Source organism: Mesoplodon mirus, assembly GCF_964341445.2.
Source record: "Mesoplodon mirus genome assembly, contig: HAP1_SCAFFOLD_655, whole genome shotgun sequence".
NCBI classification, from domain to species: domain Eukaryota; kingdom Metazoa; phylum Chordata; class Mammalia; order Artiodactyla; family Ziphiidae; genus Mesoplodon; species Mesoplodon mirus.
This window is the reverse complement of record NW_028295373.1, coordinates 11,968-81,675: the sequence shown is the minus strand read 5'-3', so window position 1 is coordinate 81,675 and position 69,708 is coordinate 11,968. Positions and strand designations below refer to the sequence as shown.

At 51.8% G+C, this 69,708-nt stretch overlaps 2 protein-coding genes and 1 long non-coding RNA gene across 7 annotated transcripts; 1 reads left to right on the top strand and 2 right to left on the bottom strand.

The window, feature by feature from the left end:
* Positions 1-11,876: 11,876 nt before the first annotated feature.
* On the bottom strand, positions 11,877-19,123 carry LOC309797500 (tubulin alpha-8 chain). Of its 2 annotated transcripts, none has more exons than XM_082646015.1 (4): positions 18,904-19,123; positions 17,317-17,465; positions 15,062-15,742; positions 11,877-12,188 (listed from the first exon to the last, which is right to left on the bottom strand). In XM_082646015.1, exons 1-4 carry the CDS (start codon positions 18,929-18,931, stop codon positions 11,895-11,897), a joined length of 1,152 nt encoding a protein of 383 aa, XP_082502141.1. In that variant the 5' UTR covers positions 18,932-19,123; the 3' UTR covers positions 11,877-11,894. The 2 variants fall into 2 exon arrangements, with proteins under 2 accessions (XP_082502141.1, XP_082502140.1); XM_082646014.1 differs by having other exon boundaries at positions 15,062-15,698; positions 18,904-19,028.
* Positions 19,124-37,882: 18,759 nt separating this feature from the next.
* Positions 37,883-46,862, bottom strand: PEX26 (peroxisomal biogenesis factor 26). Of its 4 annotated transcripts, none has more exons than XM_082646016.1 (5): positions 46,346-46,862; positions 45,169-45,309; positions 44,428-44,723; positions 42,787-42,933; positions 37,883-40,389 (listed from the first exon to the last, which is right to left on the bottom strand). In XM_082646016.1, exons 1-5 carry the CDS (start codon positions 46,558-46,560, stop codon positions 40,286-40,288), a joined length of 903 nt encoding a protein of 300 aa, XP_082502142.1. In that variant the 5' UTR covers positions 46,561-46,862; the 3' UTR covers positions 37,883-40,285. The 4 variants fall into 4 exon arrangements, with proteins under 4 accessions (XP_082502142.1, XP_082502143.1, XP_082502145.1 ...); XM_082646017.1 differs by having other exon boundaries at positions 44,428-44,708; XM_082646018.1 differs by lacking the exon at positions 37,883-40,389 and adding an exon at positions 40,401-42,678.
* An 11,962-nt stretch (positions 46,863-58,824) lies between these two features.
* Positions 58,825-61,040, top strand: LOC309797499. The gene is made up of 3 exons (XR_014292666.1): positions 58,825-58,886; positions 59,806-59,887; positions 60,993-61,040. It is a non-coding gene; the product is annotated as an uncharacterized lncRNA (long non-coding RNA).
* Positions 61,041-69,708: the final 8,668 nt, after the last annotated feature.

Below are 69,708 nucleotides of genomic sequence, written 5' to 3'. Positions count from 1 at the left end.
CGCAGTGGAGCAAAGGAATTGGCATTGCTGTCCCGGTGTAGCATGGTCAGGGTCAGTCTTGGGGCTGGAGACTGGACTACACAATGTAAGAATCCATAACAATTACTATGAGGCCTGAGCAAGGGTGTTGGCCCCCAAGTAGGGTGAGAAGGATAATTGGAACCAGATTTGTCACCAGCAGAGAGGCCAATGGGAGAATGAACCCTACTGTGTTGAAATGGAATGGGAGTTAGTGTGGACTCATGATTTCAGAATGTTTAGAGAGGTAGGCAAAGAAACGAATAGAGTGGTAACTGTGTGTGTGCATACCTGTGTCCCCAACTCTGTCCACTGAGAAGGCCTGGACCAGTGACACCCCGATAGCACTGTGCCCATCGAGCACCCAGATTTTGGATTCTAATTGCCATTCTCTAGTTACAGGAGCCAGAGTGCTTAGAGAAATTGTTGTTTTCAGGGTTAAATACAAGATGAGCCTAGGACGCCTTGTTCTGTCAGAAAGTAAGAAAATGCTCAAAGACTGATGAGGACATGTCAAAAGGACATGGACGCCAGCTGGAAGGCACTCCCATTGGTGCAACCTAGAACAATTTGAGCATCAAAATAAGTGACAAAACGGACAGATTATAACTCACTAGATAAAATAGGAACTCACTGTCCACACCCATAAAAATAAATAATTGAATAAGCTCCGAGTTTCATGAGGAACAGAATATTTACACAATTTTAAAACACTTTCCCACCAAACACATAGTATTAATTACTAATATTATGCCTATGTAATATTACATTATACTTACAATAAATGTAAATGTTAATTACAAATGAGAAAAGAAGTACTTTCACTGGACACCACCAGTGATGGGAAATTGAATTATGTGCCATCTGTTAGGATGAAATTGGAGGAACGCAGCATCACTTCTGAGATGCTCCTGTAAAAGTACACAACCTGAATCCATCCATGAGGAAGTACCTGACTAACCCAAACTGAGGAACATTCTACAGAACAGCTGGCCTGTAATCTTCAAAAGTGTCAAGGTCATAAAAAAATTTTTTAAAGGCTTGAGAAACTATTCCAGACCAAAGAGATAATTGCAAGTAGATGCAGTAGGAGAGCCTGAACGGGATCCTTTTGCTCTAAAGTACAATATTGGGTCAGCTGGTATAACCTGAATGGGGTCAGAGGACTAGGTAGCAGCAGCCTCACACTAAGGCATTAGGAGAAATGAAGCACCATGTGGAAACTTACTCTCAAATAGTTCAAGGGAAAAAAAAGGTTTGTACTTTTCTGTAAGTTCAGCATTGTTTCAACATTTTTTAACGTAAAAAAGTAATATGGGTTGGTAGTGGTTTTTTCTGGAGTCTATTAAAAAGATTGTGCTCTCGGAGAGCATTAGTTGAAAGATTTCTGAAAACCTTGCCAGAAAGAGTTTAAATTGAAACTGCATAACACCTGTTTCAAAAGAAAGTTTGGGCCCCGAGTAGTTCACACAGTATTTCTGCCTATTCAGGAATTTTTTTGGGTGGCGGGGGACCGCGCCCGCACAGCATGTGGGATCTTCCCCCACCAGGGATGGAACCCGGGGCCCCTGCATTGGGAGTGCAGAGTCTTAACCACTGGACCACCAGGGAAGTCCTGGGATATTTTTAATGTCACTGAAATTCTCAGCAGCTGGATTTCTTTCTCTTTATCCTCTTTTTTTTTTAATTGGATGTATGAGGCAAGAAGCCACACCTTCTGCCTCTCTTGAAAATTCTGCCTTAAAACTTGCTCACAGGAGAAGGCGCTTGACGGCTTTCTGGGATAACCTAGTTCTGCTTCACGGTGGAAGCTGCTTTAGAGAAGTTCTGTGTGCAAGGTAAGGAGCAATTTATAGAACCTGACACTAATTTTTGCTCTACGAAAAGGGAAAGTGGTGTTTTAAGAAAAAGAAAAGGAAAACAATGACTAATAAAGTTCACTTCTCTGCAAACAGGTGGTTCTGTGTGACCTGTCCACCTCTTCCCTCTGCACAACTCCTGCCCATTTTCCTCTCTGCATTTTGTCAAGATATGCCTTTTTATTTTAAATTTTACTTTATTTTGTAGGGTTCCAAAAACAACTAATAAATTTGCCTTTAAGGTATGTAGATCGAACCTCCCCCACAGGATTCATCTGGGTGAACAGACTCCTGAGAAGGAGGGCTGGGAGCAAACGGAGCAAACAGGTCTCAGGGCAGCACCAAAACAGCCTGTGGCTTGGCGTCCCTTACCATCCCTGGTCATTCTCTGTCCTCTAGTGATTTGTGGCCTTAATGGAGAACTTTTTTTAATTAAATAGTTTATTTTGGGACTTCCCTGGTGACACAGTAGTTAAGAATCCACCTGCCAAAGCAGGGGACCGGGGTTCGAGCCCTGGTCTGGGAAGATCCCACATGCTGCGGAGCAACTAAGCCCACGAGCCACAACTACTGAGCCCTCGCACCACAACTACTGAAGCCCGCGCGCCTAGAGCCCGTGCTCTGCAACAAGAGAAGCCACCGCAATGAGAAGCCCGCGCACCGCAATGAAGAGTAGCCCCCGCTTGCCACAACTAGAGAGAGCCCACGCACAGCAACGAAGACCCAACGCAGCCAAAAAAATAAATAAATAAATTTATATAAATAAATAAATAGTTTATTTTGGAAAATAAATTTTAGGGACTTCCCTGGTGGCATAATGGCTAAGACTCCATGCTCCCAATGCTGGGGGCCTGGGTTCCATCCCTGATCAGGGAGCTAGATCCCACATGCCTGCTGCAACTAAGAGTTTGCATGCTGCAACTAAGGAGCTGAGAGCTGCAACTAAGACCTGGGGCAACCAAATAAATAAGTAAATAAATAAAGTATTAAAAAAAATTAAACGTACAGAAAGGTTACAAAAATATCCCAGTGACACCATATACTATTCACTCATTATTAACATTTTGGCACACTTTATTACTTTCCTCTCTTATACACACCCACACACCCTATATCGATATATATTAAATCAGCTTTTTTGTTTTTTGTTTTTGCTGGCCTATTTGAGAGGAAATAGCAATCAAGATTCGTCAGCTCCAAATAATCTAATATATCTGCTAGGGCCAAAAACATGTTCTTATATAACTCCAGTGTAATTATTATCAAGTTCAGGGAATTTAACACTAATACAATATTACTGATATTTTCTAATATATACAGTCAATATTCAAATTTTGCCAGTTATCCCAGTATTGGCCTTTATATCAACTCTTTTTTCCGATACAGAATCTAAGCCATAATCTCATTCATTTAGGTTTTTTATTATTAAACTTTTTATTCTGCGATAATTGTAAAAAAATAATGCAGAGAGATTCGAGTTTTCCCATCTTGTAGAACTGTGGCACACATCACAACCAGGATATTGACGCCAATGCAGCCAACGTCAACACAGAACATTCCCATAGACTCAAGAATCCCGGGACTTCCCTGATGGTCCAGTGGTTAAGAATCACCTTCCAATGCAGGGGACGCCAGTTCAATCCCTGATCAGGAAACTAAGATCCCACGTGCCATGGGGCAGCTAAGCCTGCGTGCCACAACTAGAGAGAAGCCCACGCACCACAGCAAAATATCCCACGTGCCGCAACTAAGACCTGACGCAGCAAGAAAAAAAGAAAGAAAGAAAGAGAGAACGAGAGAAAGAGAGAAAAGAAAGAATCTTGCAGGTTGCCCTTCATAGACACACCTACCTCCTTCCTGCCCATCCCCCTCCTTAACCTCCGGCAACCACTAATCTGTTCTCCATTTGTATAACTTTGTCATTTCAAAAATGTTATATAGGGGGACTTCCCTGGTCGCACAGTGGTTAAGAATCCGCCTGCCAATGCAGGGGACATGGGTTCAAGCCCTGGTCCAGGAATATCCCACGTGCCACGGAGCAACTAAGCCCGTGCGCCACAACTACTGAAGCCTGCACGCCTAGAACCTGTGCTCCACAACGAGAAGCCCCCTCGATGAGAAGCCCGCGCACCGCAACAAAGGATAGCCCCGTCATGGCACAACTAGAGAAAGCCTGCGCTCAGCAACGATGACCCAATGCAGCCAAAAATAAAAAATAAATAAACTAAAAAAAAACTTTGTATAGGGGAATTCCCTGGCGGTCCAGTGGTTAGGACTCTGTGCTTCCACTGCAGGGGTCACTGGTTTGGTCCCTGATGGAGCAACTAAGAGTCCACAAGCAGTGGGCTATGGCCAAAAAAAAAAATTTATACAAATGGAATGACACAGTATGTAGCCTTTGGGGACTGGCTTTTTTTCACTCAGTTTAGCTCTCTAGAAATCCATCCAGGTTGTTGAGTGTATCAAGAGTTTGCTCCTTTTTATTTTAATGGACCACAGTTTGTTTATCCATTCATCTGTTGAAGAATATCTGGGTTATTTCCAGTTTTTGTCTATTACAAATAAAGCTGCTATTAATAATCATATGTGACTTTTTTGCATGGACGTAAGTTTTTAGTTTTCTGGCATAGTTGCCCAGGAGAGCAATTTCTAGGTGGTAAGATGCTGCATGCTTAATTTTTAAAAAAATTGTCAAATTCTTTTCCAGAGTGGCTATACCATTTCACATCCCCACCAGCAGTCTGTAAGTGATCCAATTTCCCTGCATCTCTGCCAGGATTTAGTGTTATCAGTGTTTTTCATTTTAGCCATTCTGATGGGTTTATAGTAATATCTCATTGGGGTTTTTCATCTAGTTTTAATGTCTTTTTAGTTTCCTTTCCCCTGGGGTTGACCTTTTACTGTCCTACATGACACTGGCATTTTTAAAAAGTACGGGCCTCTTGTTTTCCGGAATGTTCCTTAATTTGGGTTTGTGGGCTTGTTTCCTACTAATATGATTCAGGCTCCACATGACTGACAGCAGTGCTGTGTACATGACGTATCCTCTGTGCCTTAAGTCAGGAGCCACCCAATGGCCATTTGTCTTGTAATTGGTGATGATAGCTCCCATCACTTGATTAAGATGGTGTCCACCAGATTTCTCCACTATAAAGGTAATCTCCCTCCCTTTAATTAATGAGTAATCTGAGGACAGATACTTCAAGAATGTGTAAATATTCTTTAACCCATGAGAACTCTAAAAACTTTGCATACGAACACTCCATCCAAACCTCTGAACAAAGAGAATTGGTCAAAAAAAAAAGGGTAGAAGTGGGGGGAAAAAAACCAGAGACTTGACCAAACTTTAACACAGCTTCCAGCAGCAAAGCCACATCCTTGGGACACCCAGCCTTCTCTTGAGTTCCTGGAAAAGCCTCAGGGCTGTCAAAATAATTTACTGTTTGTTCTGATACCGGATGGTAGGCCCCAACCTCCGTTTCTCAGAGCATTTACTCAAAAGGGCTCACAATTGTGAATCCTTTCTCTGTCCCTCCAAGATGTATTTGTATCTCCTTCAACTCAGGAGCATCTTTCTCAAGTACCTGAAAGCCATTCCTTTGCGATACGGGCCTCTGTCCCCAGTCTCTGTGGCGACAGAACCCTCCCTTGGAGCACTGCCAGCAGCAGACACAGCTGGCCTGGTCACATTTACACTGACCAACCCTCTGTGACTTTTCATTTGAGCCCCCTCCCTACACCCTCATTCTCCCCTTGAAACACCCAGTCACCTCTGTGCCAATCAGAATGGAGTTCAGCTCTTTCCCCTACTGTCAGTAGTTACTGAATAAAATCTGTTTTCACCTCTTAAACTAATAGCTGGCTTTGTTTATCTTTGATACCCAAGAACCTTTCACCTAATGGTTTTAGCTTCCCCTAGTGATTCTGTCATGGTTCCTCTTTATTAGTTGGCATTCTACTAAAAAGAAGAGCTTTCTCTTCTCCCCCTCCTCTTTGCTTCTTTGTTTCTTCATATTATAAATGCAAAAATTCACTTATACTCAATGTGTACTGCCTTTATTAATTTTGGTGCTCAACTGGCCAGTAGGAGCTCTGTCAAACTGGCTCCTGTGTCTTTATGACATGTTTTCCATCATTTTTTGAGCACTTCTTTACCTTCTGGCACAAGATGTTCCAGGTTCATCTTGTACTTTTCCTGACTCAGCCCTGAAATCAGCCAGTTCTCCAATGAGTCATAATTCCTTTTAGAGGGGAATGCTATTTAGAAACCAAGATACAAGCACTAGATGTTCTCATTGCTATGGTGTGTCATTGCTGCTAGGTCCTTTCAATGGCAGAGCTAAAAAAAAAAAACCAAAGAAGCAAACATGAGGGACTTCCCTGGTGGTCCAGTGCATAAGAATCCACCTTCCAATGCAGGGGACACAGGTTCAATCCCTGGTTGGGGAACTAACATCCCACATGCCACGGGGCAACTAGGCCCACTCACTGCAACTAGAGAGCCCAAGTGCCACAACTACTAAGCCCATGCACTCTGGAGCCGGCGCACCACAACTAGAGAAACCTGTGATCTGCAACTAGAGAAGCCTGCACGCCACAACTAGAGAGAAGCCCGCACACCGCAACGAAGAGCCCACGCAGTGCAACGAAGACCCAGTGCAGCCAAAATTAAAAAAAAAAAAAAAACAAGCAAACGTGAGTTCATACTGAAGACTCCAATTTTACAATATGATCCACTATTACAGGGTTGTTCTTTGCTCTATCTCATTCCATAATTGTATATTCCTTCTTCCACAGTGAGAACTCTGGTTCCCATTAGTATGAATCTATTTCTTTCTTTGCTCAATCTGAGAACACATACACGGTAGTTTGAGAATAGCTACACTACCTACCAACAGCAAACTTACTAAGTTCAAGATATTTTTTCCATTCTTTATATCTTTACACAGAAGATATATAGTCAAAATACTGTGTTCAATACTGTGGATCATATTTTTCTTCTATGCGGTTATGGTGTCCATTTGATACACAGTTCAATGTATTTGTTGCTGGTGACGTAGTTTCAGGATGCCAGTGGTATCCTAGGTGTCTCTGCTATGGATAAGAGTACAGGGAAATAGAACAAGATTATCATCAAAACATGACAAGGGCCATTTGAGCAAAGAACACATTGAGCTTATGGTCCAAACGCTAAGAAGCACAAAGCTGAATATGAGAAGCAGAGGAACAGGCGGCTTCCAGAAATCCACTGGAATTCTGGGCGTTCAACATGAAAGCAAAGGTGGAAGGTGAGAGACGCAAAGGCAAGATCAAAGATGAGGACAAACAGAAGATTCTTGACAAGTATAATGAAATCATCAACTGGCTTGATAAGAATCTGACTGCAGAAAAGGAAGAACTTGAACTTTGGCAGAAAGAGCTGCAGAAAATGTGCAACCTCATCATGATCAAGTTGTAGCAGAGTGTGAGAGGAAGGCGTGGGGCTTCCCGGGTGACGGAGCTCCTCTTCTGGGCCCACCGTTGAAGAGGTAAGTGAAGCCAACCTGAGCATAGATAATTTAGCACTGTTCCACAGTAAAAAAAAAAAAAAAAAAATTGAAGGAGCCAAATTCACAACAAATCCAGTGACAGTCTTAAGGTTGAGCTATTGAGTAATTCAATACTGTACTGAATTACTGGCTTTCTCATTACTTAGGGAATATGTGCACAGGGAAAGGAAATAACATTGCATTTTATTAACATGTTGTAAAATGCAATGTATTAAATAAAATCTGTATTTACAACCAGTGCCCAAAAAAGCTTATTAAAAAAGAAAAAATTGTTTGGTCATGCCAGAGTTTCAAAAGGAAAAAATCGCTGGGTGAGCTCAACAGAAGAGAGATGACAGGAGAAAGAATCAGTGAATTTGAGGACTGAACAATTGAAATTATCTAATGTTAACAACAGAGAGAAAATAGACTGAAAAATGTTAGCAGAGCCTCAGTGGCCTGTGGTACTATAATGAAAGATCTAACATTCACTGAGCTCCAAAGAAGAGAAGAAAGTGTGAGGCTGAAAACTATTCAAAGATATGACAAGCTGAAAATTTCCCAAATTTGGCAAAAGACATAAATCTGCAGATTTAAGAAACTGGGTGGACTCCCTAGATAAGGCCACAGAAATCCACATCAATATATATTGTAGGACTTACCAGGTGGTGCAGTGGTTAAGAATCTGCCTGCCAATGCAGGGGATACGGGTTCGATCCCTAGTCCAGGAAGATCCCACACGCCACAGAGCAACCAAGACCGTGCGCCACAACTACTGAGCCTGCGCTACAGAGCCTGCAAGCCACAACTACTGAGCCCATGAGCCACAATTACTGAGCCCGTGTGCTGCAACTACTGAAGCCTGTGCGCTGAGAGCCTGTGCTCTGCAACAAGAGAAGCCACCGCAATGAGAAGCCCGTGCAACGCAACGAAGGGAAGCCCCTGCTCGCCATAACTAAAGAGAAAGCCCACGTACAGCAACGAAGACCCAACGCAGCCAAAAAATAAACAAATAAATAGATAAAATAAAATTACTTAAAAAAAAATAGACTGATGGAATTCCTAAGAACTGAACCACGGTTGAATTCCTGGAATAAATCCTTCTTGATGGTGTTATATTTTTTAACGTGGTATGGACTCTGCTGACATTTTACTAATGGTTTTTGCATTGGCATTAATACAAATCTTGGAGTTTGGGGGATTTCTTTTTTTTGTTTTTCGGGATGTTTTTTGGCCACACCACGCGTCATGTGGGATCTTAGTTCCCCAACTAGCGATGGAACCCGTGCCCCCTGCATTGGGAGTGCGGAGTCTTAACTGCTGGACCGCCAGGGAAGTCCCTGGCATTAATACAAAAGATCACTTCATGTGTTTTTATTTCTCCCCACTGCAAGATAATAGAAGCTGCTTGGAGAGACAATGTCCTGTCTCATTAACCATGAGCCAAACAAAGAGCCTTACAGTTTAGACGTCAGTGTCTAAGCCCCAAATACAATATGTAGAAGGTCACGTAAGGAGTTTCATCCTGAATATTCATGAAAAAAATGTGGATAAGTGAGGACTCACCTTAGCTCTTGGGGGTTCTGTGTACATGGGAAGGAAGGATGAAATAAACTCTACAAAATTTAACAGTATCCGTATTGATACCCTCCCCCCTTGCCCCACTCACTCTCCCACCTTCATCCCTAAAGCGGTCGACGTCATAAATTTGTCACAAGACCTAAAAATAAAAAACTAATTATAGCACTGTTTTTTTTTTTTTTGGTTTTTGTTCTTTAATGTAGACAGTTTAGACTGAGAACTTAAAAAGGGAAGTTTTTGGGAATTCCTTGGCAGTCCGGTGGTTAGGACTCTGCTTCCACTGCAGGGAGCATGACTTTGATCCCTGGTCAAGGAACTAAGATCCCTCATGCTGCGCAGTGTGGCCAAAAAAAAAAAAAAAAAAATTTTTTTTAAAAGGGAAGTTTTTGATTCCTTTAGTAGACTGGCATTATAATAGGAAAGATAATTGCATGGCGTTGATCCAGTGACCCTTAAGAATTCAGAATAGTGGGGTTAGTGGCAATTTTGTATTAAAGTTAAATGCCGATCAAATCACTGATATATAATCAGCAGTTTGGAGAAAATAAATATATAAACATACTATCTTTTTCCTCAGTAGGTTCTTTTTGGAACCTAAGCTGTTTGCGGTCAAAGACTGGAGATCTGTCCCTCTTGCTGAGAAGGACCTAGACTGCAAACACTGGAGTGAGGAGTACATATGAATATGCAAGTGGATTTCACTAGATATTATGTTAACTACGGGCTCTCCTAATTCCTGGGGTAAAATAGTAAAAAGTAAAAAAAAAAATTTTTTTAATCGGTAGAAATTACTTAGGAATCCTTCAGAGATGGCATTAGGATTCAAGAAACTGGATAATCCAGGCTAAAGTCCAGTGAGCTAAACAAGCTGCCTACAACAGGCCGTGGCCCAATTCTGCCATCTGCCAAACTTACTTTACCGTCTTAAGAAGCCTCTAGCCAATCCCGTGCTGGAGAATTATGAAGCTGCCTTTTCTTGGGGGAAGATAGAGAATCATCCACTTTCCTGTTCACCCTCTTTCTAGGGATGCATTTCTCCAGTTCTAAGATTCAATACTCCTGCTTCGTGAACAGAGATAAAAGCCAGCAGGGCTAGGCGGGCCCAACCCCATGATCGGACAGGGACCCAACCAAACAAGGGAAAATGGAAGAGAAGAAACTGGGGGGAAATACATCCAAGGCCCTAAAATATCATCCCTCAAACTCCCCCTTCCCCATACCTCTCAGACATCACCTCTGTGACTTTGCCATTCGTATTTACTTTAACCTAATTCACATAAATCTAGAGGGAAGGAAGACACTGTAGGTGATTTCCCCTAAACCCTGGCCTCGGGGATCTGTTACTCTGTCCCCAGTTAGGTCCTAGTTACACACTCGGGAAGTCCTTCAAGGCTTATCTGAAACCCGTGGGTAGGCCTCTCACTTCTGTCAGAGGGGAAATGCCCCTTCCTGAGATGGGCCACAGCTCCTGACCCCAATTCTCTGCACAGCTGGGTCTGTCCCTGCAGCCCCTGCGGGACTTGGTGAGGCGTGACCTCGGGCAAGGGGGTCCTGATGGGCAGAGGTCTGGACTCCTCCTCAGCACCACGATCTCCTTCACAGAAGAGCAAGAAAGCGTGGTCTCTCCGAAAACAGTCCTCGGCGAGTGGTTTGCATCACTTCCTGCCTGGTTTTCCTTTCCTTGGAACATTTTATTCTGTTTTTCTCGGGGCCTCCAAGGAATACAGAGTAGATACATGTAGGGAAAGTCCACAATTGACGAGCTGTACATTTAATGCACAGGGACCTGCTATGGGCCCGACCCTGGGTGTCTTATCAGTCGTTTAATCAGAGTAGCCTTTTGATGTTTCCAGAAATCCTACCGGAGCTGCCAGCTTCAGGGAAGAGACGCATTCATTTGTCCTCTCCTTTGTAACAGGTGGACCGTGCTTCTCCCCACCCCTCATTTTATGGGGCAGCAGTTGGAACCGGACACGAACACCAACGGTGGAAGGAGTGTGGGGTAGCCGAGAAAGAGACGCTTGGCCCCCGCCCGTTTGTATCTCCAGCACATAAACTCCCTACACCTCAGCTTCTTCATCCATAAAATGAGAAGAATATCCATTCTGAGATGGTTGGGGGTTAGAGATAAGGTATATGTGTATATAAAGCATAGTAGGTATTCTGCTTAAAACCTTCCAAATTCCAAACAGAAATGCTGTGTTTCACCTAGAGAAAACCTAAGCTCCTTATGTCCTGTGCAGCATTAGCCTAAGTGTGCCCTGCACCCCGCATGGCTCTTGGCCGCACCCCTCACCTCCATCATCCGGGTACCCTCATCTCCTCCCTGCTCTTCACACACCCACCCGGCGTGCTCTGACCCCAGAACCTCCGCGGTGGCTCCGAGCTGCACCCGGGTCTCCACGAGGCCTCTTCTGACCTCGCCACCCACTTCTCCCATCACTGCTTTTTCGCTTCACAGCACTGAACACTGTCTGGAATGATCCCACTCGTTTATCTGTGTATTCACAAGGGCAGGAAATGGGCTCTTGCTATTAACTCTAACTCTGAGAGCACTCCCCTTCCAGAATCTCCCCCGCGCCCAGATCTCACCTTTCTGCTCCCCAGCCAGCAGGCCGTGTTTGGGGTGAGCCCAGCCTAACAGAGAATTTTAAATCCCGCTTAGGTCTCCGCACAGGTGTGACTGGCCTGCACCCTAACCCAGAGACAGTGACTCCCGTTTCCTTTGCTGACACGGAGCTGCACGCCCCCACGGGAGGGTCTGGCAGAGCTCAGCGTCCGTGCTGGCCCCGTCACCCACAGGTACTGGTGTCGGGACCCAGGCCAGGGTCTGCTGCTCTAAGAAAACTTAAACGTGCGTGGAGGGGCGGCAGGAATAAAGAGACACAGCCACGAGGAACGTGTGTATTTAAAATTCCTCCCCTTCGTTTTCTTCTTCAAAAGAATCAGTCCCCACTTCCTCATAATCCTTCTCCAGGGCAGCCAGGTCCTCCCGGGCCTCGGAAAATTCTCCTTCTTCCATCCCCTCTCCGACGTACCAGTGCACGAAGGCGCGCTTGGCGTACATGAGGTCGAACTTGTGGTCCAGGCGGGCCCAGGCCTCGGCGATGGCCGTGGTGTTGCTCAGCATGCAGACGGCCCGCTGCACCTTGGCCAGGTCTCCCCCGGGGACGACCGTGGGGGGCTGGTAGTTGATGCCCACCTGGGGAACAAAGAGTGAAGATGCGGCAGTCAGCAGATAATGCCAGCTGGGGCGCCTCGGTCACGTGGTGGGTGGGAGAGCAGGCCTGCACGTGAAGGGGGGTCAGGAGGTGGGACGGCGGGTGGGTAGAGAGGTGCGTGTGGGAGAGAAAGCAAAAGCAAGCGGCACTGGGCCGGGTAACTCAAGGGGAGGGGAAGGGCTGGTAGAAACCCTAGTGGGAGACTCAAGCCGACAAATGAGGGTAGGGAAGAGGGCGTCAAGCAGGGCGTGTGTGCAGTGCCAGCAGACGGAGGTTATTATAAGTTCACTCCTTCCAATGGTATCTCGGGTTCCTCTTAGTTATGCTGTCAACGGGTTTAGGGCACTTTCTCTGCCAAGGGTGACGGGCTGTTTAAAAGATCAGGGAGAGGACTTCCCTGGTGGCACAGTGGTTAAGAATCCACCTGCCAATGCAGGGGACACGAGTTTGAGCTCTGGTCCAAGAAGATCCCCCATGCCACGGAGCAGCTAAGCCCGTGCGCCACGACTACTGAGCCTGCCCTCTAGAGCCCGCAAGCCACAACTACTGAGCCCGCATGCCACAACTACTGAAGCCCGCGCGCCTAGAGCCCATGCTCCGCAACAAGAGAAGCCACCGCAGTGAGAAGCCGGTGCACCGCAACGAACAGTAGCCCCCGCTCGCCGCAACGAGAGAAAGCCCGCACACAGCAACGAAGACCCAACACAGCCAAAACTAAATTAATTAATTAATTAATCAATTTTAAAAAAAGATCAGGGAGATATTCTCAAGCAATAAATAAAGAGATGCAAAAGGTTCTGGGGATGGTGTCAGCATTTACCAGGCCCTCTATCTCTGGGGAGTGGGGTTTCTTGGAAGAAAAGCATGGAAATCAAAGAAAGTCAATTAAAACTCTTGCTGGATGAGCCAATCCCCCAAGTTCTGGCAGCATGGAGGGTCCTCCAAGTTGATCCAGCCCAACCTGACAAGGGGGCTACTATCCTGGAAATCTCCCTTCTCCCCACACATACCCCAAACTGGAGCCGACCCCGGGAACTCTAGGAACCTGGAAGGGGCCTCAGGTGATGACTGTGATAATACTCATGGGGCACTGAGAACCGTGGAGCTGGCCCCAAAATGCCTCTCCACCAGGCCACCAGGTCTTAACTGCCAATCTCTCAAATTCATAGCTTTAAAATGCATGAGCTCTGAGAGGTGGAGGTGGGAGAGGCTGCAGCCTGTTCAGCCGAGGTGGGTACCCCACTAAACGAGTTCACAATGATCCATCGTTCCTCTTAAACAAAAGTGGCACCTTGGGGGTGGAGGTGATGCTGAGACAGGGACAAAGGACCAAAGGGACAAGGGAGGAGGCAATGCCACATGACATATTCACTAGACCAGCCAACTCTGCTCTCTTTTCAGCAGTAGCATCTCTTGACCCTGGGGAGGATGCTACAGGGTGAAGTTCAACACCATCCACCCCCACGGCATGTGCTTTCCTGAGAAGCTGCTAAAGGTTCTAGCACTGCCTTATCTCTCTGCTCATAACCCCAGAGCTTCAGCTTAAAATAAGGGGGCAAGAATACGGGGGCCTGTCCTTTTTGTTAATTTCTCCATCACCCTCATATCTCATTCTTTTTTTTTTCCTATTCATTTTACTACTAGCTTGTTTTGTTGTTTGTTTCCATTTGAAAGAAAAAAAAACCAACTACTTGGGGGAAGATCCAGAATGTTTTCACAAGAGTGACCAGAACTGCCACACGAAAACAGACACAGCCCAGGGGAAGGGTTCTGTACGTGGCTGGGAGCAGGGCAGGGTGGGAAATGCCCCCCGCCATCAGCCTCTCAGCTGAGAAGCCAGCGTGAGGTGTCTTGTTTCCATGAAGTCCCAGCAGGGAAAACTGAGACGTGCTCATCTCTGTCTCAAGCAACTGTCACAACCACCTCTGGTGTTCAGCAAACCTCTACATTATTCAAGGCCTGCCAGGGGTCTAATTAACATGAACGGTGGCAGCTGCTTTGACGGTGGACTCGGATGAGACCGTGGGACACAGGACAAAGCAGTCAAGCAGGCACGAGTGCAGGGGCAGCTGCCTGCCCGGCCAGGGCGACTCAGGGGGGTGGCTTCCAATGCTCGACATCTTCTGGCCCTGGGAGCTGGGGGTCTTCCCTGGCTATTCTGTACCCACACCAACCCTCAGAGTCTGGTGTTCCCCAGACCGCAGACCTACAACAGGCTCCCAGCTCACTCCCGGTTAGTGGAAATGTCAGGGCTTCATAATGTGAATCACAACCATATGATAACCATGAAATTTCTTATCCTTACTCTAAATTGACGAAAACTTACAGGGCGAATCATTTTTCAAAATAAACTGGGGAGAGAAGAACACATCTTATGTTAGAGGAGGGAATTACACCCCTCCGGCAACTTGAATCATCTGGTTACTGCATTCTCTGATCTACTGTCAGATCAGAGCTACTTCCACCCAGTCGTCCTCTTCATCCCACTTGCACACAAGCTCATTCTAGCCCCGTTCACTCCTCCCTGTAAGAGAAAAGTCCTTTCTGCCTGACCTATGAGATGTCTGCAGATCTTAGGGCAGGAGAGGTGGAGCCCTTCTCCCTACTGCACTAGTACCCGCCCCTCTTCCAATAATCCTCTCAAGATCTCTCCTGACCTAAAATAAGTGAATGAACGAATTAATGAATGAGATTAGTGTTATATTTGGCTTAAGCCCCTCCCTCTTCCCATCTCATCCCAAAGCTCCCACGGAATGTGCATCAGCCCAAGACCCTGAGTGTCCACCTCTTTCTCCCCATCCTTGGTCTCTCCCTCTGCCTCTCTGTCTGTCGTCACCGAGCCACCAACTCTCACCTTGAAGCCTGTGGGACACCAGTCGACAAACTGGATGGTCCTCTTGGTCTTGATGGCGGCAATGGCGACGTTCACATCCTTGGGCACCACGTCCCCCCGGTAGAGCATGCAGCAGGCCATGTACTTGCCGTGACGGGGGTCACACTTCACCATCTGGCTGTTGGGCTCGAAGCAGGAGCTGGTGATCTCGGCCACGGAGAGCTGCTCGTGGCAGGCCTTCTCGGCTGAGATGATGGGCGCATAGGTGACCAGAGGGAAGTGGATGCGGGGGTAGGGCACCAGGTTGGTCTGGAACTCGGTGAGGTCCACGTTGAGGGCGCCGTCGAAGCGCAGGGAGGCCGTGATGGAGGACACGATCTGGCTGATCAGGCGGTTGAGGTTGGTGTACGTCGGGCGCTCGATGTCCAGGTTGCGCCGGCAGATGTCATAGATGGCCTCGTTGTCCACCATGAAGGCGCAGTCCGAGTGCTCCAGGGTCGTGTGCGTGGTCAGGATGGAGTTGTAGGGCTCCACCACAGCCGTGGACACCTGGGGGGCCGGGTAGATGGCGAACTCCAGCTTGGACTTTTTGCCGTAATCCAGGGAGAGGCGTTCCATCAGCAGAGAAGTGAAGCCGGAGCCGGTGCCGCCCCCGAAGCTGTGGAAGATGAGGAAGCCCTGCAGGCCTGAGCAGGCATCTGTCTGGGAGTGGAGGACACGAGACAAGGCTCTGAGGACTCCCTCACGGGCCTCTCTGTCTGCCCCACTCTATCCCTCAACATTGTCAAGTGGGTGAGATCAAAACAGCCTTGAAGGAGCATGGAAACACAAAGGAGCCTCGGCGGTCTTGGGAGGAAGCGCTAAAATACGGGCAGCAAACCTGCACACACCTCCGGGTCCATGAAGCTTCCAGCCCAGTGGCCTGGTTGGACCAGGAATGAGCTTCCAGAACCACGGCGGTTAATGACTTTGCCCCATGAGGGCCCCAGCTCCTTGCCCACTTCCCCAGCCCTAGTCATTTGATCTTGCGGGAACTGCAGACCTACACATCCCAGCCCAACCTTGGAAGGTGGCTCAGGAAGATAAATGGGTCAGAGAACCTGAGATTTAACATCAACTTTGCCACTTCCGAGTTGTAAAAACTCAAGCAAGTTACTGAACTGAACCCTCCAGACTCATGTCTCTCCTTGGTTAAAGTGAGGACAATAAAAAAATATTCATCTCAGGCTTCCCTGGTGGCGCAGTGGTTGAGAGTCCGCCTGCCAATGCAGGGGACACAGGTTCGTGCCCTGGTCAGGGAGAATCCCACATGCCATGGAGCGGCTGGGCCCGTGAGCCATGGCCGCTGAGTCTGCGCGTCCGGAGCCTGTGCTGCGCAACAGGAGAGGCCACAGCAGTAAGAGGCCCGCGTACCGCAAAAAAAAAAAAAAAAAAAAAAATTCATCTCCTGAGGTTGTGGTGATAATTAAGCAAGGACCTGACAGTTAGCCATCACCAGAACTAAGAGAGTTCACAGGTCACAGAACTTCCCCACTGGCTGTGATCTATGACTGTGCTCAGTCCCGTGGTTCTGAACTTTGGGGATCACAGACGGCTCCGAGACTGATGAACCCTACTAGCCCTCCTCTAAGCAGAAAATTCGGCATCCTTAGCTCCCAAGTAAAGAACCCCTGATCAAGCCCAACCTTTTCCGTTGTACAGATTAGGAAAGGGGGCTCAAGTAGACAAGGGACCCACCCTGAGCTTTCTAGTCAGACCAACCCAGTTCACATTCTGACTTGGCCACTTTCTAGCTGTGGGACCCAGACCAAGTTATTGAACCATCCTGACCCTCAATCTCCCCATCTGTAAAGTTCAAGGACAAGACCTCCTTTGTATCATTATTTAGGGGATTAAGCAGAACATATTTGATATTGGTAATGGCGTTTGTAAGTGCTGAAATAGATCTTCCTCTTCTCTTCCAAGTTAAATGCTTTGTTAACCTGTGCTGCCAGGAAGCAAAGAGCTTCGCCTTTCTCACACCTGGAATTTCCCCAGACACCACTGTAGAGCATCTGTAAGTGCTACCGGGGCATCACCTGGAGTGCAGCCCAGAATGTCCAGCCAGAGGAAGGGGCGTCAGCCCTGTGAATGCCTCTTACGGAACGTAAGCAGAAATTCCCAAATCTTACGCGTTGATCCTGTAGCCAGGGGGTACGTGCCTCCACCCAGCCTGTTCAGAGAGGTGAATCCTAGTGCGTCCAGCTCACCAGCTCCCTGCCCTTGTAAACACGTACCAGCTTGCGAATGCGGTCCAGCACCAGGTCGATGCTCTCCTTTCCCACCGTGTAGTGGCCCCGCGCGTAGTTGTTAGCCGCATCCTCTTTTCCTGTGATCAGCTGCTCTGGATGGAACAGCTGGCGGTAGGTTCCTGCCCGAACCTCATCTACCAAGAGAGGGGACCATCAGTCTTACTATCCCAGAAGAGACGGCTCCCTCCCCTCTAGAATACACATGGCACCTCTACCTACTGAACTCCACTGAGGTGGGACCAGACAACCCTATAATATACCTGCGAGGCTAAGAGAATTCCAGGGTAACACAGGAACTAACAGAGCCAGAAGCCAGGGACTCAAGCAGCAATGAGAAGCCAGCTGCTCTACTGGCTGGACCTTAAAAAGCCTTGGGTTTACAAAGCTGGCCAAACCCCAAAGTTGATTGCCTCTTCCCCCTGGACCCACAAGGCTGCCCTCTTGTTTTTCATTCATGCTGCAAAATTTACCCCAGAATTTAACCCGATTTCACTTGCATCCAAATGTTCCAGGGACACAGAGAAAGATTCAGAACGATATGTCTGGCTTCTAGGCTCCCCCGGAATTGTCCCAGCCCTAACCTCCATCTCTGGTGGCAACAATACACGTCAGGCATTAGAGATATTTCAGGACAACTTTGAAGCAAAGCTATGTTCCAGGCTCCAGAAGAGCTGGAGCCCAAGAGAGGCCGCGGGGCCGGGGGCTCTGCTCACCTCCAAGGTCCATGCACAGTGGACACACGGCAGACCAAGGTGCCTCAGGCCCCACCTGCAGCCCCTCTCTTCTCCAGGGTCCCTCTGCTCCCCCAGGGAAAGCACCCGTCTATGCAGAGGCCTGGGAAGCTCATCTGCCCTTTCTGTATTTGTACAAGTGTCCACGGGATAGAAGGCCTGGGGTCTGTGGCCCTAGAAACAGTGTTCAGGCACCGCAGGCAGCGCCCAGACATCCCTGGGGGACTTGTCCACCTTCGCTGGTGAGCAGGCTTTGAAGATGAGAAAATCCTGATGAAGAGCGAGGACTGATCCAGGGGGTACTGGGGCCGGGGGAGCTGGGAGAGCAAGAATCCTGCCCCAACACACGTCAGAATTCCTGTTCCCTAAGATGCAGATGAGGTTCATTCTAACCTACGGCAGCCTCTGGCTGTAAGAGAAAGTGCCTGCTGCTATATCGTCTCGTGTGCAAGATGCTGCAAGGTTATCCCAGGCCGCCGGGACAGACTGCAATTACCGTAGGATTGGAAACATACACTTTGGGAAACTGACTGTTTGAGGGTGTCTTATACTCTCTGAAATTATTTGTATTTTGACCCTTAGTATTTAATAAACAATGTTGGCAATGTCGGTCCATCTCAGCAGATTTCAGTGGAGAGCACTAGGTTGGAGCTTTAACGGGGAGCAGAGATCTGTGATCCCCACTTGAGATCCCGAGACTGCGGAGAACTCTAGGAGCCAAGTGTCATGTGGTGGGGGCTCTGGATGAGCCCCCCCTTCCACGTGCAGATCTGCTTCCCCAGACACCACGGCCTCTGCAGTCCGGTGCTGTCCCTGTGCGGGGACCCCGGCCCACACTCACCCACCACGGTGGGCTCCAGATCGACCATGACGGCCCGGGGCACGTGCTTCCCGTTGCCAGTCTCGCTGAAGAAGGTGGTGAAGGAGTCGTCGTCCGGGACCTTGCTGGCCTGCGTGCCCAAGGTGCCGTCGGCCTGGATGCCGTGCTCCAGGCAGAAGAGCTCCCAGCAGGCATTGCCGATCTGGACCCCTGCTTGGCCCACGTGGACGGATATGCATTCCCGCTGCGGGGAGAGAGCAGCCCAGTCAGAGCCCCAGCCTGGCCACGCCTCTGCCCCAGACCCCCAGGCCCCCAGGCCCCCACCTCTGAGGACTTGTCCAGCCCTGGCACTCAACAGGCAGGACACCCATGCCTCCTGCCATGCCATGCCCCAGCCACGTGGGGTCTGGGCACCACAGCATCTGGATCAAGACTCGGTTCCAAAGAAGCACCGCAGCTTTGTGGTTTGCTGTAGAGATTGCTTTCCAGGGTTAATCCTTTGTGTCAAGAAAAGGAAAAAGAGGGCAGCTGCGTAGAGGAAACTGGGCTAATTCCAAACCACGACACTCCTGCCCGGATGGAGCCAGTCAAAGGAAGAACCAGTGAGAACAGCAGAAACCACCCCCAAATCCACTGCCATGCCCGGCACAGTGCTCCCCCGCTTCCTGCTGCAGCCTGAGTCTCCCAGCCGCCGCCAGACACACACACACACACACACACACACACACACACACACACACACACGCTCCCTGTCTCCGCATCACAGAACAGAGAAGCACACGGTGGAATGTACTTTGGAGTCTGTATCATGGGTGTCATTACTGTTCTGGCTACAAATGTAGGAATAAGAAAGGATCAGTACATCAGCAAGGAAGGGCTGGGAGGGGACAAAGTAGGCGCCTCCTGAACTCTGAGGGACTGAAGAGTTCCTCTGTGGCCACCATAACCTGCTCCTTCGCCCACGTCAGGCCAAGTGCTAAGTAAAGCTGACCTTTAGAGTGTCCTTTTCTCCGTGGTACTCTGGTGTGAAGCTACAGTTACCTGATTGGTCCTGGTACTAACTGCTTAGGATGGGGAGGGGTGTGCGTGTGTGTTTGTGTTGTGTACATTCGTGTGGTGTGTATGTGTGTATATATGTGTAAGTGTGTGTGTGTGGATGTGAGTGAGTGTGTGCTATGGTTTTGCTGGGACGGTGTACTCGTCACCCCCAACACCCCACCGGGGAAGCAGGGCCCCCGCCAAGGAGACTGTGTGCTCGAGACGGAGCTGGGCAGGGAAGCATGTGCCTGCTGTGCGGCCTTCTATTCTTAACCGTGACCCGACCTGGCATTTTCCAGCTCCGGGGAACCCAAGCCGGGAGCAGAGCCTCCAGAGACCGTGGCTGGGCATGGGGTATGGGACTCCTGGGACCCTGGGGCTCCCTGGGTGTGGGCGCAGGGAAGCCAGCGGTGTCAGGAGCCGGTGCCCTAACACTTGTACAACGTGGCACTGCTCCACACCTGTCTCTGTGCCCTGGCCTCTGTGCTTCTGTGAGCCTGGTGGCCAGGAAAGGGTTTTGCTCACAGCCGCCCACACCCCAGGGCACAAATCTTGCCTCTCAAGTTACATGCTGTGCTGTGTGGCCTGGGCTGAGTTACGTAAACCCCCTTCATCTGAAAAGCATAAGCTACCATGATCATTTTTGTCGTGGTTGTCCTTATCTGTATCCTTATCATTATGCATTTTCATTCCTGGAGCTTCACTCTCCACCTGGAAGAGGCACACGTGGAAAGCCGGAGACCTCAGGCTACGTTCCTCTCACAATGAAAGGACTTTATCTTCGGACTCAATTCAGGCCTAAGGCAGCAGGGTCCTTCCCCCAGGAACCCCCCATAACCAGCAGCTACCAACCAGACCACACCTTCACATGCAGCTGTGGCTTCCTCGGGGGGGTGTGAACTGAGGGGACCCTGGAGAGACCTGAAAGGAGCAGGTCCCACATGTTGTCCTGTGACCCCACCTCCCAACCATCCTCCAGGCATCCCCTGGGCCTTTCTGGAAGGATACAGGGGTATTTCAGGAAGATCAAAGGTCAGAGGAGGAAGAGTAAAGGATCTCAGGGTCCTGAAAACCACCAACATGGTGATACGGAGGTTTTCACACCCCTTTAACCTCATGCTAGTCAATATGCCAGTCTCCACAGATGAAGTCAGTCACACACACACACACACACACACACACACACACACACACACTCCTTAGGAGGAGCAGTTTTCCCTGTTACACAAATTCACAAGAGTAACCGGAAGTATAAGATAGACTCAGAAGTAACAACTGATGGGTCCACAGATGCCTCCAGAAGCGGCCTCTCAGTGCCATTCTCCACCCACAGGAGCCAGGGCTCCCTGGAGGGTGAGGTTCCAGGTCTGGGGCAAGGAATGCACAGGATGACCTGCAACACCGTTGGGGGCCTCAGAGAATAGACACCGGAAGGTCTCAGACACCAACCAGAAGAGGCTCCCACGGCCAAAGGTGTAACAATCTGAGGGTCAAAAAGAGGAAGAGCGGCAGTCGACTGAAACAGGATGGACACGTAAAAGTCTCCATGTCCTTCGTGTTATTCAGAAAGAAAACTCCCACTAAAGAGTCTCCTCTGTCCCCATCCAAACAGCCCTGTTGAGGAGGGAAAGCTCTTTTTATAAATCAGAAGACTCCCAGCTGGTCAGTGTAGAAGGAATGATATATTAAGAAATATTGCATGTTATAGTTTCTGATTACATAACTGATTTGGACAAGGATTGATGGGGAACTGGATATTCACACAGCACCAAAGAAGCACTGTTACTTATGTTACTTATGTGTCACAAGGGGAAAATAACTGCAACGGTCACCAGCCTCTGACACTGGGATGGATCATAAACCCCACAGTAGTGAGATAACCTGATGTGATGCAGTAGGACACACAAGACACCTCCCATGAAGGCTTCTTGTCAAAAATACTCAGCCTTGGGCTTCCCTGGTGGCACAGTGGTTGAGAGTCTGCCTGCCGATGCAGGGGACACGGGTTCGTGCCCAGGTCCGGGAGGATCCCACATGCTGCGGAGCGGCTGGGCCCGTGAGCCATGGCCACTGAGCCTGCGCGTTTGGAGCCTGTGCTCCGCAACGGGAGAGGCCACAGCAGTGAGAGGCCTGCGTACTGCAAAAGAAAAAACCCTCAGCCTTAACGTATTACACCCTTTATATGTAGCTCCCACTTTATAGAAAACACAGGGGTCCAAGGGATAAGGGACATTGAGAGAAAACATGAATCCAGAAGGTGAGACATTTTACAGGGAAATTGACCCAATCTTTTTAACTCATGAAAAACAAAGGTGAAGGAGGGACTGACCCACATCAAGAGGAACTTAAGACACATAACATCCACATGGAGTATGTGAATTTTAACTGAATTCTGGTTTGAACAAATCAAAATATGGCGTGGGGGGGACTTCCCTGGTGGCACAGTGGTTAAGAATCCGCCTGCCAATGCAGGGGACATGGGTTAGAGCCCTGGTCCGGGAAGATCCCACATGCCGCGGAGCAACTAAGCTCGTGCACCACAACTACTGAGCCTGCGCTCTAGAGCCCACGAGCCACAACTACTGAACACAAACACAGCAGGTAAAGTAAACATGGCAGAAAAATAGTAAGTATTAAATCTAGATGATGGATATATGGGTGGCGATACACTACCATACTTCTCTGAAGGTCTGATGGTTTTCATACTAAAATGAGAAAAATTAAAGAAAGGAAACAGAGTAAGAGCTAAGTGACAGCTCCCCTCACCCTAATGACCCATCGCGAAGGGCCAGGCTCTTCCTGTCCCTTTTCACTTTGTCATTGATTCAACTAACAATGACCAAGAGCCCAGTTTGTGAGGGCAAATGAGAACTTTAAAGTTATGGGAGGGGGGAACTTCCCTGGCGGTCCAGTGGTTAGGACCCGGGTGCTCTCACTGCCGGGGCCAGGGTTCAGTCCCTGGTCGGGGAACTAAGATCCCACAAGCCACGCAGCACGGCCTAAATAAATTAATTAATTACGTAAAGTCACATGAGGAAATCACCAGTGAAATGAAAAGTTAGGTGAGCCCCCTCATTTAACTAATGGTGCTAAGGTCTGTGCACCTGCTCTGAGGGGACAAGGACCCCACGGCTCCTCTGGCCACTCTGCCTCGTTGTCACCCCCCCTTCCTGCCTGGAGGCTCTACACAGGAGAACGCAAAGCACCCCCAGTGCTGACGGCCTGGGGGCCGGCCCTCATGCCCAGGACAGGTCACCCACCTGCCATGACCAGGGACATTATGTGAGCTCAGAGCCCTCAGGATTCTAGAGCTGGGCTGGCCTCACGGATCACCGAATATGATTCCCACCCCATTATTTTACAGGTGAAAAAGCTGAGGCTCAGAAAGGTAAAGGGGCAGATTGGAAATTTCACAGGGCCAGAGCCTGGCCCCAGATCCAGGTCTTCTGACCCCAGCCTGAGTCCTCTCCTTGACACCAGCCACCCCCCTGCCTCATTTGCACTCTTAACCCCCTGGGCTCTGGTGGGCCACACCTACGGCAGCACAAGCCTGACAGCAGAGAGCGAGGCAAGCTTGGACGGCAAACCTCCAAACCCAAAAGAGCTCCATCGCAGAGAGAGACAGAAGGGCTCGCGGTGGGAGCCTCTGAAAATGGGCCACCCTCCCTGGAAGACCAGGACTGCTTCTCCGGGTGGTGAGCGCCGAGGCCGGGGCCGGGGGGTGAGCTGACTCAGCAGAGGGCCTTTACATCACGTGTTTGCTCCAAACTCATGTTTCAGATTCCCTCTCTGGCCGGGCAGAGCTCCTGCTTTCTCTCTCACACTGTTCCTCCCTCAGTTCTATTTTGACTCTGGGCTTGCAGGGCTCAAGCCAGCTTTCTGCTCCTGGGCCCCTGTGAGATGAAGGGGGTCCCGCCTCCGGCCCAGCAGTCCAGGGGGTGAAGGAGCGCCCTTCCTCGAGGAAAGCATGACACCCCTCCCCAGCCCTAGTGTTGGGTGGCTACCAAAGTGACCTGCTCTGTTGGTTCCCGCAGCACAGAGCTACTGTCGTCGTCTGCAAGACGGCACCAGAAGGGACTGGGCCAACTCCCACTCGCCCTTGAAGTCGCTCATTAATCGTCCCCTCCTTCAGCAGGTCTGGAAGGCCCCGCACCAGCCGGGGCCCCAGGGCGCCCTCCCTCAGCCCCCGCCTCCCCATCACTGCTCTACTGCACGGCTCCTAGCCGCTCTTTTGCTTTTCTGACTTCCCCGGTGGAGAGCAAGGAGCCCCCATTTCCTGGCCAGATACCCAGCATCGAGTACGGGGCTTGACTGCAGCAGGGGTGATTGGAAAGAAAACCCTGCCGAGGCTTAGAGTCCATCTAACAAGGGAGTGGCCAGGGCCTGAGAGGCAACAGGAGCTCAAAGGAGAAAAGACAGCTTGCAGCTTGGTTTCCCCCCGCAGGAATATTTGCAGACATCCTGGAGAATGTAGATGTGCCAGCAGGTTTTCCAGCTGGATTTTGGAGCAGTGTGAACGAGAAGCGGGAGAATTTAGGGCAGGTCCCACCAACTGCTTAGTTTGTCCGAAGTGTAGGCTTGTGAAGGCAGAGCAGAAGCAGCATCAGAGCAGCCCACGAGCATCCTCCCCGGGGAGGGTGCCCAGTTCTGCAGGACGGCAGAAAAAAGACACTCCAGAACCTGACAGTCCTCTCATAACTCCACTGCAAGAAATCTTTCCTTAGATCAACCCTATGTTATTTCTGTTTTAATAGTAATTGCTTCCTTTTCATTTGCCCTCAGAGGACTCTGATCAGCCCACTGCAATCCTCTGCAGAAGGAGGCTTTGTAGCTTTAAAAATAGTTTTGAACTATCACAAAACAGTGAAATTGGCATATTATCTTGGAAGGGACCTGACAGCCTAGGCCAGTGAAAACCTGAGACCAGGCCACATACCCCGACCACCTGTGGGTCAAGGGCCACACAGTTGCCTTCAGGAAGCATACTTTTAGACCCAATTACTTCTAGCTGTCAGGCTAGGAAAATAAATCACCTACACTTCAGGATCTAGGTCAGAGATGACAGGTAAAAAGTAGAGCCAGCGTTCCAGAGGGATAATTAAAGTAAGAACAATGTGGTTCACGGAAGATTGCACTACCTCTGCTCAAAATCCTTCAGTCAGAGCCTATTTGGACTCAAAGAATAGATAGCAAGCCAGAAACAGCGGGAACAGAGTCGACCGAAGTTAACATCAGTCTGCAGGCACTGTAGCAGGGCAGCAACAGGGGTGGCAGAGACGGCCCTCGGGAGTGGCCAGGGCTGGTCGTAGACTCCTAGACTCTGTAGACCCTTCGAGGCCAAAGGCCCTTGAGCTTCAGCCGACACTGGGGTCAGGTGCCAGAGAAAGCGAGTGAGCGTTAATCCGCGGCACACGGTACCCACTCTCCTCCTGGTCTCTTCATCTGGGAGAAATTCTAACAGGGAGACGCCGACGGGGGACGTCAGCCACAAAGGCCACAGACGGTCCTGTCAGTCCCTTGGTGGCCAAAGGGAGGGAGCAGTGGGTCTACTCTGCCCCCAAGAGCCACATCCTCCCACCCACCCCATCACTAGCCCTGTACTCACTAGCTCTTTCCTCCTCAAAAATTACTGTAACTTTCTCTCTTCCTCTCAAGGTCACTGAGGTCACTGAGCCGCAGCATCACTCCCAGGCTCTGCATGGGCCCGACCCGTAGCCCAGACACTCCCTGTGGACACAGTGTCTGGGGGTGGGGCCTCCGCTGCCACCCAGAGCATGTGCCCAGGGACCTCTGAGGACCCGCACTTAGTGACCACAGCCCCCGGGGTGCTCAGAGTCGGAAGCTAAGCCCGGGCCCTGTGGGGCTCAGCCACGCCGCCCGCTCAGGGCGTCTGCAGAGGCCTGTGGACTCGGAAGCAGCATCCACCTCACCCCCAGGACACTCTGCCTTCTAGCTGCCCATTTCTGCAGGAAGACAGGCTCTTTGTTGCCATCTGATGCCAGTTCCCACCTGAACTCACGGGCCCGCCCCCCCAGGAGGAGTGCAGTGAGGAGGCTGTGCTCTCAACTCCCCCCGTGAACCACAGACACGTCCTCTGAGGCCTGGAATCACCGACACCAAAAAAGGTGTCACAGTCTCAGTTCCCAGGAGACCTGCTTACCAGAGGGACCCTGGGAGCAGATGGGAATGCTGTTACAAGGTTAGTTCTAAAATCCTCACCTAGAAACTACAGAAATGCTGCATCCATCCTCAACAAGGACAGCCTTCTCCAACCCTCAGGAGGGAAGCCCAGCCACTGGAGGAAGGAAAGTCCTTTCGGCACGGGTGGGACTCTGGGTCCAGGTGTGCAGATGTGTCAGCCTAGCCTTTCAGGAACGAGTCAAGGGGTTTTAAAAAAGAGGTTCTGGGGACTTCCCTGGTGGTGCAGTGGTTAAGAATCCTCCTGCTAATGCAGGGGACACGGGTTTGAGTCTTGGTCCAGGAAGATCCCACACGCCGTGGAGCAACTAAGCCCGTGTGCCACAACTACTGAGCCCACGTGCTGCAACTACTGATGCCCGCCCGCTCTAGGGCCTGCATGCCTCAACTACTGAGCCCACGTGCTGCAATTCTGAAGCCTGAACGCCTAGAGCCCGTGCTCCACAACAAGAAAAGCCACTGCAATTCAATGAAGACCCAACGCAGCCAAAAATAAATATAAATAAATAAATAAATAAATTTCAATTCTGTGAGTGTGAAATGGTCAATAAAAAATGTTTTCCCGGGCTTCCCTGGTGGCGCAGTGGTTGAGAGTCCGCCTGCTGATGCAGGGGACACGGGTTCGTGTCCCGGTCCAGGAGGATCCCACATGCCACGGAGTGGCTGGGCCCGTGGGCTGTGGCCGCTGGGCCTGCGCGTCCGGAGCCTGCGCTCCGCAACGGGAGAGGCCACAGCAGTGAGAGGCCCGCGTACCGCCAAAAAAAAAAAAAAAAAAAAAAAATGTTTTCCCATCAAGACAGTGCTGCCCATGTACATAAATATTCCAAATAGAACCTGCTATATAAAATTCAAAAATTTCAAAATATATTCTCTTTCCAAAATATTCAGCCATAGGTTTTCAGTTAAACATCTTTCAAATTCTTTAGCACATTTAAAATAAGGTTTTACTTCACATTTTTTGGTCTATTAGGTATTTTCAGAAACTGGCCTATTGAATGCCCGTTGAAGTTTGCTCAGAGAGCTGGATTAGAATCATGGGATCCCCTGTAAGACGCACTATGGCTCTCAGGTCAGAATTAAAACATGCAAGAAACAGCACTTTGAAAATTATAAAGCACTAGCTACGTGCTAGATATTATAAATACTAAATATCAAATCTTGAGTATGCTGCCTAGGATTTGCTTCAAAATAACAGGGAGAGAGGGGAAGGGGAGTAAATGAAGCAAGACTCATCATAAGTAGATAACTGTTGAAATTGGATGAGGCATATACAGGGGTTCATTATAACACTCTTCTTTTGTATATGTTTGGACTTCTCTGTAATAAAAAGGTTAAAATAGTAAAGCTAGGTGGAGCCTTGAAAATGTGAACCATAAGCCCTCTTCATTTTGTAGATGAGAAAAACCACTTCAGAGAGGTTAAGTGACTTTCTTGAAGTCACACAGCTAGCTGCAGAGACAGAAGCCAAAACTCTGAACTCCCAGCTCAGCTCCTTCCATGGCCCCGCACCAGGGGCCTCAGGCAGGAGTGAATTCCTCTGGCCACGAGGAGGCTGCTCTGGGGAGGGAGGGTGCTGGACAGACCTGGACTAGACTCAGCAGAGCTGGGGCCAGAGCCAGGGGCCCTGGGCACTCTCCAGAACAAGCAGAGGCCGGGAGGAGGGCAGTCCTCACCTGTCCTCCTGGTCACTGACACCCGGGCAAGAGTGCAGGAAAGCCTGACCTTGGCCTGTGAGACTGCTCGCTCCGCCCCCTTTCCCACCCAACCTTTCCACCCCACTCCCAGTGGCCCAGACAGCTGGGCTCTGGACAAGGAGATTTCTGGTTTTCCAGGCGTCCGGGCAAATGTATTGGAGGCAAATTTTACCCAGCCCAGGGCGCAGGGGGTGAAGGGAGGAGGTGGGGGAGGTCCTCTCCAGCAAGTAAGTCCGCGAAGGAGATGGACAGACCAGAGGCCAGGGTAGGAAACCACAGGTCTGAAGCCCCACCCCACCCCCAGCCTTCCGGGGGGAGAGCCCTGTGGGCCAGAGTCCTCTGGCTTGGACCACTGGAAAAACTGGGGAGTTGGAGCAGGTGCCGGGGGCCTGGGAAGCCCAAGCCAGACGGCCGGGGTTGGGAAAGGAGAATGAAGCCCCCAGGCGTGGGGCTGTGACGCCCTAACTCCCCTGACACGTTCGGGGCTCTGTCACATTTGGCTGGGTGTAGGGACCTGACCGCCCACGCCCCCAGCCTCCGGGAATCCCTGGACTGCCTGCCCCTCCCCCACTCGGATTCCTGAGTTGCCCCAAGGTGATGCCTCAGGGCCTCACCTCTTCTGCGCGGGCCCCCCATGTCCCCCTTCCCCTCACCTGAGTGCGCACATCTCCCTTGGGTCCCTTTAAGGGGCGACTCGCCCCCGCCCCTACTTTCTCTCTACGAGAAGGGGCACTGGCACCGGCTTGTCCTCCGCCCGAGGGTACGAACCCCTCGACCCTGAACTGACACCCCCAGGAGACTTCGAACTCCTTAGATCCAAAGCGATGGCTGCTAGCCCCCGCGCAGATGCGGCCCTGCGCTGGGCGCCGCGTGCCCCCAACCCCCAGCGCCCCGCGCCCCCGGCCCGGCAGGCTCACCATCGCGGCCTCTCCCGTAGCCCGCTCGCTCCCGGCTGGGCCTGCCCACTCCAACTGCTCCAGATACAGCCGCCTCCGCTGTTGTGACACCAGGCGGGAGGGGGCCAGCAGCTGCCCTGCAGCATCACAGTGCTGGCGAGGGAGGGACCGGGCAGGTCACAATCGCTCCTCCCCGCCCACCCGAGGCTCGGGTCTCTGCCCGGGCGCCGCACGCGCGGGTTGCGTGGCTGCGCTCCGGGTTCCCACGCTATGCTCTGTAGGGATCAGCCTTTGTAATTCCAGTCGCTTGGGAAAGAAATGTAAAGCGCTGTTAGAATAAACGTTCACGGTCCCCAAACCTTCATCCTCTTCCTGCGGCCAAACACTAGCTGCGCCAGGAAGGCCCGGCCCAGGCAGGAAAGGCACCTGCTTGGGGCTCAGCTCTCGAAGTCACCCCCAACCCGGGGGAGTGCGGGAGTGGTGGGGCAGGGTAGCGGGTGGGAGGGACAGGCTCCGAGCTCAGCTCTGCTGCCGCTCGTCAGCCTGTGCTGCGTGGGGGGTGGAGCCTCTGCTCTGAAGCCGGCTGCTGCGCCTCCATCGAGGCCGCCCTGGCTACTGGGGGATTAACTGAGATAAGAATGAGTGAGCCCCCAGCAGGCGCTCAGTGCGTCCTCTGTTCCCGCTTCTACTCCTCCCTCCACCACTATTTTCAAGTTTCTTTCTTGATCCATTTCTCATCACTCCCTCTTCCTGCTTTTAAGCCCAGAACTTGCACAACGACACCAGGATTCTGGCTGCCTCTTTGCTCAGTAATAAGCCTTCCTCTTGGGGACCACAAGGGCTTGCCCCGCTTCCCCTGGCTGGCGGGGGTGGGGACAGTGGTCTCCCCTCTCTGCACACTTCAGATTCTGTCCACCTTACTGAGCTTCCCTCACTCTCCCTCCCCTCCCCAGTTCAGTGGTGGGCAGGGCCGTCATGGATCCTTGGTCTCAGCGCAAACTTCCCCACCAGAGTCCATTCAGTGCTCAAGAGAGTAAAGGCACTTCTGTCGCCTCTCCCGCTCTCCTCAGGCCCCGACCTCCAACCAACCCCATGTCACTCCAGGCAAATCCGTGGCTTTTCCGCAAGGTATTACCACATAGAGCTGCTCTGGCCGGACGTGGCGTCACCAAGTGTCCAAGCACAAACACAGATTCACTTTCCCTTCCCTTCCTGACAGGTGCCTATCTCCGGCCGGTAGAGAGTGAGAACACTTTATTTTATTTTATAGCAAGTTGTTCTGCTGAGCACCCATTCCTATAGTTTCCTATTTATACTATGAGTTTCTAGAGGACGGGACACGTGTCTTAATCATCTTTGCATTTGAGAGAGTCTCAGAAACAATGCTTTACCCATCGATACATTCAGTGCTTAGTAAACTATGAGTTGAATTTTGTCTATCTTATAATGTAAGATCCTAAAAATTGAGAACCATGATTAAGCTAACCGCCAAGCACATGGTAAATGCTCAATAAAGGAGGATGACTATTATCAACTATGTATTTATCTCTCTTCCAAACTCCCAGAGTGTACATTTATCACTTCCATTACATTTATCCCTTTCCACTTTGGATTCTTGGTATGTGTACGTGTGCACGTGTTTAAGTATTCCTACAAAACTGGCACACCTTGAAGGCAGGGGTTGTTGTTCATCTTGGTTCCCTCCCCCTCAAAGGTAGCTAGTCAAGTGCATCAAAGATGCTCAATAAACATTGCTGAGTAAATTGATTTTTCGAGTTCTCTTTGTAAACCACCAAATACGTTATGAACAGGTTCTTAATGTCTTGGGATAAATATGATAATGACAACAGTGGTAATTACGACGGCATTCAGCAGCCTTCATCATGATAATTCACTGAACCTCATCATCTTTCCTCTTTATGGGGTTAAGGGTTGGAAGGAGCCATGTCTACACCATAAATGCTGGATATGACATCTTCTGGTTCCAGGGAGATAAAAAGATGGGTAGCTCCCCACCCCCTCCGGTTTATATATGAAGCCTTAACCCTCAGTGTGACTGTACTTGGAGATGGGGCCTTTAGGGAGGTAATTACGGTTAAATGCAGTCGTAAGAGTGGGGCTCTGACCCAATAGGACTGGTATCCTTATAAGGAGAGGAAGAGACACCAGGAGTGTATGCAGAGGGAGGCCAGGTGAGGACACAGCAAGAAGGTGGCCTTCTGCAAGCCAGGATGACAGGCCTCACCAGAAACTGACTCTGCTGGACCTTGATCTGGGGCTACCTGTCTCTAGAACGGTGAGATGATAAGTTTCTGTTGTTTAAGCCACCTGGTGTGTGGTATTTTGTTATGGCAGCCCATTCAGACTCAGCTAGTGAAAAAAAGACTCAGATAGTGGCCTGACCGTCTTTAAGAGTAAAAAACATCTACTTCTTGGTTTTTAAGTCCTCTGTCTCACAATTATTTGATCTGTGGCAACCTGGACCCCACCTCCATCCTATGCCTTTCTCCCTGAGTAGAAGTTTGGAAAGGAGGATGGACACGTGTCCTCAGTCCCTGTGATGGCTAATTTTATGTGTCAACTTCACTGGACCACGGGACACCCAGACATTCGGTCACACATTATTCTGGGTGTGTCTGTGAAGGTGTTTCTGAATGAGATGAACATTTGAATCAGCAGACTGAGGAAAGCTGATTGTCCTCCCCAGTGTGGGTGGGCCTCATCCAATCAGTTGAAGACTTGAATTAAACAAAAGGGCTGAGTAAAGGGACCAGCTGCCTGCCTGACCGTTGAGCTGAGACACTGGTCTTCTCCTGCCCTTGGACTGGAACTCACACCAGCAGCTACTTTGGGGTTAGCTTGCAGACTCCAGAGATCATGTGAGCCAATTCCTTATTTTCTCTCTCTCCCTCCGTGTGTGTGTGTGTGTCCATATATCCCATGGGTGCTCTCTCTCTGGAGAACCCTAACACAGTCCCCCTTTTTTGCAGGTGGAAAAACTGAAGTCAAATTCAGGCTATTCACAGAGAAGAGCAGCATTGCTCTAATAGCTTTAAAGTTCCCTGCTCCCTGTAGAGATTTTTAAAAATCAGCCTCGAGTACTTCCCTGGTGGAGCAGTGGTTAAGAATCCGCCTGCCAATGCAGGGGACACAGGTTCAAGCCCTGGTCCGGGAAGATCCCATATGCTGCAGGGCAACTAAGCCCATGCGCCGCAACTACTGAGCTTGCGCTCTAGAGCCCACAAGCCACAACTACTGAGCCCACATGCCACAACTACTGAAGACCACGTACCTAGAGCCCGTGCTCTGCAACAAGAGAAGCCACTGCAATGAGGAGCCCACGCACTGCAACAAAGAGTAGCCCCTGCTCGCTGCAACTAGAGAAAGCCCGTGCACAGCTACGAAGACCCAACACAGCCAAAAAATAAATTAATTAATTAAATTTTTTAAAAAATCAGCCTCGAAAATAGGTGATTTGGGCCCAACTGGGATCAAGAGTTTGTTCTGCTCTTATAAAAAGAGTGAAATAAATTAGCTTTTGCAATGATTAAAAAAAAAAATCTGGGCTATTCATGAGAAAGCAACCTCCCAGTGTGATTTAGGCCTTGTAAAGCGATTACTCCACATCCACCAGACTCCAGAGACCTTGTTATTTCTTCTTGCGTGAACTTTGTGCTATGGGGTCCTATTCTCCAACACAATAATTACAGCAATGCCTACAGTGTTGAGCCACACGCATCTGAGTAGGAGGTAAGATAAGTCCTATCAATCCCCCAGGAGGAGAGTCAGTCTTTTTGTTTTAATATTTATTTTAGCTGTCTATCTGGTTGCGTCAGGTCTTAGTTGCAGCAGGCGGGCTCCTTCGCTGTGGCTCACTGGCTCCTTAGTTGTGGCATGTGCACTCTTAGTTGTGGCACGCATGTGAGATCTAGTTCCCCGACCAGGGCTCGAAGCCGGCCCCCTGCACTGGGAGCACAGTCTTAGCCGCTGCGCCACCAGGGAAGCCCCTGGGGTCGGTCTTCACGATGTGTGTGTTCCTTACACATTCCCTGACTCTGAGCACTTTGTGTGTAAGGTGCTGTGCTGGGTGCTTATCTCTTTTACTCCTCGCAACAAGCCCCTGAACTTAACACTCTTATCACCCCCATTTTACAGGTGAAGAATCAGAAACTTAGCAGTGTTAGCTGTCATTCCTGATCACACGCTGGTAAGAGACAGAGCTGGGGTTTGCACTCAGGGGGTCAGACTCCGTGCTCAGTCGTCACCTCCAGACTGAGCCTCGGGTAGAGGCCTGTCCTCGTGCTCGGCTAGACCTTGAGGCCAAATGTCTAGCTGCTCCAGGGGTGGGTGTTAAAGGTGGAGCTTACCGCAGAGGGCGACGGGTGCCTGGAGAAAGAAGACCCAGTACTTCCCGGGCGCCCACGCTGCTGGGGGACTCTGTTTCATAACCAGACTATCTAGATTTAGGCACTTGCCACATGGATTTAACTCCAGTGACAGCCTGCCGTAAGACCACTCGCATCTGAATACTGGACTCCCCGCTTGTGTCTCAGGCGCTGCAGGGCGCTGGATGGGCAGGGGGCATCGATGGCCACAGGGTCGCGGGTGCAGTGGTTCCCCTCTGAAGGCGGACGGCTGCTGCACTGAAATCTAGAGGCGCAAATGTGGAGCCACACGGTCCAGCCAACCCTTCTCCAAGGCGTGTCCCCTTCCAAAACCAACCGTGGAGGGTCTGGGTGGCCTTGTTTTAAGCTGGGGATGGCAGCATTTTCCTAACGGCCCTGATCCTCCCCTTGCTCCCCTCCTGCCAACTGGCTGATGTCAGAAGTGGGACACTCCATGGCATTGCCTTTGGCCCCTGCTAAGCTCACCTCCCAGGGGGCAGCCCATTAGGCCATCACCCGTCAGGCACAGAGAACTCAGCAGAAAGACAAGGCAGCCGGGACGGGAAGCGAAGCGCAGAGAACCCTGAGCTTGGTGAACTAGGAAAAACTCGTCTCCTTCACAAACCGGGGCAAGCTGCTCACAGGCCAGGGGAAGCCCCCGCCCTCACCCAAGGCTCTGTTACCAATCCGGTGACCACCTTCCTCAGCTGCCAGCCCCTCAGAAAGCACCAAACGAGCGGCACAGGGTCAAGCGGCACCACAGACAAGGTCAGGCAGTCAAGGTCAAGTCTTCTCTGAGGCCTTGGTGCCCTGCGTGCAGCTGATTCTTCACTGGTTGGATACCTGCCTCCTATCGGACACTGAAATGATCGCTGGCTTCTCTGTTTTCCAGATATTTCACATAATGCTGTGGGTATCACAGACATCCAGCCTTTCTGGGCCACACCCTGGCAGCATGTTAAAAGAGCTGGAAAACCGCTCTCACCTTTGCCATAAATCTGCTTCAGAAAACTATGCCAAGAAAATAACCCACAAGGAAAATAACAGTGCCGTTTCATGGCCTTGGTACACACAGTCTGTTCAGAGCTGTTGCTCACATTAGCAAAATGTCAGCAAGATCTAGAATGGCCAGCACATCAGTAGGAAGGGTTACATGGCTGCTAAAATGGAGAACTGAGACCCCAAAGATTCGTCCACTTGGAACCTCCACTGTCACTTCATTTGCAGGTGTAATTAAGACCTCGAGATGAGATCACCTGGATTAGGGTGTTTCCTAAATTTGGCGACATTAAAAGAGACAGAAAAGCAGAAAACATAGAAACCGAGAAGGCGGCCACGTGAAGACAGAGGCAGAGACAGGAGGGATGCGGCCACAAGCCCAGGGACGCCTGGAGCCCTGGGAGCTGGAAGAGGCGGGAAGGACCCTCCCCAGGGCCTCTGGAGAGAGACGCCATGACTGTGGGCTTCCAGCCTCCAGCGCTGTGAGAGAATATGTTTCTGTTGTTTGAAGCCCCCCAGTTTGTGCTGATTTTGTCTCAGCAACCCCAGGAAACAAATACATACAGTAAAGAAGCAGCAATGCTGAAAACTGAGTAGATGATCATATTAAATGAAAACGGAGAACTGAAAGTACCAGATATATGTTTATGACAAACAATATGCATGTGTATCTAAGAGAAGATGGAGATGATGTTTCTATGGGTTTTCTAGTAAGGCTGTGTGAATGAACGCATTTCATGTCTTACAAACATAATGAGTAACGTGGCCTGTTCACAGACCTGAAAGTAAAGTCTGGTCATCCCGTGTGGCGGCAGAGCCAGGCTTGGACCCCGGCTATTTTTCACTCTGGTCAATTGGTGTCAGAGTTTTGACCCTAGCAGTACCGGCTCACAGATCCATCTCTAAAATTCGAAGGCCCACCTGCACCTGCTTCCCTGTCGTGAACTCTCCCCCGCTCTGAGACAGTCACCCCTCAGACCACAACCCCCAGCCTTTGTCTTTACCAAACATTCTCTCACAGACCCTATCACCTCCCCACTCTCCAGCCCCACCCTCCTCCTCCCACAGGCCCAAAGTAAAGGTGAGGCAGAGAGCATGTCATTTCTTGTCCTAGTCCTGATTATTTTAAACAGAGGAGAGAAAGCGTTGAATTGCATTTGCCTGTGTAACTAGACACAGATCCCTAGTGGGCCATTAATCTTCCTTAATCCAACTAAATGTGCCCATATGGAAAGTCAGTGTCTATGTAACCTATTTCATGCACCTATTTCAAATATTTTAGACCTATTTTATCAAAAAGACTTAACTGGGCTTCCCTGGTGGCGCAGTGGTTGAGAGTCCACCTGCTGATGGAGGGGACCCCGGTCCGGGAAGATCCCACATGCTGCGGAACAGCTAGGCCCGTGAGCCATGGCTGCTGAGCCTGCGCGTCTGGAGCCTGTGCTCCGCAACGGGAGAGGCCACAACAGTGAGAGGCCCGCGTACCGCAAAACAAAAGGCTTAACCATCCTATTTTATAAGAGTAAATATATCGTAGTGTTTTAAATACTCCATCCCGTGTATGTATGTATCACTTAATACTTTTCAAAGTTTTTTTAGTGGACTTTTGCTCATATGACACAAAAGTATCATAAAGAAAATAAGGCAGAAGAATTTTATCCCCATCTTTTTTTTTTTTTTTTTTTTTTGCGGTACGCTGGCCTCTCACTGTTGTGGCCTCTCCCGTTGCGGAGCACAGGCTCCGGACGCGCAGGCTCAGCGGCCATGGCTCATGGGCCCAGCCACTCCGTGGCATGTGGGATCTTCCCAGACTGGAGCACGAACCCGTGTCCCCTGCATCAGCAGGCAGACTCTCAACCACTGCGTCACCAGGGAAGCCCTATCCCCATCTTTAAGGTAAGAAAATTGAGACCTAAAGATTAAGTGCTTTTTGCAAAGTTATAGAGCAATTCAGCAGCACAGCTAGAACCCAAACCAGCAAAAGTACACATTATAATAATCTATATTCCTTTATATTCCTCAAAGTCATGCCACTTCTTTGAAAAATAAAAAATAAAAGTGTGTATAATATAGTTACTTGTATTTAAAAACAGGAGAAAATGGGACCGATATCCAAATTTTAAAAAATTTATATACAAAGAAACTCTAGAAGAAAAAATAAAAAACAAACAGCCTGTGAGGTCAGAGATGGGGGTGGAGACCAGACAGAGCAGAGCTGCCGGCAGAGCCCTGAGGGTGTGCTCCCTCCAAGCACGAAGGCCAAGTGCAGAGGGAAACCAGCCCAGGAAACAGAAAGGGCAGAGTCAGAGCCCTCAGAGGCAGCAAGGAGCCAAGGAAGGGACTCCGCTCTGCTGCATCTGGAAAACAAGCCTCTTAACATAAAAGCATCAGTGCTTTTCTCCGGAACTTAATGCAGCTCTGCGGGTGAGGCTGCTGGTTACCTTCTAAGGACCGTACACTCTGGTTTTCTGCCTAAGCAACCTCTCCACATCAATAATGCTGGTGCTACTGTTAAAGTGACTCTTCTCTATGCTGACATACTTCCTCAAAAATCCTTTCATTTTTCAACCAAGTCTCCAAATATTACCTGATGCCCGTCAGTCCCCATCTCAGATGGTAGAAAAAGTGACAAGGGGATGTGAAAAGTTTCAGAGAGGTGCTTGAAAAGGAGGAGCTGGGGAATAGTGGACCCAAAAGAGCCCAGATTTAGAAGTGGAGTGTCCGGAGTGTGAGAGGCCGGCTCTCAGCTCCCCTGTGGCTGAGGCAGTTAGCAGGCAGACAGCAGAGGTGTGACCCCCACCTGCTCATCTCAGACTCGGGCTTAGGAGAGGGTGGAGAGGCTTCACTGCATTCAGGGGAAAGGGTACGGGCTTTACACTGTGAGCCTATCATACAACGGAACATAGAGCGCTGGTTAGAATAAGGCAGCTCTACATCAGCTGATACGGAACAAACATCCAAGATTAATTAAGTTTTAAAAAAACTGTGGCACGCGTGTGTAGGATGCCATCCTCTGCAGAGAGGAAGAGAAGCTTCGTGTCAGAGGTTAGCTGTGGAAGGATACGGATGGCAGCGGTGGTAGGCGGGGGCAGGAGGCCGGGGAAGGAAAGACGCTCTTTTTCACAAACACCCTTTTGTGACTTCTGAATTCTGTACTATACACGTAAACCTCAAACAGTTTTTAAACAGCCTAGACACACACGTGCCAACACACCCACGGCGTCACCTGCACAAAGCCACGAAATACGCCCTCGGCCCCTCGGAACCCCCTTCTAGAAGCAGAAGCCTGCGTCCTCCCCTCCGCTGCTCCCCACCCCCACCGGTGACCGCCCGCTGCAGCCCAAGCCCTCGTCACCTCACCCCGCCTCCCCAGCGGCCCCTTGGCCACAGAACCCACGTCGTATCCTCTCAGAACCTGCAGGACCAGCCCACTCGCTTGGGCCGCGGTACCTTCCACAGCTGCATGCAGACGGCGAGCTTCGGCGGCTGACCTTCGGGCACGTGGGCACCGTGTGCGGCGAGGGGACGCTGGGTGGACAGGAGACCCTGGTCTCACGCAGGCCGTCACCTGGGGGCTCACTTCACCCTGGGGTCCCCATTTCCTTAACTCACAAAGAAGGGGCTGTAAGGGGTGGTCTTTCCAGATTTCACGTCTGCAGACCCCACTACATGGGCCGCTTCTCTGGGCCGGACGTATGCTGGCGAGTGCCGGCCCACAGAAACATTTAATCTCCATGCAAGATTAAACATTCTGGGAGCCCCCCCAAAAAGTGAAAAGAAACAGGTGAAATTCATTTCAGTAATAGATTTTATTTAGCGCAATATACCCCAAAGATTGTCATTTTAACATGCAATCAATATAAAAATTATCGAGTTTCCACCTTTGTAGTTCTATGTGTTTGAAATCAGCGTGTATTTTACGTTTACAGAACACCTCCACATGGACCAGCCACACTTCACGGGCTGAAAGGCCATCTGCAGCTCATGGCAACCTCACTGGTCACCACAGGCGCTGGTGTGACAAGGCGGCTCTCCCTTCGCTTCGGACCTCGTCAAGCCCAGAGCTGAGGACCAGCCAGAGCAGCAGCTGCACCCTCAGAAAAGGCCCGAGCCACCCGAGCAGCAGGGCCGAGTGCCTGTCTGACTAGGAGGGCTGGATGCCAAACAAGGCTGCGGAGCTCAAGACAGACAGGAAGCAGAGACCCTCAAGGCCTAGAGCAGGGCCACATGGGGGCTTCCGGGGCGAGAGAAGAGGCTGGAAAGTCGGGGCTTCCACAACACAAACCCACACACGCACCTGTGGCAGAGGCCTCCCATCATGTCAGTTACGTCCGCTTATTCTTTTAAATGCCTCTGAACACCTTCTAACCCCCGGCCTCGGGCCAGGCAATGGGAACCCAGCTATCTCTCATGGGAGCTCTTACCTGGAGCAGGAGATGTGCTAACACCGCACCAGAGGCTCATTTACTCACCCAAGTCCCTGTGAGGGAAGAACCAACTTCCCCATGTGGTTAAATCACTTTCCAACAGTCACACACCCAGCGAGGGGGAGGGCAGAGATCTACCCTCGACTCAGCACCGCGAAGAGCCACACTCCCCAGCTTCAGAGAGGCCACAGAACCCCACCATCACAAGGCCGCGGGGTCACCACACAGAAAGCACACGAAACGGGGGCCTGGAGCAGGGGACACCAGGAAAGGATGCACAGAGGCAACGCTTCGGTAAGTCTGGAAGTTTGAAAGGGCTCACCAGGCAAGAGGGGAGCTGGGCCTCCAGAGGGCTCAGCAGGTGCAAAAGGCACAGAGGTGTGAGGGGTGCAGTGCTCAGAAAACTAAGACTGTGGGGGGCTGGACTGGATCAGAGGCCCCACGCGACGTAGGGGTGTCCGCCAAAACCAGTGCCCGAGGGCCTACATTCCGCAAGAATCTGGGCTTTACCCCTGGGCCAGGGGAAGCCATTGAAGAGTTTTATCCAGATTTTAAAACTCATGCTGAAGGAGACGGAGCGAGGCCCAGCCGCCTCCCTTCCCCTCCACAGGGCTCTGAACTCTCAGCTCCGGCGGACCAACCCTAGGACCAACCTCCCAGGCCTTCCACCACCCGACCGCAAGTCCTCACACGGACACAGGTAGGATCCTTGTGGCCACGGACAGGAAGCACTGAAACGTTTCAGCTGTTCAACCGCTAGAGCCCCAGTGTCTCCTCCCCACACAGGAATAAAACCGTTCGCTGCCGTCAGAGCCTCCCTCCACCCAACCCCCTCCACACATGCTTCCAGCTCACCTGACCACCCCGCTCCATTTTCAGCTCATCAGCCTTTGAGGCTGGCCTACTTTTCAAGGTCACAGAAGCAGAAACACTTGTGTTATACAAGCAGTAGAATATAACTAGAATAACAGGGCATAGGAAGGGGGGAACCAGCGAAGGCGTGTGCCAAGGAGGCAAGGATGCAGGCAGAACCTGGTGAGACAGCCATCGGGCAAAGTGCAACTACCGCACGGCAGGGGGAGGAGTTGACAGGAGGGAGAGAGGGCAGAGACACGGGTGTAACAGAGCCCCACCTGGCCACTGACAACCTGGAAAACTGAGCTGCAGCCCAGGAGGCACCAGGCCAGATCCCCTTACCCAGTGAGAAGTGCACCGGGGGCTCAGGAAGCCACGCCTGGTCTGAGCAGAGAGTGGGCCCACTGCACACCTCGGGGAGGGGTACTGAAAAACCAGACCAGACTGTGGAGCCCTCACCCTGCCCGGGGAGGGCCTGCACAGGGGGCAACCTTCAGAGGTAAGTGTTCCAAGCAAGTGAAAGGCCAAGGTCCCTCCACCAGGACCTTGTTCTGAACTTCCAGCTTCATGAACACCCTGGCCTGAAAAATCAAACCCCTGCCTTTGCAGGAAGATGAAATATTTCAAGGACAAAGCACTCTCCTTTCCCAAACCCCTCCTGTGCAAGGGGCCTCTGCAGGGCTGTGCATCTTGTTTCCACACCACCTGCCAAGCTGGCCAAAGTGGGGCGCAAAGGGGAGGGCATTCAGGCAGCAAGATACAGTGCCTGGGCCAGGTCAGCTCCTCCTAGAATTAGGCTGGCCGCACTGGCAGGGCCCATCCAGCTGCAAGAAACAGGCTGCCGTGGACGACTGGCTCTGCTTGTCCGGCAGCCTTGGGGACCACGGGGTCAAGGTGAGCAGGAAGACCACTCAGTCGTGGACGGGAAGCCGGCAGAGAGGAGAAGTCACGGCCTTGCGGATCCGATGGAAGATCTGAGCCAGCTTGTAGAGGAAGGGCAGGGAAGCAGGAGAAGCTGCGGGGAGAGGTGAGTCAGCGGGCCCCTACCCGCCCAAACTCTCCCACCTGGGAAGCGACCCATGCTGGTGTCCCTCCTCCCCTCCCAACAGTAAAGAATTTCCCCTTCTCCAGGATATAGACTCTGGGATGTATTTTCTTCACTTGGATTACAGTGACCTTCAGCTTGCTCAGAAAAAGATCCAAATTTATTATGTTTTAATCTAACTTTTTAATATACAAAAAACTGGTAACGGTGGCTCCCTCTGGGGAGAGGAATTTGGGAAGAGAGTTTTCACTACATTCCTTTTTGTATCTTTTAAATTTGGAGCCAAGTGACAGTATTACCTATTTTTATCATAATTTAATTATACTGAAAATAAAAGTAAAATCCACCTCTTTTGAATGGGAGCAGAGTTGGCTGTTTGTTTTGGTTTGTTTGTTTTTCCTTATTTGAATTACTGATTTTTGATTATTTTTTTCTTTCTTAAAAAGAAACATGTTACTGGACCTTCCCTAGCAGTCCGGTGGTTAAGACTCCGTGCTTACCATGCAGGGGGCGCAGGTTCAATCCCTGGTCGGGGAGCTAAGATCCTGCATGCCACAAGTCATGGCCAAAAAAAGTTACTTTTAAGAAAGCTATTACAGTCCACCCTCTTTACATTCTCTCTGCCGAGTTCTAACTGCAGCCCAGCCCTGGGTTCTCGCCACCTCTGCACTGAGTCAAGACTGTCCTGAGGGTGGGACCACAGCCAGGGCTCCCTGATGGAAGAAGCTCAAATGGCCCCTTGCTGTACCCACTCAGGAGACCAGGGTTTATGAGGCTGAAGGACTCATAAGAACCACAAAAAAGTTTCTAAGTTTTACTAAGTCTCTGGAACAAAGTAAAAGGTCAGATGGTGGACAGGAATGAACACAAACTCTCCTCAGCTTCTCTGAGGGCTAACAGAGCTGTTCAGAGGGAACTCCTGCTCAGTGTTCAGCCAAGGGGTCAAAGGAACAAGCTGAGCTGTGCAGAGATGGCTCCTGAACAAGAAAAAGGGAAGTGGGGGACACGGGCAAGATCTAAGGCTAAATCAAGAGCAACAGACACACGTTTGTGTGACTCTGGAGTCATCACTTTTCTCTCTGGTTCTTAGGGTTCTCAACCAAAAACGAAAGAAAAAGAAAATGAAGGGACTGAAACAAGGGTTTCCAGTTTTCCTTTCAGTTTTGAAAGTTACATAATCCTAAGTCTAAATTCATGAGTAGAGATTAGGTCATAACTCACACAGAGCAAGACACAGAAAAGTCCACAAGTGAGCACCTAACCATTGGCCCAGTGCTTATAGGTCTGAGGAATTAACCCTCAGCAAAGAGCACAGCAGAAAACGGGGTAAGAAATCATCAAAATGTTCAACGATAGGGCACTGTAAAATCAATTATGGAAGTTCCTATAATTTGAAATATAATTTAGCCAGGTAAAGCTTTGAACACATTTTTTTTTTTTTTTTTTTTTTTTTTTGGCTGCGCTTCGGTATCTTAGTTCCCTGACCAGGGATCCAAACCGGGCCCTCGGCAGTGAAAGCGCAGAGTCCTAACCACTGGACCACCAGGGAAGTCCCTAAAGCCGTGTTTTAAAGAATACTTGTAGGGGGATGGGCAATTGGAAGAAGGTACTTCCAGTTGTAAGATAAATAAGTCTTAGGAATGTAATGTACAACATGATAAATATAATTAACACTGCTGTGTGTTAGATACAGAAAAGAGTAAGTCCTAAGAGTTCTCATCACAAGGAAAAATTTTTTTTCTATTTTTAAATTATTTATCTATATGAAATGATAAAGGTTCACTAGACATACTGTGGCAATCATTTCATGATGTATGTGAGTCAAATCATTATGCTATACACCTTAAACTTACACAGTGCTCTATGTCAATTATAACTCAATAAAACTAGAAGAAAAAAAAAGAATACTTAATGACACGGAAAATTGCATCTATATCCAGAGAAAGACTAAGTATAACCATTACATTAGCAGACTTATGGGTGATTTCTGTTTTGTCCTTTATACCTTTCTCTATTTTCCATATTCTCTAAAATACTATATATTTTTTTCTATTGTAATTGTATTTCTACAGTTTAATATGTTTTAAATTAACATAAAGTTTTTACACATTATGATGAAGTTTTTCTTTTTTAACTCTGAGGCTCTCCTCAGAGTTCACCCCTGGACGTCCAGGGTCAACAGGGCAGAGTGGACATTCTCCAGGGCTGGTCTCTCCTTCTAGGTAGGCTGGGCTGGCTCCTGCTTGGGTCCACCAACTCCTCCTCACAGAAGAGACCAGGGAAAACCTCCACCCCCAGGAGGGTTCCCAAGGCCCAGCCCCTGTCAACCGCCCCGTCCCCAGGAGGGCGGGAGGCGTCTTCACTCACCGGGATCAAACCTCACCACCAAGAGGCAGAGAAGCAAGGCAGCCAGGAGGCTCTTTCTGAAGGGCAGGGAAAAGAAGTGCCTCACTGCAGAGTCCCAAAGCTGGCGAAGCAACGTCAGCAGTGACAGGAACTTGTGGGAGGAGGAGCCTGGCCGGGGAGACGGAGCATAACTTCAGGATAACAACCAGCTTCCCTGACTCTGAGCTTTGAGCTTGATTATAAAAGTTGAGCAAAAGGGTAACAAGACTGGTTTTCTCATGCAGTTCATAAAGTGGTTCTGAAGGAAGTTCCAAAACCTCCAAAGATGCTTTAAGGACAGACTAAATCACCAGAATACCATCTTCTTACGAGAGGACTTTGACAGAAACGTCTACCCAGCTGGGGAAACCTTGCATATCTGGTGCTTCTTTAATAGCCTGACTGCTTTACAGCATTTTGGCCTAAGACGTACGCACAGAGTTACACAGAGCAATAGTTCCCGATGATCAATGAATGCAGAAAATAAAGGGCACCTAATAGGTACAGTGAAGCATTCCAGTCTTGGACCGTGAGTACAAACATGAATAGTACCTCCCAGCCCTGACAGAACACCCTGAACTCCTCCTTCCCAGGCAGTGGACAGGCAGGGGGTCTGGGGAGTCACGTGTCGTCCCTGAAGTCAACAACCTATTTGCAAAGAAGTGATCCTAACTCAGCAGGTCCATGCTCACAAAGAAAGCACACAAAGAAAAACACTTTGGAAACAGGACTACGGGCTCCTAACGGGCCTTTCATGTAAAACGGATTAGGCCTATTCTACGTGTTACCAACAGGAAAAGCAAGAATCAGTGGGTTAAAAACTACCAGAAGGAAACGTTAAACTCAGCCTCAGGAAGAACTTCCTTACAGAACTGTCCCCAGCTGCGTCAGGAGACAGGGACTTTTCTGTCCTTGAAAGTATTCATGTACAGACTAGACAATCACTCGGGGAAAAGGTGATGAAGAGGCTTCAGGGACCAGGGAAGAGTCCGGAATAGAGGGCCTTTAAGTCCACCCCACCCCACCCCGCATCCCTGCCCGTGCAGGCGCCCTTGCAGCTGCTAGCCAGGTGCACGGTGTCGGGTCTTGACGTGGTTTCCGCCGTCTGTAAAGCTGCACTCTACTGGGCAGAAGCTGGCTGGCCCTGAAACGGGGCAGATGTCAATCCCTGAAGAAGACCCTGAGCGAGAGGCCTGCTAAGGGAAGGCACACAGGGGCAGGGCAGGGGCCCAAACTGAATGCTGTCAGTCGAGCTAACGAGTTACCATGTCCGCTCTTCACTCTCCTTTGGCTACCCCTAACTACACCTCCGCGGGGGCTGCATTTGGGCGAGCATTTAAAGGAGTAACATCCCACCCAGGCCAGCACCGTGGAGGCAGACCTAACGACAGGACCCCAAGGAGAAGGTGGCTGTCAGGAGACAAAAGCCAAGGTTCTGTCTGAGGACTGCGCCACCCGCCTTCCACTGCCAGCTGCCGAGGGTCCGGGCTGGGCTTTCTAAGCACCTCAACAGGTTTCTTATTCTGTGATCTGGAAGTTACTCAGACAAAGAACTGCCCCACGGTTGAGGAGAAAGCCCATTACTCCACTGTAGAGAGGCCAAGAAGAAGGGTGACGTCTCACCTTCCTGGTTTAGCTCCTGCGTCTCCTCGGAGCCGGACTGTCCGTGTTTCCGCTGTTGCCTCGCCGCGCCAATGGCCCGAAGTGCGTCCAGCCGCTGCTCCTCGCTGAAGGCTGCAGAGCCCGCCACCAGCTCTTCAGCCTCCGACAAGCAGCCCAGAGGAAGCAGCACCCGCTGCAGGTGAAGTTCTGCTAAGGCTCTGTACTCCGGAAGGCCCTGGTTGTCAGCGTCTTGGAGCCAAGCGCCGGCCGTATCCCGCACAGCTCCAGGCTCTCGCATCTTGCTGTATAAAAGGACACTGCAGCCCCAAGTAAGCCAACCCCGCAAAAAGAGCACTCAGCTCCTCGCAGTTTGTTCATTTCTCATACCCACCACACTCCTCCTACCCAGCCCGGCCCCGGCCCTCCAGCCCTTGCCTACGGGATGCTGACACGGTAAGAACCAGGAGTTCTCAGGAGAAGCAAGAAGCTCTCTCAGCTCCGACACACCCCACTTCCGTCACCCCACTTCTCGTCTCCTATTCCTTCCGCTTTTCCCTACCCCCTTCCTAAATTCCTCCTTCCACATCTTTTATCGCTATGTTTTGAAGTCGGGGGCGGCGGGACAGGGCAAGAATCAGACCCGAAGGGCAATGGTACGGAAGGGAAAAGAGGAGATACCAGGGCTGCATCGGCAGAGGACAGGAAAAGCCTCTTGCTCCTGCACTGACCCAGCGGGCAAGCAGTAAGGACCTAAGGACCTACCACAGCTCCAGGACTTTGGGGGGCAGCTTCTCAGGAACCTGGTAACACCGAAGAACCCAGGACAGCACTTCCCGCCACCGATCCATCTCTGCCAGCGCCTGGGTCCCCACAACACACAGAGCGCATTTCACCTCCAAGCAGCTGTCCGCAGAAAAGCCAATTCAATTCCAGAAGTGGTTCCCCTGCATGGCCATTCCCACCTCCGCCCTGAGACTGTTCTTCGCCAGCTCCCAGCTCAGCAGCCGTCACCTCTATCCTCACCGCTGTCAGTCCAGTGGGCCTCACCATTACCGTCACTCTCGTGGGCCCCAACACAAGGGAAAACTGCCCTCTTCCCAGGAGCTAAAAGTTCCTGTAAACCTAGAGGCAAATCGGCTGCTGCCCAACACACATCCCTGCGTCCAGGTAAATTCAGGGTTAGCAAACAGGAAGGGTGCATTTACTCCCGAGGGGAAAAAGTCAAAGGGCAGCACAAATGTGTGGGTGGAAAGAGAGCTGGAGCTCAGAGCCTGCTGAGTGAAGAAAGGCGCAGGAGCAAGGTCTCCGCCTGAGGGCAGCACCCAGAACCACAGCCCTCGGCGTTTGCTGCAACAAGCCTGCACCGACCCCTCAACACACAGCCAGGGCTCCCCAGTTCATTCATGCTTCTCTGCGGACTCTACCCCCCCCCCCTACTGCGGCCTGATCCAACTCTACAACCCACAGAGAAATGATGCCCTCAGCTACCGGACAGGCTAGCAGCATCAGAGAGAGCGAGGCGGGACCAAGATTTCGATTCTTTGATACGATCCTTCAACAGGACCAGAACACACCCACTTATCGGCCAAGGTGAGAAGGCTCGGGGGACGGGTGCGCCTAGAAGAGGACTTCGCCACCTGCTTACTGAAGTGATTTAACAACTCAATTCTATCTTCCCGTCAGGCATCCTACCCTGGAACAGGGAGAAAGAACTGGCTGTGGGTCCCCCTAAACCCGTTACACTACTCGACCGCTTCCTCCTCACTTGGGCAGCGCCTCGTTCTCTCCTCGGAGAACCCGCACAAGGTGAGCCGCTGCCTCCGGAGAGTCACCGCGAGAAAAGAAGGCATAAGGCTGGCGTGAGCGACCGGACGGCAGGAGTGCTAGGGTCTGGAGCCCCTCCCACCGCCCCCGGAGGCGAACCGAGCCCAGCACGTACGCGCCCGCCGGCTCCTCCGCCAGGCCCTGCCAGGCGCGTTCGCAGGTGCGCAGCGCCGCGCGGAAGTCCAGGTGCACCACCAGCAGGTCGGCCGCCTCCTCCAGCAGAAGCGCGGCCGCCGACGGCGCCGGGGCGGCGCGCACGGGCTCGCTGCTCCGCAGGGGCCCCCCGAGCCCCCTCAGGGGGGCTGCGGAAGTCGCTGGGTCACTCCTCATAGGCGGGCGCCAGGCCGCCGCCCTCTGCGGGCTGCGGGGTGCCCGGTGCGGCCTGGGGAGGAGGGAGAGTGCTCTCAGCCTGGCCCACAAGCCTCCCCAAGGCCGCACCCCGAGAAGGAAAGGGGGGCGCGGCTGGGCTCTCCAGCGGTTCCGGCGCGGGACAGCCTGGCGCCCTCGGATTTGCGGAGCAATGCGTCCTTGGACACCCGGTCCCACGACCAGGACTGGGACCCCCGGCCCGGGGAGGGCCGCTCCCTGGTCTCTCTAGCTGCAGGGCCGCCAGCACTAGCGCGGCAACGCGGGCGTCGACATCGCTGCGCGCGCAGCCCCCGCCGACGCGCGGGCCTCGGCGGCGCGCGGCCACTCTGGGAGTTGTAGTCCAGCTCCTGAAGCGGCCGCCCTCCCGGCGCAGCTGGGAACTTCGGACTACAAGCCCCGGCATGCCGCGTCCCGGAAGTCGCGGCAGCTGGAGGAAGCCCGGCGACAGAAGCCGCGGGCTGTGGGAGGCGAGGTCCAATGGGGTGCGGCCGGAGACGTGGGTCTCTGGCACCTGAGGTGGGGATGCCGCTCGGGCAGCGGGCGGAAAAGGGCGTCTGTGTGCCGCCTCCCGCCGGGCTACCGCCCAGCTCCCGGTCAGTCCACATTGAGACTCCATGCCTCAGACCAAGTAGAGAGCTCGTGAAAAACAGCCGTACAGTGTGTAATGCAGTTTGCAGTAAAGCACTGGGACAGAGTAAGTATTCCATACGTTACGGCTGCGATAGTAATTATTAAGTGGTTGTACACAGACGCATAAGTGACATTTATTATTATATTCTGTGCTTCAGTCAGGTTTTTTGGGGCTCCCAGGTTTGTGTTAAGCCCTCAGTTCGGTTCCTCCCAGTTTCTACCTTTGAAGTCTTTCGAAGCGGCTCCGCTTGTGATAAGATGAGACGGACCAGGCTGTGCGCAGGGTCAGGGCCTGCCCGCGTCAGCCTCCCCTTCCCTGGTCAGCAGCCTGGGCCCTCGGCTCTCTGCAGAAAGTCCTCCCGGAAAGCTGAGGCAGAAGCATTAAATGCATCAGACTCTGCGGTTGAGAAGTGTGGAGCCATAACCGTATAAGGTGATAAAGCCAGGACTCGCTTATTCCACGGATACCTAACCTACTAAGTGCCAGGCCTCGTTCTAAACACTGAGGATCCCACTGAACAAAGACAAAGGTACCTGCCTCTGTGGAGCCTGCATATAGTGAAAGGAAACAAAATTGAAAATGAGCAAGTGAAATACATGCAGTCGTATGTCAGGTGGTGATAAATGCTAAGGAGAAGTAAACCAAATACAGAAGAGAGCTTCGGGGCTTCCCTGGTGGCGCAGTGGTTAACAATCCGCCTGCCAATGCAGGGGACGTGGGTTCGAGCCCTGGTCTGGGAAGATCCCACATGCCGCGGAGTAACTAAGCCCGTGGGCCACAACTACTGAGCCTGTACTCTAGAGCCCACGTGCCACAACTACTGAAACCCTCGTGCCTAGAGCCCGTGCTCCACAACAAGAGAGGCCACCGCAATGACGAAGGCCACGCACCGCAACGAAGAGTAGCCTCCGCCTGACGCAACTAAAGCCCGCGTGCAGCAATGAAGACCCAATGCAGCCAAAAATAAATAAATAAACAAAAGAGAGCTTGGGAGTGACCACAGGGACGACCGCTAACTTTGTTTTCTAACAGTAAATCCAAGGCTGGAGCATAGCAGAGAGAAAGTGTGGCCCTTGTGCTCAGGACTGGCCTCCGTTGGTGGGGTCACTGCCCTTGGGACCAGTATATACTCAGTGTCCACCTTAAATCCCTCTTCAACTCCAGGCAATGTTCATTCCCACACAGCAAACTCCAGAGGCAAGCAGGCCAGAGGAAAGTGTGGATCAGTTCAAGGCTGAAGTCACCAAAATGTTTGATCAGTTCTGCCTCAAGTCTGACAGCAGCTAATGAAGATCATTAGTAATGACATAATTATTGGACTGCAACAAACAAACAACCTGTTTCTCAGAGCTGGTTTTAGGCATCTTCCCTGAAAACTCGGGTAAGCAGCAGTAGCATCAGAACATGGATGTGCCAGGCCTGGGCGAGCTGAGACGGGTACAGCCACACCTCAGCCTCCGGAAGTGCCACCTCCAAGCTTTTGCTGCCTGAAGAAGGCCCCTTCCTTCATCCCGAAGGAGAAGCTTCTTGCAATGCCCAGGCCTTTCCAGGAGATGGCAGCACAGCCTTAGAAGAAGCCGACTTGCCAGCAGGTGTAGTTCTGTGGCTGCCAGAATGAGGTCAGGATATTTAAGGCAGTGGAAGGTTGCAAAACGTCATATAAGAATAGGATTGTGTTCTGTTCCTGTGTTTCACCCAGTCTTTGACTCTGCAGGACTACATAGCGATCTGTCTGTCAGCACACAACTTCAGCACCGCTGTGCCCGCTGACTGATGGCTGAACACCAGCACTGTGACACTAGCCCCCGACCCCGTCTGAACGTGCCCAGAACGTCTCAAGCTAAGATGCGGCAGTCCTAATGTATTCCACCTGAGGGAGAGTGACCAGGGGCTCATGACTCAAGCTTTGAAACCACCTAGCCTCCCCCGGGATAAAATGAGTGGAACAAGGCAGTTCTCTCAGACCTGTAAGGCCTGACCCATCTCAATATTTGTTTTGCTGGAATGCTTTCATTTCGGGAAAACTAGTAAATGAGACTCAAAACCCACCTGATAGCCATCCCCCAGCCCACCCAAGCTCTGGGACCTGCCACTCTCCCTTCTGTTTGTCGGGTGCTCAGTGTATCTTGCCTGAGGAGGGTCCTGAGAGTGCGGATTTGCTCGGCTGCTTTGAGCAGGTGATGAGTCCGTGTTTCCACAGCGAAAAGGGCTCTGGTCTGGGAGATGAGCTACACCATTTGGAATCCCGGGGGCCTCTGAAAAGTCAGGCCAGTCCTCTGAGCCTCGGTTTTCTCATCTGAGGACATTGACACCAACACCTGCCATGTGGGTGGTCGTAAAGATCAGAAGAGGTCATGTGACAATGCCTAGAATGCCTTTTAAAAAACATTTATTGATTTGTTTGACCCTGCTGGATCTTCGTTGCTGCACATGAGAACCTTTAGTTGTGGCATGCAGACTCTTAGTTGTGGCACATGGGATCTAGTTCCCCGACCAGGGATTGAACCTGGGCCGCCTGCATTGGGAGCGCAGAATCTTAGCCACTGGACCACCAGGGAAGTCCCTAGAATGCTTTAAATCACTGGAATAGTTCAGGCTGATAATGAGATGATAAGGAGAAGAAGGAATCTAATTCCACCTCAAAGTCCTGTAATCTTACTTTCTGACCCAGAATCTGACTCTTGACCTTACAAAGATCAGATGCCCACATTTAGAGTCTGCCCTTTCCAAGCTGGCCCTACGTTTCGTGATGATAGACAGCATCCATAGCTGCCCCTCGGGGCACGTCTTGTCCAGCCAGAGCCCCTCTATACAGGGACACCAGTGGTAAAGCCCTGCAGGCAGTAGGATCATGCCTGGTGTGGACTTTGGCTAGAAGCAAGCCAAAGACATAAATATTGACAGGGTGGAGATGATGCTTTTCCAGGCTGGTCACGGGCCCCAGACCTTCGTCAGTTAGATGGCATTTTTATGGCTCATTTTGAAGCCTGGACTTGGAGTTCAGGGCAGAACTCTGCTTCCCGTCTCCTCCTCTCCAGGGACACACAGAGTGCTCACTTTGCTTCTGTGTCTAAGGAGTGTCGTCATCCCCACCCCGTGCAGCACTTTACAGCATAGGAACGCCGGCTCAGTTCGGTGCTCCGGCGTCAGCCATGTGCCGGGCGCTGTTCTGAGTGCTTTACACCCACCTCACCTTACATCACCAGCAGCCCTGCGACGACAGCCCTGCTGTCGCCCCCAGGTTGTGGGTGTAGAAACCAAGGCAACAGGGCCGTCACACAGGACTGCAGAGGGGGGCTGGGACTTCAGTAAGACAGTTTGGCTCGAGTGTTTCTTCTCAGCTGATAATGTAATCCTGGCTGTACAAGGTGCTCTCACCCTGTTTGAGCTGGACAGCAAACCCGTGAGCAAGGCAATACAGGTATAGTATTCTTATTCCTATCGCTAGATGGGAAATTAAAGCTCAGAAACTGTCTGAGTTCAGAACTCATGGTCTCAGCAGCAAAGCTGGAACAACTACTGGAGACTTCTCCCACCAGAGCCCACGGCAGGGCATTCTTCAAAGGGCTGGCAATAGCTCCTCCTCATCTGCCCTCAGGGTGACCGGGAGCCCCCCCACGCAGACCTGCCCTCCAATTTCCACATGTTCTCACCCACCCCGGGAGCCAGAGGGTTCACCTGAGCAAATCTTCACGATGCCAGACCGGGCCTGATGTGAAGCAAGTAACGGATGCTCACTGGGGACTAGTCAGCCCTGCTCTGTCGTGGAAGGTGGAAGGATGCTGGGCCCTCCTGAGTCTTCCCTGGTCCCACTCAACTCGAGCTAATCACTCCTCCCTTCAAACTCCCCACTGTACTTTGCATTTTCTTATAGTTACTTGTGTCATTCCCTTACTCAGCAGTGCCATTCCTGAGGACAGGGACAGGCCCCCTTATCTCAGGACCCCTGTGCATCTGGCATGGTGCAAAGCGGTAGGCGTGCGCTGCTCCAAAGGACCCCGCCTCCCCTGAGCTGTTCTGCATCATTTGATCTAGACTTGCAGGACCCTCGCTGGTGAGCACTGTGAGAAAGGCTGGAAGCTGAGGAGATACATGCCCTAACGCAGCCCGCCAAAAAGGAGGGACACGTGGCGGTGTTTCCAGATACTGGTACCCCAGCCTGCCTGCTTGCCTGTGAGTGATGTGCAGTGTTCCTTCTAGTGCTCTCTTCCTTGTTTCCTAGAAAATAATCGAATAAACTTAGTCACCCTGAGTGACAGACTTTCAGGGTTGGAAGGAGCCTTATTCTACAGCCAAACTGAGGCCAGGAAGGGGAAGCGACAGCTGCTGTCCCCCACTGAAGGATGCAGCACCCCTGCCCCCGACACGCCTCCCCAGAGAGGACCTCGCCTTGGCTTCAAGTGTTTCCTCACCAGCCCAGAGATCCCGTGCTTTGGGGTGGGTCACGGCATCCAAGGCCGCTGTTCGTGCCCAGATCCTGCTGGGAAGAGCAGTCCCCACCCCAGGGCCCCCGAGAGCAGCTCTGGTCCCCAAAACCTGTGGCTTCCCACAGCGGGCCCTCGGGAGGAGCTCTCAACATAGTTGTAGTATTTCAGTTGTATGGTTACCTGAGACGGTGCTACGATTGTTACTGATCAATAGGTTTTATTTACAGAGAAACATTCCAAAAGGGGGTTGACGGAGGGGCAATTAAAAGTGGTCATTTGTATTTAAAAGCCTGGGAACCACTGACAGAATCTTTATGTCCCAAATTATTTCCTGAAGTTATTTCCCCAAATGGAATTTTGGGTCAGCAAGCCCTGATGAAGGCATGTGGGCAGTGGGGAAGGAGGAGAAATGTTGGGAGGATTTCCAGAAATCTTCATTTCACACCTGATCCAGGTGAGGGCAGTGGAAAGGAGAGGGGTGGGGAGAACCTCAAAGAAGCAGAAGGGCGGCGCTCCCCACCCTGGAGGCTTCCGTCAGCCTGAACATTGGATTTCTCACTCAGCTGACTACAGCAAGGAACACAAACGTGTGCCCAACGCTATCCCATGGGTCCAGGGCCTAAAAGAAAGAAAGCAATAACTATAAAATAAACAAAAGGAATTGCAGTTTGCCTTTGCATTTGTCTTAATGATTTTTCTCAGACTGTAACCTCAAGGGCGTCTTGGTATCCTCACCCCGAGCCTAGTGCCCTGCTCCACAGATAAGCTGACCCCACCCAGCCTCTGGTTCCGGGGCAGGTTCAGAATGACACCAGGTGGAATGCCTGAAAGCCGGTAAAGTGAGGAAAACAGGTATCTGAACATATTTTTTTAACCCATGACAATTGAGTTCATTTCAAAAATTGTTCAGGACTACTTGGCCAAACTCCAGTTCGTTGGTTTTGTAAAAGCCTCTTTCCCTGCAAATCAATCTGCGCAGGAAAGATCACCCTTCCGGGGGGTAACCAGGAAGCCCCAGGAGGTGCCAGTCCACGAGTCTGGGTTGTGAGGTTCCACCACCACAGGGCCTGACGTGGCAGCCCTGTCTCTGGCTCCATGTTAACATGGGCTTGGGTGAGAAGTCTTTCTGGGGACAGCCTCAGTGTCTGTGGCAACGGGAGGGAGCCTGCCCTCTCCGGGGATGGGCCGCCCCAACAGACAGGCCGCCCCGCAGCCTGCACGGACTCGCCTTGGGCGTCCTCTGGGAAGAAGGTCGTGAATGGTGAGGCGCGCTGTCCCTCCTATTTTGTGTCCTGCTGGGAAGCGAGTTTGTTCTTTGTGCGTCTAGTTCTGAAATGTAGTGGGACAGTGGGAGTGGACTAGGTAGGCTCACCACACCCTTCCCCTAATCCCTGCGACAAAAGGGAAGGAGGGGTGAGTTCCCGAGTCCTAGGGGCTGCAGAGAGCAGAGGTAGAAAACCGGAGGCTCGACCTGCCCCTCGATGGTGAAACTGCCGTGTGGGTACAGCCTAGGAAGTAAACAGACGGGAAAGTGTCCCTTCCTGTCTTTCTGGGGCCATCCTGGAGGGACTCCAACCCCCTCTGACTTCTCTTCACAGGCCTTGGGCATAATTTCCACAGACACACCTAAGAAAATGTTCTCTGGGGTTAAAGGATCCTCCTCACATTTTACAAGCTCTAATCTGATTGTTTAGTATCTGCTCTTTTAACTGTTTTTGTTAAAATGATGCATATGCAGACAAGACCAAAAAGTACAAGAATCATCTGAAATCCCACCGTCCATAAATGACAGCTTTAACCCTTTGATGACCACCCTCCATAAACACACGGCGTGCTCGTATGATTAGACATGACTGTGCTGACCTGTGGCCTGGTGTACAGTGTGCACAGGAGTCCTTCTTACTCCTCAAGTGGACACTGGTACTACTCACACCTAAAACAAGAAATGAATAATCCTGCTGTTCCTGGTGACAGTTTACATGCTTATAGTTCTTTGTAGTAAAAAGCAATTGTACCTCCTTGATCCCATGGAAACTTGGGGCCGGGAGGAGAACTCTGGGGTTTCCATCACCCTTGTCTGTGTGCTCAGTTCTAATCACCCCTCATCATTAAGTTGTAAAGTGTAGTCCTTTACAGCTTAGAAGGCACCTTTACATTATTTTCATTGATCATCACAAAATGAGACGGTCATCAATGAGACGAGTGATCACAGTGCGATGATAGCGCATGTGGAGAGTCACGACTCCATGTGTGCAAGGCGCTAACGGTCACAGCGGCGTTTACTGAGAAGCCGCAGCGCCAGGCTCTGTGCAGGGGGCCTCACGTGGTCTCGGGATCCCCATCCTAGAGAGAGTATGCCTGAGGGTCAGAGAAGTCAAGTAGCCCGATTGCGTGTCCACAGTGGACCCTGGCAGGATTCTGATCCAAACGTTTCTGACTTGAGCATCCCTTCGGGCAGCACTCGACAAAACTCGGACCTGTGTGTCGTCTCCACTTCATAGATGAGGAAACCAAGGCCAGAGGTGAATGACTTGCCTCAAGTCCCAGGGCCAGGATTCTAACCATTTGCTTCTAAGCTGCTGCTTCCACTGCATGGGACCAGTCCCTTTCCTGTAACTAAAGGTGCTGGGTGACAGAACTCTTCCCTCAAATCTCTGGAGGAGGGAGTTCTTGCTAAGATCTTTCAGGGAATTCCCTGGCTGTCCAGTGGTTAGGACTCCACAGTGGTTGGGGAACTAAGCTCCTGCAAGCTGCGTGGTGTGGCCAAAGAAAAAAAGACCAAAAAGATCTTTCAAAAATCCTTCCTGCTGCACTGAAACCTCTGTGCCTTCTTCAGAGGGAGCAAAGGTCAGCCTCTTGCACAGAGACCGAGCTTGCTGCCACACCCAGGCATGAGCCATGGAGCTCAGAGCAGGCCCAACCCCTCCCTTCTTCGTGACTTTCTTGTGCTTTCAGCATAGGACAGCGTTGTCTAACTAACCCACTCCTTTCAGAGAGGAGAGAGAGCGTGCATTTATTCTTGAGGATATGAGACGAAGGATGATGAAACAAAATGGAATGAGATGCAGGGAAACCATCTAAATGCGGGGTGGGTGGAAGGCACATACAAGGAATGAAACAGCATCTTTTTGACATGTAGGCAGAGGATTGGCTTGTGAAGGCAATGAGGCAATCAACGTTAATATTTTCCTCTTTAAAGACAGCAATTTTTATTTATAAAGCACTCCTTGCTGGCACGAGCTCAGAGCATTTACTGAGTGCTGGATAATTACCCCTCCCAACAAACAATCCGGCAGGTAGGAAAAGAGAGATAATTATCCCTATTTACAGGTGGGGAGACGGAGCCACAACCAAAACCAGCTTCCGAGACCTGAAACCAGAAGGTGAGCCTCCTCATGGCACCTTCCACCCCTGCGTCCAGACGTCCTCCTGAGAATGGACAGCCCACTTGCTGGCAGGGGCTCGTCGGGAACTACAGCTCCCAGAAGACACTGAGAGGGGACGCTGTGCCCCTAGTGCCCGTTCCAGATTCCCAAATATGGAGAAGGACTGGGTTGGGGAAGAGGAACCGAATGTTCCCCCTTGAGAGAGGGAGAGAGGGGGAGGATGAGGTAAGTTTGGAATATTTAACTCTACCACCTAAACATCTGCCTGGGCTTTGAAACGCAGCAGCCACGGTCATGGCCTCAGTCAATCTTTCTAGAAGAGCTCACCTTGAAATCAGGGAGTTATCTCAGCAGAGCCCTGTTTTCTCCTAAGATTAGGTGTGTGCTGTTGTAGGAAGGCAGATACCCTTTCTCTGAGTCCGACCAGCTCAGAAAATGATGTTGGCAGTGGCGGGAAAGGAATCCAAGTGGAGGACAGCTCTGCCGCCATGGGAGCGACATTCCAGGGGCTGGGCTGGCAGCCGAGCCCAGGCTGAGTGGGGAGGACAAGGGTTACTCTTTTCCTGCTGTGGAGGCGGCTGAGCCCGCCTGGTAGGAAAGGACTCTTTCCCGTTCCGTCTTCATTGTGTCAACAAACATTTCTAAAAGCACATCCACTCGAGGGCCTGGGCTGGATGCTGGGCAGGATACACATCACCGAGACCAGATCTCTGTCCTCAGGACGCTTTCTACAGGGCAGGACAGGCACACGAGGAAACGATGCCAGGCGGTGTGTTTTCTGTTTGTTTGTTTTTTATTTTTGGCTGCATTGGGTCTTCGTTGCTGCCCGCGGGCTTTCTCCAGTTGCAGCAAGCGAGGGCTACTCTTCGTTGCGGTGCGCGGTCTTCTCATTGCGGTGGCTTGTTGTGGACCACGGGCTCTAGGTGCACAGACCAGTAGTTGTGGCACGTGGGCTCAGTAGTTGTGGCGCACGGGCTTAGTTGCTCCGCGGCATGTGGGATCTTCCCGGACCAGGGCTCGAACCCGTGTCCCCTGCATTGGCAGGCGGATTCTTAACCACCGCGCCACCAGGGAAGTCCCAGGTGGCGTGTTATTTACACTGTTCATGTAGCGTTGTTACCCATCACCCACCATGTGCCAGCCGCCTGGAATCCGATGGGAAAGACAGGAAACGCAAAGCTGCTGCTCTCGTAGATTTACGTTCTGGTAGCCCTGGATATCGGGGGGACATCCCTCCAAGCAGAGGGAACAGCAGGTGCAGGGCCTCGAGATGGACATGAACTTGGTGAGTCTGAGAGTGACCAGTGGGGCTGAGGGGCCGGATGAGGGCAAGAGCGGGAAGAAACAAGTAAGAGAGCTGGGCCGGGTCGAGTCACGCCTTCAGAGCTGTGTAAGGATGAGACGCGTGCATTGCATTCCAATCCTAACAGAAGCCGTTGTTTCTGGGCAGTGGTTTGACATCTGAGGTGCAGTGCCAGACTTCCAAAGGAGTTTGGGGTGGCGAGGAGGGGTGTCCCTGAGCTGGGTGGGCAGGGAAGGGGAGCAGAGTGGGGAGCCGCGCGTCGCGGGGCAAACGGGAAGGACTCCAGGAGCCAGGATGGCCCCTGGCGGGTTCCGATCAGCCACCTGCCGCAGCTGTGGTCGTGTGAGGGTAGCGGGTGGTGAGGTTGGAGGGGAGGAGATTCACAGTCTCCACGTCAGAAGGTTCTGGAGCACAGTAATGCGGACACTATTCACAGGCTTCCGGGTCCACTTGAGGACCTGGTCTCCTGCAGGCGCCGACATCTTCCCCTGAAAGACTTGATGCTATGAAGGCTTTCGAGTCCCACGTTGAAACTGAAGTGACTCCGAAGAGCACCGTTTACGTCGTGAAGGGCGCCCCATCGAATGACACAAGCCGCAGGCCCAAGGTACCCTCGGGGCGTGCACAGCGGAAGAGCTGGTCCGCGTTCTGGGGGCGGAGCGCCGAGTAGCCGCCACGTGACTCGCAGTGCTGAGCGGCTTCGTTCACCTCTAAGACGGAAGCCCCGCGAGCCGGCTGCAGAGCAGGAAGGGGAACGGGGTGCAGGGAACGGTTAGACAGGCGGAGCGGAGGATGGAAAAGAGAGGGATTGAGAGAGGAGGCCGGGGGGAAGCACTGAGAGGGAGTAAAGGCTGGTGGGGGGTGGCTGTGCTCTCGGGAGCGCCGCCCCCGGCCTAGAATCCCTCTCGTCCCGTGGCTGTCTCGGTGCCAGCGGTCTGTGGGCCTCAGGACGGCGGCTGGCTGCCCAGCCGAGCCACACTCTACTCCGGGGTCGGTCTCATTAAGACCCTGCCCCTGAGACAGTCAGCCTGACCGCCAGTTCCTGGACAGCAGGACAAGCTGTACATCTACCTTAAGCGCCTCACCAGGGGTCTCGTCCTAAGTGTTCCCTTTCTACCTGAATTTGGGGGAACCATGGTGCCGTCCCAATAGGTCGAAGCAGAATAAACTCAAAGCGAAGGACACGCCCGGCCATGCCCTCTTCTTCCCCAACCTCAGCAGGCAACCGGAGGGGGACTTGCCCGAGCAGGGGGCCGCAGGCTGCTGTGCGTGCGGCGCTTCCCGGGGGCGGGGGGGGGGGCGGTCACTTCACATTCCCGGCAATAGCAAGTGGCGGTCACACCAAGGCTCCGCAGCCGTCAGACACGGGAGGCCCAGCAGAGCCCACCGCGAGCCCAGGCTCCAGCGGCGTCTCCTCCCCAGCCTCTCACGGGCCTCCAGCCCCCTGGTCGCTGCACGTGAGCAGGGCTGCCCCTTACTTCCGGCTGCACGCCCACTCAGGAACAGGGGAGCAGCCGGACCTCAGCGTGGTGGTCTCCGTGTGCGTGTGCGGCAGGAAGCCTCGCCCCCCTAAGCTCCCCTGCGCCGCACCACGGGCCCGCTGCTCCCGAACCTGGGCTCTAGTACGGGCTGAAGCCTTGGCGGGGGCTGAGGCCCCCGGCGCACTGGGCCCCCATCACCTCTGCAGGCAGTGGCCCGCATCACCTCCGGGACCCGCCCCGCCTGCCTTCCCAGCCCTGCTCTCACGCCCAGCTCCAGGCCAATCTCCTGACCCACCCTGCTCTCCCCAGACCTGGGCCTCTGAGCGGCTGACTCCCTCCTCTTGGGGGCCCCTTCTCGCTTCCTGGACAGGCTCACCCCCAGAGTTCAGCACAGTTATCACCTCATCTGGGAAGCTTCTCCTTGACCCCCCTTCTCAGGTAGATTCAGTGCTCCCTGCCTGTGTTCTTGTAGGGCCTGTATTATAGCGGATGAGCCGTCTGTTCACTTCAGGGAAGCCCCCTGTGAACAGCTAACTCCTTTAGGGTAGAGAGCTGTGTATTTTACTTTTGTATTTCCAACTCCGAACCCAGTGAGGTGGTCGTGAATGTTTGTTGAATGAATGAGTAGCCAGGATCCCTTGGCCTAATGAGTACCAAGGTCTCCTCCAGTGAGGTCCGATAAAGAAGTAAGGCAGGACCTGGGTTTTCTGGGCCAAGTAACACTTCCCCTCCAGGAACCCTGGCTTCGCCGGCGCTCTCAGGGCCCCTTTGCCTTCCCCGCTCCCACCCAGTCGTCACCCCCGCGTCGTGCCACCCTCTGCCCTGAGGTTCCCCTCCAGGACTTGTTTGGCCAAGAAAATACTAGTGTCTTTCCTCATTACCAAGAAGAGGGCACCTGTGTCCATGGTTGTCAGCTTTCCTTTCCCCCTCCTGCTAGATCAGGAGCATGTTGGCTGCTGGCACCTGTCCCAGACTGTGTCAGATGGGGCCCCGTCCCCATCCGTCCCAGTTCCCCGCTGAAGCAGGGAGGGGCTACAAAACCTCAGCAACGGTCTAGAGGTGAGAAGTGAACTCAGTATGAAAAATAAGATTTGTGCAAGAAAAGCACAGAGGTTGAGATGATCAGCATTTAAGGGGAGGCCTGGTGGGACTCGGCTGGTCCTGTCCCGGGGAGCTCTTGCAGGCAGGTTGGGGAGCTGGGCTGGAAGGTCAAGGAAGTTAGGTGTCCGCAGCAAGCGCTCCTGTTGTGCTCAAGGTTTTAATAGATTTCCACCACGGGGTGTCTGCTTGGGGTCAGGGTTGGGGGTGAGTGCGAGACCCCAGGAAGCCCTTCCTGCTCTGGAATTCCATGCTCAGGGTTGGATATAGGCTTCCGGGGACCCGAGCTCCATTCATTGGAGCTATTTTTGGTCTGCAGTAAGTTAGCCAGGCCGCGGGGCTGGGAAAGCGCCACCGCTGAAGGAGGTGATTCACTGGGACAGGATGCCCTGAGGCCACGTTGTGAGCCCCTGGGATCCCAGAACAAGGGTCTCTAGTGTTTGGGACGCCCTGGGTTCAGGGGGTAATCTCTTCAGGGCTTTCAGCAGAGAGGGGGCAGGGAGGGCCCTCAGATGAAACGGCAGAGGCTTTTGAACTCCTTCTCCCATACCTGACGTCAGCCCATGAGCCAGGTTTAACTGCACAAACTATCCTGCTGGGTGCTTATTACTATCCCATTTGACTGAGGCTCAGAAAGGTTAAGAAACTTGCCCGAGTTTACCAGGTAGCAAATGCCAGAGCCAAAATTCTAACCCATACATTTGACAGCAAAGCTACTGCACCACACCACTCCATGTCTGAGGGCCCCCCCCAGAGGGACAGAGTCAGTGAGTCCCGGGGAGGGAGGGGGATGGGTGGAAGAGGACTGAGCTCTAGGTGCCCAGCGGTCACGCTGTGGCATCCTGCGTTGTCCTTTCCTCCAACCCTTTCATTCCAGCAGGGCCAGCACTCAAAAGGCTCTGCAGGAGAAGAGTTTGGACCTGAAGAGGTGTCCTGAGGTGGTGGACAGAGCCCTCGTCTGGGTAGGAGTGTCCAGGTTCTTTTTCTGGTTAATGCAGGACAAGTTACTTACCCTCTGATCCTCAGTTCCTTTATCAAGGAAAGGCAGTGGGATGGGATAGAGGAATTAGGATGAGTAAATGCCCACTGTACTGACCTCACTAAGTTACAAAGACAAAACGGAACCCTGAATAAATAAGTCACCAAATATAGTCATGTTATAAAAATCCTAAGTTCTGGGCTTCCCTGGTGGCGCAGTGGTTGAGAGTCCGCCTGCCGATGCAGGGGACACGGGTTCGTGCCCCGATCCCGGAAGATCCCACATGCCGCGGAGCGGCTGGGCCCGCGAGCCATGGCCACGGAGCCTGTGTGTCCGGAGCCTGTGCTCCGCAACGGGAGAGGCCACAGCAGTGAGAGGCCCGCGTACAGCAAAAAAAAAAAAAAAAAAAATCCTAAGTTCTTATCTAGTTGACTCTCCAGCTCAAAATGTTTTGTAGATATATTTTGGTGCTCAAATGGCTCAGCCCAAGTCGTGAGGTGTCCTAGGGTTCTCTGTGAGTCTCCCTGGCCAAATCACCCAAGATCATCTTCAAACTCTTGACCGGTTCCACTCTTGAGCAGCTGTCTACTTCTGACATGAACAGCCTCAATTCCACTTTCTGAAAAGTCAAAGAGCCCAGCTCTTTCTCCCCACTGGAACTTTGCAGAGTCCATGTTCGTAACTCGGAGTCCTTGGTCTGGTCACCCCCCTCAGTCCATGTCCAAAAGAGGCCACGGCTTGTCCACATTGTATCTTCACAGCTAACTCAGTGCACGGCACACAGCGGTGCTCAGCGAACTTTGATGGATATGTGAACTTTCCTCTGATTTCTCCCCCCATCCCCACTGATGTTTTCATTGCCGTGGAGTTGGGGATATTTCTGACCTCATCCTTTGCGAATACCACAGAGATTAGATAATTAATAAGGCGGGGAGGGCGAAGCTCTCCTGGCACTTAGTGTTTAACAGAAATGGCTGGGAGACAGTGGTGAAAGCCCAGGGCCTTCGCAGAGCATCGTGAATACACATAGTGGGAGCCCTGACCCTTGATGTTCGTTGCTCTGGGACCCTCCTCTCTTCTCTTGGCAGGCATTCCCCCAGCGTCCATCCTGGAGGCTGACCCCCCTACCAACTCCCCTGGACAGTGCCTCTCCCTCAGGGGATTCTTCCTGCAGCTGTGCAACAGCTGGAGCCTTTGGAAGACCTGCAGGGTCCAGAGGCCCAGTCACCTGCTGCCGAAGTCACCCCCCGCACCCCCCACTTTCCCGTTTCCCAGATCAGGTGGGCGGGGGTGGGGGGCACGGGTCCAAGGGTATGAAGAACAGCAGTTTACTTGGCTTTCCCCCGTGATAGAAGAGTGGATTGGAATGGCCACTGGCAGTGAATAAACCAGAGCAAAAGACCCATGCCAGCTGGTGACCACTGGAAAAAAGCAGCAAATTCATGAATTACCCTATTTACACCAAAAATAAACTAATAGCTTGGACCTTTGCTTGATAGATTGTGCTGGAATTATAGGCCATTCTTGAAGACACATGGGTGAAGCTGGTTTCCACCCCTCCTTACTCATTGACGGCTTTGGCACCAAACCCTTATGTTCCACTCCACCAAGTCTTGCTGGCATCCAGGGTAATCAGTGTCAGACAGACCAACTGTTTACAAACTGGAAATCGCAACCCATTAGTGTGTCATGAAACTGATTTGGAGGATTGTGACTAGATTTTTTTTTTTTTAAGAAACAGTATAGAAATAAAATATCAGAGTACTTCACATGTAGGAAGGGTAGTTTGGGGGTAAAATGTTTATTTCAAAGACATGTACGTTATATGATAACATACTAATAACATTATTTCAGTAACATAATACATGTGTACTAGGTCATGACATCAAATACACTTTTTATTATGGACCATAGTCAAAAGTTTAAAAGGGATAAGAGTACATATAAAGGAATACTATTCAGCCTTAAAAGGAAAGGAAAGTCTGACACAGGCTACACTGTGGATGAACCTCGAGGACATTGTGCTCAGGGAAACAAGCCAGTGACGAAAGGACAGATACTGTGAGACTCCATTTATAAGAGGAGCTTAAATGGTCACATTCATAGAGACAGAATGTACAGAGGTGGTTGCCAGGGTCTGGATGGGGGGCAGGGAGCGGGGAGCTCGTGTTCAGTGGGAACAGAGTTTCAGTTTTTTGTTTTTTGTTTTGTTTTCTTATTTATTTATTTGGCTGTGCCGGGTCTTAGTTGCAGCAGGCGGGATCTTAGTTCCCTGACCAGAGTTCGAAGCCGGGCCCCCTGCATTGGGAGCGCAGAGCCTCAGCCACTGGACCACCAGGGAAGTCCCCAGAATTTCACTTTTGACAATGACGCGTCCCGTGGACGCCAGCCGTGGTGGTAGCACGACACAGGGGAATGTGCTGGCACGCGATACACTCATTGATGTCAGTACACTTCCAGTGATCGTGAGGGCAGGTTTTATGTTTTGTGTGTTTCACCACATTGTTTTAAGAAGCTGCAGGGGAAGCCTCCCAGGTCCTCACTGTCAGTGACGTCACCCCCACTCACTCCCAGCTCCCTTTCTCTAGGGCCGACCCCAGGAACCGTTCACCGCCCACCCTCTGACCTCGGCCTCCCGCCTTTCCTGCTTCCTCCACTTCTGAAACCCGCTGTGCCCACGCCCCCAGCTCACAGCATCATGTAAGCCCCTGGTCACCCAGCTCCTCCGGTCAGGCCACCTTCACTCCTTCCTGGTCTTCGTGAGGGCCCTGCCCTCCACTCATCCCCAGGAACTGCACCAAGAGTGAGGTGTCTGCATTTCAGTCTGATCTTCACGCTCCCACTTGAACCCCCAGTGGCTCTCTGTTGCTCTGAGGGGAAGCCATTAGCCGGGCAGAGAAGCCAGCTGGGCGTGGCTCCCGGCTAACCTGCACACCGCCCCGCCCCACCGCCGTCGGCCTTTAACTGTACTTGCAGTTCCCCGAGTTCGCCCAGCTTTCCTTTGCTTCTGAGTCTTGGCCTGGGGTCCTCCCCACCTCACTCGTCCTGTACAGGCCCAAGTCCTATCACTCGAGCCTGGGTTGGCACCCAGCCCCTCTGAGAAGTTTCCCTCTGCCCTCGTAAGGCCAGATCTGGGGCCCTTGAGTGAGTGAGGTCCTGAGCACTTTGCCTCGTCGGATCAGAGCACTTACTGTGCGGCACAGCAGTTCCCTGTGTGAGTCTCCTCTCCTGACTGTCCTCTGTGCCCTCCTGAGGCCGGCGCTGCACCCGATCGCTCACCGCGTCCCTGCCCCACGGTGGACACTGTCTGAGGGGTGAGTGGGTAGGCACAGGAGGATGTTCGAATGTATGCATTTTCACAGGTTTTGAAATTCAAATCTGGGAATCAGTTTTGGTCAACACTTTCAGCTGGAAATACCTTTGATCAAGGTCTAAAGAACGATTTATCCAAATTAATAACAGTTGCGATATTTGTGTAACATTGAACATCCTATAGAACACTGTCGTTTCTTTTTCTTATTTGACACACTTAATAAGTAAGAAGGAAGGCCTTTGTCATCACACATGGCACGTGAGGAAGCTGTGGGTTGTCCAAGGTCAGCAGGTCAGTCAATGGCAAAGGCAGGACAAGGGCTCACATTGCTCCCACTCACTTCACCATGATCCCTTTAACTTTCAGAAATGAAAAGAATCAGAGTAATTAGTCCTAAAATCAGGACGTTTCAGAAAACAGGGAGTATATATTTTCTGGCTTTTATAGGGTCCTACTAAGGTTCCAGTTCACAGGTACTTAGTAAATATGAACTAGCTCCACTCTGGCAAAACCATCCCTGCTGTGCCTTGCTTCTTCTACATTTTCCAGAAAAAGAAACAAAACCAAGCCCCCTAAGGACTGATGTCCAACAACGTACTGGGATTTTTACCTTGTATTCGCTCTACATCTCTGTGTTGCAAAACCAAGCCCAGTTTCTTTTATTTGATTCCCAGCAGTGAGAATATTATTTATACCCCATCTGCATCCAAAAAGTTAGAAAAAAGAAAAGAGTTTATCACTCGTCCCCATAAAATAACCTCTTCCTCTGCCCTTCCTAGTCCAAGGTAAACAGTTCTAACTGCATTTTGCAAAGGATCTATTTTCCAGTCACTTTATTTTTTTCTTATACGGACCCTACCAATTGTTCCCAGTCTCTTTTTTACTTTTAAAGCCAACACTGGACATCGGTCACTAGTAAGATCTGGATAAAGCCAAGAATAGTGAGAGGATGACTTCAAGGACATTGGGCCATTTTAGAGCATCCCAGGCACACAAATCCAGCTGCTGCGTGCACAGGGCAAGTGCAGAAAGACCACCAAGGCTGCAGAAAGCCCTCCCTCCTCCTGCACAGGCACCACAGCCGCTCTCCCCTCTGTTTAGGTCAGTTAAGTACTGATAACTGTCTTTTGCAAAGTAAAAATGACCAAAGCCTGAAGCTCTGATTTCAAGGACAGTGAGAAGGCCCTGGTCTATGTAATCACAAGTCCTGGAGTTTTCAGAATTATCCTGACTTCAAAAAAAACATTAAATGACCCTAGAAGTTGCAACATTTCTATTTCTAAATTATACCTAAGAAGAAGCTTCTTACATCTAAAATCAATTATAAAAAAGTCTTTTGGCGGACAATGTGTCCAAATTTTTTACGTAAAAAGATAGTCAATAGGGCTTCCCTGGTGGCGCAGTGGTTGGGAGTCTGCCTGCCGATGCAGGGGACACGGGTTCGTGCCCCGGTCCGGGAAGATCCCACATGCGGAGCAGCTGGGCCTGTGAGCCATGGCCGCTGAGCCTGCGCGTCTGGAGCCTGTGCTCCGCAACGGGAGAGGCCACAGCAGTGAGAGGCCCGCGTACCGCAAAAAAACAACAAAAAAAAAGGATAGTCAATAAATCCAAGTTTCTCACAAAGCAGCATCCTTCTGCTTGCCCCAGCCTACAATTCCACGACTAGAGCTTCTTCTTTACTGTAAGGTGTTGTCAGGGCTATTAGTGGGCAAATATCCCCATGAGAGATGCTATTTTATAAACTTTTATGAGACATAACTTAGAGGGAATGTGTCTTAGATTCTTTGCTGAAAGCAAAGTTTTGATCAGGAGAGAGGAAGGCAAGAGCTAAAGTTAAGATGATGTTGTTCAACCATTTTGTTATTATCACATCTTAAAGAGTGTTTTTTAGTATCTTTTTTCTGACTGACACTCCCCCAAAGAAATTTTAATACCATAGATACACTGTATATCTGTTTGTGTGTGGTGTGAATATCAGTGCTTTATACATAAAAATACTAAGGTGTTTTTCAGACCCTAACCTGAGAACCAGTCCCCCTGCTTGGGGACAACAGCGCCCGTGAGCATGCGTCTGGAGAAGCCGCCACCCACAAGGGAAACGTGAGTTTGGCTAAGAAGTTGCGGCATCTGAGCCCAGCTCCTTGAGCAGAGCTGCTTGGCCGGTCTGACCATGCTGCCCCCTGCATCCCAGACTGCAGGGCCAAGATTCAGCCCGCGCAGGCCTCCCCGGCTCCCAGGGTCTCGTTCTCCCAGCCCTGACAGGACCCAGGGTAACGGCCCCTGAGCAGGACAGAATGTTGCTGGGCACGTAGATTCCCAGGCGACACGGGTTCACTGCGGACGTGGAGGTGTTAGTTCACAGGGCTGCAGGGACGGGCTGCACTTTCCACCCCGTGGCGGCTGAAGGGAGGGCCTGGCACCATGGAACACGTGACTGGCAGGAAGGGGAAAGGAGTACCAAGGCCCCCTCCCTGGAGGCAACGAGACACTGCTAAGAAAAACCATCGCCAAGTACTCACCAGAGCCAGTGGTGTCTTTTTTTTTTTTTTTTTTAATTCTAGTTACTGCCTTGGTAACTGGAAATTCCAAACTGTCTGATTTTAAAAGATCCCCACAGATGAAAGATGAGAAGAAAAACAGAGGAATTAGAAATCCAAGGCAGCAAAGAGCAGCAGATAAAAAGCTGCCCCATCACAGATGCAGATCTGGACAAAGAGAAAGTAAACAAGATAACCCCAGCTAGGGTTGTCCAAGGAAACAAGAAAGGTTTCTATAAATATAACCAGAAAAAAAAAATATTTGTCTTAGCTGATGAGATCACCACACATGGCTCACGATAGGGATCTTTTGTTGCTCCCTTACTTGTAGATTGGAGGAGAACAAAACCGAGGCAGAACTCAGACTACTGGCCACAAGGCCTGGGTTCCAGCAAGCGGGCTCAGTTTTAATTAAATGCAGCTGGAGTCATTAAGACGTGATGCCATCGATCTGGACTGTGGCCTGTATCTTCACTGACGTGCTGGCCCCGACGCCCAGCAACAAACAGGCTGGCGGCTTCTGCACACCCTGCAAATGGGGTCAAACACAAGAGGAAGCATGTGGCCCTGGATGCAGATCTAGGGGTGAGAGGCTTCCCAGGGACCCCTTCCTCTCTGCAGGGGTCACTGTGTGGGACCAGAGCAGGAGGGGAGCTGGAAGCCCTCCAGATGTCCACCCCACTAGGGTCCAGGCCGCATTCCAGGCTGGGACTGTGGCAGTGAACGGGACAGGTCCCCACCTCAAGGAACTTCCACTTGGAGCAGGGGTGGGAGATGGGGGCAGCGGGAGACAGACAACACAGTGATTATGCCAGGCAATTTCCCATGCTGACAGGTGCTTGGGGACAGAACATGAAGCCAGGCGGGGTGATGGGAGGGGCCCATTAGCTCAGGAGGTGAGGCGGGGTGATGGGAGGGGCCCATTAGCTCTGGAGGTGAGACAGGGTGATGGGAGGGGCCCATTAGCTCAGGAGGTGAGGCGGGGTGATGGGAGGGGCCCATTAGCTCTGGAGGTGAGGTGGGTGATGAGAGGGGCCCATTAGTTCAGGAGGTGAGGCGGGGTGATGGGAGGGGCCCATTAGCTCTGGAGGTGAGGCGGGGTGATGGGAGGGGCCCATTAGCTCAGGAGGTGAGGTGGGGTGATGGGAGGGGCCCATTAGCTCAAGAGGTGAGGTGGGGTGATGGGAGGGGCCCATTAGCTCAGGAGGTGAGGCGGGGTGATGGGAGGGGCCCATTAGCTCAGGAGGTGAGGTGGGTGATGAGAGGGGCCCATTAGTTCAGGAGGTGAGGCGGGGTGATGGGAGGGGCCCATTAGCTCTGGAGGTGAGGCGGGGTGATGGGAGGGGCCCATTAGCTCTGGAGGTGAGGCGGGGTGATGGGAGGGGCCCATTAGCTCTGGAGGTGAGGCGGGGTGATGGGAGGGGCCCATTAGCTCTGGAGGTGAGGCGGGGTGATGGGAGGGGCCCATTAGCTCAGGAGGTGAGGCGGGGTGATGGGAGGGGCCCATTAGCTCAGGAGGTGAGACGGGGTGATGGGAGGGGCCCATTAGCTCTGGAGGTGAGGCGGGGTGATGGGAGGGGCCCATTAGCTCTGGAGGTGAGGCGGGGTGATGGGAGGGGCCCATTAGCTCTGGAGGTGAGACGGGGTGATGGGAGGGGCCCATTAGCTCTGGAGGTGAGGTGGGTGATGGGAGGGGCCCATTAGCTCTGGAGGTGAGGTGGGTGATGGGAGGGGCCCATTAGCTCAGGAGGTGAGGTGGGTGATGGGAGGGGCCCATTAGCTCTGGAGGTGAGGTGGGTGATGGGAGGGGCCCATTAGCTCTGGAGGTGAGGCGGGGTGATGGGAGGGGCCCATTAGCTCTGGAGGTGAGGCGGGGTGATGGGAGGGGCCCATTAGCTCTGGAGGTGAGGCGGGGTGATGGGAGGGGCCCATTAGCTCTGGAGGTGAGGCGGGGTGATGGGAGGGGCCCATTAGCTCTGGAGGTGAGGTGGGTGATGGGAGGGGCCCATTAGCTCTGGAGGTGAGGTGGGTGATGGGAGGGGCCCATTAGCTCTGGAGGTGAGGCGGGGTGATGGGAGGGGCCCACTAGCTCAGGAGGTGAGGTGGGTGATGGGAGGGGTCCATTAGCTCTGGAGGTGAGGCGGGGTGATGGGAGGGGCCCACTAGCTCAGGAGGTAGGGCAGGCCTGTCTGAGCAGGTGTTGCCACCTGGAAGGTGCGGAGGCCACCGAGTCCCAGGGTGAGTGTTTCCATGGAGGGAAAGTCTCTGAGTCAGGAAAGTACTTGGCGTGTTGAGACGACATACAGAAGGCCCGTAGGGCAGTATCCTGTAGACCAGGGGAGAAGGGGCCAGTGCCCGCAAATGCAGACAGGGCCAGTGTTGTAGGGTCTGGTCGGACACGGGCAGGTATTTGACGTCTGGAGAATTTTTAGGGGAAGAGCGCTATGATGCGGTATCTGTCTATTTTAGAAAGATCACTAGGGCTCATGTGGAGGATGGACCCGGCCAGAGGGGCCGAGAATGGAGATGGGAAGGTAGGGACCGTGGTCTGAGGAACAGAGAGAGCCGTGGCTTAGATCTGGTGGAGGTGGTGAAGTAGTTAGCTGTGGTGCTTCGTGCAATGCGTTTTGAAGGTGAAATGGAGAGGGGTATTCATAGAGAAAGCAGAGTTAAGGATGACTCCTAGGTTTTGTCCTGAGCAACAGGGTAAATAGTGGTTTCACTCAATACGATGGAGAAGACAAGGAAATCAGTGGGTTTGGAGCGGGAAGCAGCCCACTCAGTTAAGTCTGAGAGGCCTGCTCTTAGTCCCTCTTGGACACCAAGAGAGTTTGGTGGGACTTATGCCTCAGTTTCCTCATCTTGAAATACAGTAGCACTGACTACATTATAGGGCTGGTGTGAAGAGTAAGTGAGTTAATATGTATGCAGTGGTGAGCAGAGTTCCTGGCACACAGTCAGCAGCAAGATAGAAGTGTTTAGTATTAATATTAAGGCAAGTTTTTCTTTTTAATTGCAAATAATGAGGGGAGGAGAAGGGGCGAATAATTGAACATTTGTGAGAGAAAGGGAAGAAGCAAGGTGAAGAGCTTGTGGAAACACGGGATGGTTCCCAGAGTCCAGGTAGAAGGCTGACCTCAGACAGAACCGGGGCACATGTGCAGCTGAAGCTGGGACCCCCGCCCACGTGGCACACATGCATCCGGACGCAGGGGCGGCAGTGGGAGGTGACGGCTCTCCTCTGACCACACCGTTTTCTCCACGAAGCATGGGGCAGGGGCATCATCTGGTGTGACGGGCAGGGAAGGGAGACTTAAAGCGAGGGTCAGGAGTATGAGACGGTTTCTGCAGAGGCGGAGGACGGGCTCACTGGGAGGGCAGAGCCTGGCAGGTGGGAGAAGCACGAGCATCTCAAACAGCCTCACACAGCACAAGGCTGATGTGCTGCCCGTTCCAGGTATTTATTCTCAACTGAGCAGGTGTTTGGTGAGTAGCTGCTGTGTGTCTGGTGCTGGGCTCCATGCTCGTAAAGGGGGTAAAGAGGGGGACAAGGTGTGTGCAGTCTGGATAAAGAGAAAGGTTTTAGATTAGAAGAAATAACTGGAGGACAAATGTAGTTCAATCTGGAGCCAAAAGACCAAACCACAGAAAACCGTGCTGCCAAATTCAGCGGAATGGAATGTGTGTGCTCCGGGCCCGTAAGGATGGCCTCTCAGGGGAAGTGGGTACGAGCTCGGAACTCACTCAGCCACCCCCAAACCGGAGGCCGCTGCTGCCTGTCATCCCTGGACCTCTGGACCGTCTGTCATAAATATTCCGCAAGACGGCTCTAGTAAGGTACAGCTGACTCACCTGCTTTGTCTGAGGGCCCATCCGACGTCATCAGTAGAAACAGTAGCAGAAGCCTACAGCGGGCTTCTGGATATTTGCTAGGTTTCCTTTGTGGGGGTGGTT

Excerpts from the sequence above, each read along its gene's own strand:
- LOC309797500 (XM_082646015.1), bottom strand. The coding sequence starts at position 18,931 with ATGGTCGATCTGGAGCCCACCGTGGTGG. Across the intron at positions 15,743-17,316 it reads TGGACCGCATTCGCAAGCTG|ACAGATGCCTGCTCAGGCCT; the intron begins GTACGTGTTTAC and ends CTCCACTCCCAG. Across the intron at positions 12,189-15,061 it reads GGTGTCCCACAGGCTTCAAG|GTGGGCATCAACTACCAGCC; the intron begins GTGAGAGTTGGT and ends TTTGTTCCCCAG.
- PEX26 (XM_082646016.1), bottom strand. The coding sequence starts at position 46,560 with ATGAGGAGTGACCCAGCGACTTCCGCAGCCCCCCTGAGGGGGCTCGGG. Across the intron at positions 45,310-46,345 it reads GCGGAGGAGCCGGCGGGCGC|CTGCTTGGAGGTGAAATGCG; the intron begins GTACGTGCTGGG and ends TTCTGCGGACAG. Across the intron at positions 44,724-45,168 it reads CCCAAAGTCCTGGAGCTGTG|TGTCCTTTTATACAGCAAGA; the intron begins GTAGGTCCTTAG and ends TTGGGGCTGCAG.